The following is a 72,089-nucleotide window of genomic DNA, read 5'->3' as shown; positions in this document are numbered from 1 at the left end:
TTCATTGTGTAGACTACAATGCTCACTGCTTCTCTCCAAAAGGTGTGAGCGACCTTGCCTTGGATCAACATAGTTCTAGCTGCTTCAACCACAGTCTGGTTGTTTCTCTCTACTAGGCCATTCTGTTGTGGAGTCCAGGGGGCAGACAATTGCCTCTTGATGCCATTTTCTTCACAATATTTGTTGAATTCACCAGAAGTGAATTCCCCTCCTTGATCAGTTCTAAGGCATTTGAGTCTTCTACCACTTTCCTTTTCTACCAGTTCTTTGAAAGCTTTGAACTTTCCAAAGGCTTCAGACTTGTCCTTCAATAATGTGACCCACATCATTCTTGAGCAATCATTGGTGAGAATCATAAAATACCTATCTCCCTGCACACTCCTAGTTTTCATAGGACCACACAAATCAGTATGCACAAGATCAAGTAAGTTGTTAGAAGTGAAAGATTTACCTTTGAAGGTTGAGGAAGACATTTTCCCCAGTTGACATTCTCTGCACAAAGGATTTTCCAGTTTTCTCAGCATTGGCAGTCCTCTAACTACCTTGATCTTACTAGCCTTTACTATGTTATCAAAGTTTACATGGCAGAGTCTCCTATGCCATATCTAGCTATCATCAAACTTAGCCATAAGACATGTACTTATATTTGCATTCAGCTGAAATAAGTTACCTTTGGTCTACATACCAGTGGCCATCAATTCACCATTCTTTCCTTTGATTTTGCAAACTCCTTTTTTGAATTCCAGAGTGAGTCCACTATCATTTAGTTGGACAACACTCAATAGATTGTGTCTAAGACCTTCCATCCAATACACATTGTCAGCATTTCTCTTTCCATTTAGAGAGATGGACCCTCTGCCTTTGACCATACATGGTGCATCATTACCAAAATGAACCACACCACCATCATACTCTTCCAGAGATATAAAATTGCTCCGATCACCAGTCATATGGTGAGAGAAACCACTATCAATAATCCACTCATTGGAATTATCAAAGTGGAAGACAAGAGCCTTCTTGTCTGACACATCCTCCTTGACCGCAATAAACACAATATCTTCATTTTCTTCATCTTTTGATTCCTCATCTGTGACACCTTCATCGACCACAACAAAATAGTTTCTTCAGTTTCCTCCTTTGAATTTCTTGAACCTTTTTGGTTTGTCCTTGCTATAACCATTAGGACAGTTTATAGCAATGTGTCATATTTGGTTACAAGAGAAGCATTTCAAAGGAAGCTTAACTCTATATTTGTCAATTCCCTTAGGAAGTCTCTTGGCAAGAAGAGCTTCAAATTCCATCAGAATCTCCTCATCATCCATTTCTCTGCCCTGTCTTGGTTCACTGCTAGTGCTTGCTTCTTTTCCTTTTCTGGATGGTGCAGGAGATGCTCTAAAAGCTTGATTCAGTCTTCTGAACACTGCCATCAAAACTATTTAGCTCATAGGCTGTTAATTTTGCAATGATGGAGTCTAGGGATACCTTAGTCTTGTCTATTGATCTCAACTCTTGAATAGCAGCAACCCTTATTGCATAGACCGGTAATAAGCACCTTAGGACTTTATTAATAATAGTAGAATCTTCCATTTTCCCTCCTGCACTCTTGATGTCTCCAATAATAGTCTTGATTCTTATTCCATATTGTTGAATGGTCTCACCTTCAACCATCTGCATGTCTTCAAACTTCCCTCTAAGGCTTTCTTCCTTAGCTTGTTTTACATGTTCATCACCGCCATAGATATTCTCAAGAGTATCCCATACTTCTTTGGGATTTTCTTTATCCTGGACATTGATAAACTCAATGTCAGATAAGCTACTGATTAGGGCTTCCATGACTTGCCCATTCTCCTAGATCTCTCTCTTTTGATCATTAGTGAGAGTACAGGTAGGAATAGCATAGGTATTTTCAACATAGTTCCAGTGTTGAGCACCCATGCTTCTGATGTATATCTTCATTCTATCTTTCCATATTTTAAAATTGTCTCTGTTGAAGTTTGGACCTTCCCTCTTCATCATTACAATAGGATCTTTCCCTCAAGCAGTTAAGCTTACAACATAGAGGACCTGGAGGATGCTCTAATACCAATTGATAACTCAATGATGAATAGTGAGTACCAAACTGGTACTGAGAGGGGAGGGTGAATCAGTACAAGCACAAGAACTTTTTATGAACCATTTTGATTGCAGACTATAAACTACTGGCAATCCCTAATACCGGTCCAAACCAAATTACTACTGGTTAAATATAGTGCAACTGTGAAAGACATGAATCGGTCAATCTTCTTAGCTTTCCATACAACCTATTCCCTCATTTCCACTTTGTCCTTATCCATAAACAGATAATCTATCATCAAAAATATAATAACTTGCTAGATCAACATGATTCACCGCTTGACAAAAACAACAAAGCATCACACATGACACATATTTTTGATGTGGAAACCCAACTAGGAAAAACCACGGTGGGGATGAATACCCACAAGTTGTTTTGAACTCTTTAGAAGTCCGCTCTGTTAGGAGCCTAGTTCGGTTAAAGACTATTACAAAAAGTTATGTTAGGAATTGATCTTGCTAGGGATCACCCAGTTAAGGGATGGCTAGAATACCCGGTTAAGGGTTAAACCTTGTTAGAGGTTACCTTGTTAGAGGATTTTATGAAATCAATGGCTTTGAGTCACCCTGTTAAAGGATTTACAACAAATTGGTTAAGGCTACCCTGTTAAGGGATTTTCCAACTGTTGAAGTGATTAGAGATCAATAGGTAATGATCTGGTAATAGCACTCAATGCTGATGCAAATCCACTTTAGTTCCTTCCTTCTGCACACGCACTATGCAGGTATCAATCCTCTCAACTGGTCTAGCAAGAATCACGTATCTCTACACATAGATTCACACACAACATTTGCCAACAACCTCAACATGAAACACCACATCGACCTTATAGGAAATAGATAGGCTGGTAGCATAAACCCTAAACCCTAAACACTTAGGTTGATAACTTTAGTCAGTTCAATCCTGACCATTAAATACTTTGCATTTGAATACAATGGTCTTGAATAGATCTCAAGACATTCTCCATCGTTCATTCTTCGCCACTTCTTGGAGGTGATAACCCATCACGCATTCTCTACCGTTTGTAGAGACTTCGCACATTCCTGAGGTAGATAGGATCAATCTCCTTAATGCAAGATCCTTCACGTGCACGAGGCTAATGTGGAAACACAATTTGAACTCCATTACAATGCTAACTCATCACACAATGTCATCGATTAAAACACATAGCCTCGAAACACTTCAACCGGAAACCCTGAAGCTGAGACTAGAAACTGGTAGTCATGCCATATGAACCCTTGATACAAAACATTCCATATACCAGTTCTCATTCTAACATATTGGTTCTAGTTCACAACATCATACTGGTTCACTTTGTTAGTTGCTTAACTTCAATAATCCTATTCACTCTTCAACATATTAACGGTTCTCTTTTAGCATATTGACATCAATGACAACACATTCTGCACATATGCCAACAAATATAATGATAAGTATTGAAGGTTAAAAACAATTAATTTTACATATCAATAAAAAGTGTACCAGATCTTGAGATGCTTCTCCAGTGCAAGGAGGAGGGTTTGCCATTGACAAAATAGGTATGGATATTTCTTGTATGAAAAAAATATAAGATTATAATATATCACAAGTTCACATGTACGCGTGCATATAATCATGAAATCAAGAAAATAAAGTAGAGATACATACCTCCGCCCTCTCTTGATCCGCGAGCGAATCAGGTGCATTCAACAAATCCACAAAGCTCAATGGCCATTGTACATGTAAAATAGACAAAAAACACTAATCAATCTAAAAATCCCAACTAATACTTGATTTCAATATTCTCAAACAATTGTACAACTAAAAATATGTTCAATTACCTTCTTCCCACATTTTGGCCTCTTCAAGGAATTATTTTTCTTAGGATGAGCCCTAGATGCGAAGTGATACCCTAAAAAAACAAAATTAACATGAGATATTAGTATAGATAATAAATTAAACATAATTTTAAAAATCTAAAATGAAATGACTTGCATATTCCATCAAAAAAATACATAAAAAGAGTTGTACAAAATATGATACCGTATAGCCTTGTAGGCCAAAATCGATCGCTGAGAGCGTGATGTCATCAATCTAGGACATTTCGTCCCCTATCAACACCTACAAACTAGAAATTGGACCAAGCATTAAAGATAGATAGTATATCTTGTATTTTTTTGAATTCAAAGTGTACTATTCTATTTTAACATGATACAAAATTTATACCTCAAGCATCAAAGTTGCACCTATAGTAACTGGGGGAGGTGTATGGGATACCGCTGCTGCATCCTAAAATGCATATTATTTGTCTCAATTTAAATCGATGTATAAATGAAAATTCATTTATGTAATTAAAAATTTAAAGTGACTGATAAATAAAATGTTATGAATTCAAATCAACACACCTGTGTCTGTGGCTCATGGGCAAACACCATGTCCATCAACTCATCTATCAGCACAACATCTACAACCATAAATCATGCACAGATGATATGAGGATCCATCTGCACTGGCAGCATCATCTATCCCTGAGCATATCCTCGAGCAACTGACACACATATGTTGGATGGGCTCTATGTCGCCCTCTAATGGCTCATCATCCAATACAATAGGGCATGCTAATGACGTCCCATGTTGGATGATGGCACCAGTCAATATTGTGGCTGCCTGAAGATTCTGTAGCTCCATCGACTCTTTCATCTCTAATGGGACAGCTTGAATCACATTGGGTTTGGGTGCTAGGGGCGGTGGCTCTCCGCGGGTAATCGCCTACGAGCTCTAGATCTATCTTGGGCAGAGCCACCACCTCTACCATGAAACTCTCTCATGTCAAAATAGTTTGGCCGCACATTGAGCACAAACTCACAATATATTTTTCTCAAAAAATATAATGGCAGCTCATAATTATTACAAGGTGGATCATCAAACACCATCCACCACCTCTGCCAAAAAAGATTCTTCATTTGCACATTGGTACACCAATGTATGGGAAACCTCTTTGCATTAAGAGGTAATGACTGACTAGTTTTGGGATCAACAAAAAGGGCACATATTTGTTGTTTACTAATATTTTTGTTTTTTACTCCATCATATGATAGCCCATTGGCATAGAATTGACGACACCTATCCCTAAAGCTTCCCCATTTGGTAATTTCTATGGAAACAGCTATGGCACCACTAGCTAATGTTTCTAGGCTAGTGGCGAGGGATTGATGATGGTCAAGTTCAGAATTTTTCAATTTAACAATCAGTCTATTGATTTTAGATGTATTTTGTCCTAACTGATTAATTAATTCTTCCTGTGTTTCGAGTGTGCAGTCAAAAGGAGGAATTGGGGATTGTTCTTGTGTGATTTCAGGAGGTGCATTTAGTTGTTCTTGTGGATTTTCAGGAGGTGCATTTGATTGTTCTTGTTCTGGATTAGAAGAATCTGGTTTTTGAAACAAAAAATGAAAAAACCTAATCAAAATTAAAGAAATTAAGTTCAAAATGTAAAACAAATTGCATAAACCGGAAAGAAAGACCAAAATAAACAAAAACTAACCTTGATCCATACCTTGGGGGAAAAATCTAGCACCTCATTCATGGTTTAGGAGAGGAAATGGGGGAAAAATGAAGTTAAAAATGCGCTATTCACGAGTAAATGAGACCCAGTTTTTTCTTAAAAACTTTTTTTACCAGGCACCGCATACGCGGTTTTATTTGGATTATTAGCACATACGCGCTCATTTTCCTATGAGCAGCACATACTCGCTCATTTTCCTAATCATAGCACGTACGCGCTCATTTTTCTAAAAGCAGTGCATATGCGCTATCTTCTCTAGGCTTGGGAAGAACAAACCTAAGCGCGTACGCAGGAATTTCAAAATTTAAAACTGTGTATGCGCTGCTTGTTTTTCCATGTTGTTTTTGGGTGGTGTCCACTTTTCTGACCATCATCTTTGGGCACACACCCAGAGGTATGTTTAATTTCTCAAATTGAACCAGCATATGTCATTGAGGCATGTGAAGATAAACATTGGATTAAGGCTATGGAAGATGAATTGGAACACATTGAAAAGAACAATACATGGGCATTGTTCCCCGACCTAAAAATAAAAAATGTAATTGGAACTAAATGGGTATTTAGAAATAAACTTAATGAAGATGGTAAGGTAATCAGAAACAAAGCAAGATTAATGTGTAAGGGATATTCACAAAAAGAAGGAATTGATTACAATGAAACCTTTACACTGGTAGCTAGAATTGAGGCAGTCAAATTATTTCTTGCATTTGTAGCACACAAAAACTATAAAGTTTATCAAATGGATGTTAAATGTGCATTTCTGAATGGTGATCTTGAAGAGGAAGTCTACATTGAACAACTTGATGGATTTTCATTAACAAATGATAAAGATATGGTTTGCAGATTAAGGAAAGCTTTATATGGATTAAAGCAAGTTCCTAGAGCTTGGTATGCTAGATTGGACAAATATCTTATGAAGCTTGGTTACACTAAAGGTAATGCTAATAGCAACTTATATTTCAAAGTGACTAATGAAGACATTTTGGTTATTGAAGTTTTTGTTGATGACATCATTTTTGGAGGAGAAGATGGATTGTGTAAAGACTTTTCTAACAAGATGCAACAAGAATTTGAAATGTCTATGATTGGGGAGATAAAATTCTTTTTAGGATTGCAGATTTCATAGACTGATAAAGGTATATTCTTATGTCAATCAAAGTATTTGAAGGAATTACTGAAGAAATTTGGTATAGAAAACTCTAAACCGGTAAGTACTCCTATGACTACAACTGATAAACTATCATTGAAGGATGATTCAACTCCTGTTAATCCGACAAGATACAAATCTATGATTGGAGGTTTACTGTATTTGACACAAACAAGACCTGATATAATGAATGCAGTGTGTATTGTTTCAAGATTTCAGAGTAATCCTAGAGAAAATCATGAATCGGCAGTAAAAAGGATTTTTTGGTATTTACAAGGCACAATAAATCTTGGTTTATTGTATCCTAAAGATGAAAATTTTGAGTTATGTGCATACACCGATGCTAATTGGGTAGGAGATGTAGATGACAGAAAGAGCACCACCAGTGAGGCATTCTTTCTTGGTAGCAGATTGATTTCATGGTTGAGCAAGAAACAGAGTTGTACATCATTATCAACTGCAGAATCAGAATATGTTGCAGCAACAACCAATTGTACTCAGGTATTATGGATTAAGCAAATGTTGAAGGACACAAAGGTAAAATGAAAAGAATCTATAATCATTTACTGTGATAATATGGCAGCAATTGATATATCTAAGAATCCAGTATTTCACTCTAAAACTAAACATGTTTCTATCAAATACAATTTTATGAAAGAGAATGTTGAAGCAAAAGAAGTGAGATTGGTTTATGTGAATACTAAAGAGTAGGTTGTAGACATATTTACTAAGCCTTTCCCTAAGGAAACTTTTGAATATCTCAGAGAGAAACTTGGGGTCATACCCTCACTGGTAGAGACTTAGACGATTGATGCTTGACATCAAACCAGAAAAATTTACAGAGAAACCTTTTCCGGCTTTGATGGAGGAGAGCTACTTCTCAGTGGGAGCAGTTGGTTAAGTTGGTATTTTGGTTCTTTGAACTAATTTTATCTGGTATTTGTATTACTTTGGCATTTGATGTCAAAGGGGGAGAGATATCTATGGAAAAATGTTAAATACACTATCCTTTAGGGAGAGATTATTCATTGGGGGAGAGATTGTTACTCTCTACATTTGTATTTTAATTGCTGGTATTGATCTATTATGGAGATTGTTGGTTTTTGGTTTATTGGCATTTTTGCTTTGGCACTTAGATGGTATTTCCATCTTGTGTTGCCATCAATGCCAAAGGGGGAGATTGTTGGTATTATGGATATGTTGCATTGGTTTTGTCATTGATGTCAACACTTATCCTTCTGGAGATCTTTGGTTATGTTCACCGGCAAGTTCAGTGACTTATGCACAGTCACCGATATTTGGTTCACCGACAGGTTATATTATTCGCCAGCACTGAGGATGACTTGTTATCATCTGGAGATCACTTGGTTATGTTGAAGACATGGTTTGGATACTTGGTTTTGGAGATTTGGTTATTGGTCTAACCGGGTTGACATATTTTCTATTACCGGTAAATTGGTCTAGGTTATGGACTGGCATGCATTATCTATTCCAGATCAGCACGACACGTTATGGAGATGGTTTAATCAATTAATATTGTTGTTGAGCTGACATGATGCATCACATATTGACTTGTTGTAATTGCTTTTAATGTATTATTCTTAGTAAGCCAACCTACAAATTTGGTCTTAGGTTTTGGTATATATGTAAGATCTCAATTGTGAGATTTATATAGAGGTGGTATGTAATAAGGTATTATAAGGTTGTGATATTCGGTATATGCGAATATAAGCAGAGCTACTCATGCATACATCATTTAAAGATTCAATAAAGGTTTAAAGAAGACAATCAGAGCTTAACCAGTACTCAATCCAGCATTGGAGATGGTACTTTGAGTAGTAGATCATCATTGGATTTAATCATCCAATTGTAGTCAGTGTGATTCCTATTTTGTGATTGAGTAGTGAGCTCTAGGCAGTTGGCCTTTCTACATGTGCAGACCCCATTTGTAAACATATACTATCTACAGTAGTATCATCTGATTGTGGGTAAGGTTTGCCAGTGTGGGTTTTTCCCTTACACGGTTTCCACGTACAAATATTTGTGTTATGTGTTGTGGATATTGTTTCTCTTTCTATTTCATGCATTAAGTTTTACCAGTACTATTATTAACTATTAATTTGTTTACTAGCATGATGTTTGGTTTACTGGTATTAAGTATCATGTTTGGTTAATTTGTATTTGGGTTGAAATTATTAGACAACTGATTCACCCCCTCCCCCCCTCTTAGTTGCCTCAAGGTCCTAACAGTGAACAGATGATATCAGTCCATGATCTAAAGATGAATCCTAAGGTGAGACTAACACTGACTTGAAAATGAACGGCGAGGGTCGAGCAAGCTGCTCATTGATGGAATCAATTAGATAATTTGCATGTCTTAGTCCACTAATATGTATTTTGTCCCCACCTGAAGCTTTAAAGTGACTATTTCTAAAAAAAATTATATGTGGTTCGATTTTTTACTAATTGACGATCGTGAGGTCACAAATTAGGCTAAAGAACCCTCTTTCAGCTAATAAATTTTCCTTCATAGTTTATTTCACCCCATCTTTTGTTGTTTTTTGGAACCTAATTACTCCCAGTAGTTTATATATTTCTTGTTACTTCTCTTGTTGATAAGTAGCTATTGAAATAGGCTCTTAGGCATAATTCTAGAATTGAGCTAGAATAAGAAAGTTAGAAGGTGTGTGTTCATATGGAAAAAAGTTTGATGCCATGAATCTACTCCTAGAATAATTATAGGATATGTCTTTTGATTCGCCTTTTTCTCAGAGAACAACCACCATATAGGGAACTTACTAGGGAGCCACCATATGGAGAACACTTCCTAATGGGTAGGAAATTGCCACTACCTAATGGAGATGGAAAGCTACCTAATGGAATACCACCACATGAAGAACCAAATCAATAGGGATGGATAATTATAGATGGAGAACTACCATCTCCTCTTTTTGGATATAGATGGAAGCACCACCTAATTGATGGATAACCACCTAGGGCTAAGGGTGCATCATATATTAAAGACATATGTGCATTTATACCTATTGTTGAGTCATCAACTGCATAATCTATTGATCCAACTTTTGAATCCCCTTAAAAATAGTAAGGTTGAATCTAATAGGGGTGTTGAACCAACAAACTCAAATGGATCAATATCATTGTCTGAAATGACTAAATCCCCTTAAAATAGTAGGGCCTTGACAAAATTTCTTATTGAATCACCTAAATCAATAGATTAGATTGGTCCTTAATCTTTCTATGCTCCTCTTGCAACTAGTGTTGCTACACCTACTAGTTCTTTGATAGGATCTACTGCTCTAGGTACCCCCCAAAGAATGGTGACAACAACCATTAAATCAAATGCTCTTTTCAGAATTTTGATAAACTCCTCACAACCTTCTATAGTTTGGTTTTCCTACAAAATCCATCTCCTTAGAATAATAGGTTGGGTTTTGGGGTTCCAACCTGAAGCAACAACCCTTGGAACAGTTATGGTGAAGAAATAGTTGTTTTTGGTGATACAACTCATGTTGCTTCAATCACTAAGATACTTGTTTGACAAATGGGGATTTGTGTGAGTTGTGAAAGTACTTATTGCAAAAATGATGTGGAATAATTCAAAGAGAAAATTCAAGGTTTCTACAATGAAATATTGATCACAAATTTGATCATGTTAAGGTAGGAGATATGATTGCTCAAATGGAACCATCTTTAATATTTGGTATTGTAGTGCCAAAAATTGCCCTTGATGCATTTATTACACTTTTGCATTCCACCTGGTGCATTTATTACAATTATCCTTGATTTCTAACTCAATGAAAACATCGGATAACCCCTAAAAAAATTGTCTAATTTGTAGGTCATTTACACTAAGGTATGCTTAACAAGGTATAATTCATGTAATTTGGAGCATAGTTCATCCCAAATTCATTTCCTATCAAGCCTCAAAGTCCTAAATCATCATTTTGGTAGGTTTTAATGTCTTAAAGTTACATTTTTAAAGTTGTTTGTAAAGTCAGATCTTAGAACTAACATTACAAACTAATTGCATTGTCACTTGTAAATTGGGTCTCAAGACCTGACTTAACAGACAAGTTTTTTTGCTTTTACAAGTGGTTCCCAATGGCCCAATTGCAAGATATTTATCTTGTTTTTTTCCTAAAGCATGCAATCAAGTCTAAAACCCCTAGCTACATATAAACGATTGCAATGTCAGTCTAACTGGTGCAGGGGCACAAGCCTCAAATTCATAATTTATTGATTTAAAATTTTATGTTTTTTATAGAAAGGTGTAGGGAAGGATCAAAGAATCCTTTGTTTATGTTTTTTTTTGTAATAAGATCCTAAATGTCCATTTTGTAAGGCCTCGTGGCCTAGGGTGCATTATAAACCCTATGGTCAACTATGGTCAAAGGGATTTAGGATGAGTAAAATTAGGGAGTCAAGGTTTTTTTGGTCTATTTAGATCCATTTCAATGTGTTTAGGTCCCTAGGTTGATGATAAAATTAGTTTGAATGGCAAAATGCAAAAATTGTCAAAAATTGACAAAAGTTGTCAATTTGTAAAGCAACTTTTCAAAAAGTTGTTGTAATTGGTTGCCCAATGTTCATAACCATCTCCAATAGGTTTTAAAATGTTTGGAAAACTATAAAATGTCTCAACCAACTCATGTGGGGGTTGTTGTTGTTGGAATTTGTAAACTTGATATTTGAAATCAATAAAATTATGCGTTTTTCCAGAAAATTTGTTGTTATCATGCTTGGTACGGCCTTGTCCAGCCTCTAAAGGGAAAAATATCTTCATGGGAGTTTAGAGGGATGATTTAGCTTTCTTTTCAGTCCAACCAGAAGGTCTTGAGGTGGAGTATTGAGGGAGAAAAGTTGTAACCGATCCAAACAGCCCGTGAAAGTGCTCTTTCCTAGGGCTTCAACTTGAATTTCCCAATTCTTCCAAATTCACCATGGTAAAATTATAAAACTTGGTGAAATGGAGGATTTGGGAGTTTAATTTAAGATTAAAAGGGTTTCAAAAGTGGAGGAAGCATTTTCGGTAATATTTTGGTGAATTTGGTCAGGCATCTCCATGTGACTGGCTGTGGGAATTAAACAAAATTCATGAACAATCCCCATAACTTTAGTTTTAATGCAAACCAGAAGCTATAAATTGGTATTTGGTGATTATTTGGATACCAAAAGGTTATCCAATAGTTTATTTTGTGAAATTTATTGTTTGAGGGATAGTTCCTTTGTAAGGTGCTCAAATTAGCCCTTATTAGCTTAGATGAGGGTTTATTAGAAATGGTACTTGCAACAGATTCCAGAACTTTTCCTTTGGTAGAAAGTGCTTCCCTAGGTTGGTGTTAAATAAAATAAAATAATATTGTCCTTTCCTTTGTATTTTTTGGGTGGGAAGCCAAAAAGTGAGTTTTGTAGGCTAATAGGTCTAAAGAGCCAATTTGCACTTTGTGACTTTTGGGACTTGAAGAACCAAATCAGAGGGTTTTTTGGCATCATTTGAGTTTGTAGGAACCTATCAAACATTTCTTGAGCCTTTTTTGTCCTATGAAACCATTTGGAGGGGTTGTGAGCAATTTGAGCCATTTTGAGCACTTTTGCCTATGGGGTTTGAAACTAAATATTGATAACCTTGCACACTGTCCCATTGTGGGGTTATGGGGATGAAAATAGGTGATTTGAGATGTTGAATTTATTCTCATAAAGGTGTGAGGCTTTGTTGGAGTTAATCCTTGAATGGAGGGTTTTGTTTCTTAGTTGAACAAGTGAGCAACTTGGAGCATTTTCAAGTTGTTTGAACCATACCTCTACATCAATTGGTATCAGAGCAAGTGTGATCCTTAGGAGAAGGATTGTTTAATTTTATCCATGTTAGGGGAAGAATATGAGGGTGAGTTGTCCTCAAGGATGACTAATGCACAGATAGTGAAGTTTTTGAAGGATCAAAACTTGGTTCACAAGATTGATTCCTTACAGAAGGAGGTTGATAGACTTAATGGGGAAATTTGTAAGAAAAGTGGTGGAAACTCTAATGTTGTTGAAGAGGGGAGTGATGAGGAACCCCTTGAGTAGAGTGATGAATAAGAAGTGCCTGCTGATCAGAGACTACTTGTGAAGACCCTGAAGGTCATGGAGAGAAGGACCATGGATGTTAGGTTGGACCTACCTTCCTATGATGGAAACTTGAATCCAGATGTTGTTGTTGATTGGATTGATGCCCTCACAAGCTTCTTTGAATGTGAAGACATACCTAAAAGTTAGAGAGATAAGATTTCTAAGTCCAAGTTGAAAGGACCAGCCCTTACGTGGTGGAATTTCACTCAAGATGATAAGGTGAAGGAGAAGAAGAATCCAGTGACCACTTGGAAGAAGATGGTTGCATTGATCAAAGATTCATATGTTCTTGGGGATTATTAAGTCCAACTTCATAAGAGGAGAATGAGTTTGAGACAAAAGGAGATGAGTGTCTCAGATTATACTCAAGAGTTCCATAAATTGGTGATGAAGCCTAATGTAGTGGAGCCTGAATGTGTGAAGCTTGCAAGATATTTGCAAGGGTTGAGAGTTACCATTCAAGATGAACTCAGTCTAAGCAGCCCTCCTACACTCCAAAAATGTTTTCAACTTGCTTTGAAGGTTGAAGAAGAACTCAAGAGGAAGAGTGATCAAGGTGGAAGAGGGAGAGGGAAAAAAGACTTTGGAAATAGGGGTAGAAATATGTCTCAAGGAAGAGGACAAGGTTCTAAAGACCTTGGTGAATCAAGTAAAGGGAATGAACAAGGGGAAGGTAGATCTAGAGGATCTTTCAGAGGAAAGAGAGGAAGGTTTAGAGGAAGAGGTGGTGGAAGAGTCCTAGAAGGCATAAAATGCTATGGGTGTCATCAAATGGGGCATGTTGCATCCAAATGTCCAGTGAAGGAAAACAAAGAAGGTGAAAGGAGAGAAAATTTGGTGAGAGATGAGGACACAAGTAGTGTTCACTCTCATGGATCCTTTGTGCAACCTGAATAAGGAGATATCATGATGATGAGAAGGACATTGATCAAAGAACCTAGTCCACTTGAGCCACCCCAAAGGAAGGCACTTTTTAGAACTACTTGTAAAAGTGGTGAGAAAGTATGTAGTGTGGTGATTGATTCAGGTCCTACTGATAATTTTCTATCCATTGAGGCAGTAGAGAAACTAAAATTGAAGAGGATTAAACATCCAAGACCCTACAAGGTATCATGGCTTACAAAGGGGCAGCAAACCATCATTGAAGAACAAGCATGGGTGGAGTTTTCTATTGGCAAGTACAAGGACAAGGTACTTTGTGACATAGTATCCATGGATGCATGCCATTTTTTGTTAGGAAGGCCATGGAAATATGACATGAAGTCATGTCATGATGGAGAGAAGAACACATACACCATTTGGTACAAAGGTGAGAAGGTAACATTACTACCCCTACCTGATAATGGTGAGAAACCAAAAGACAAGTTTTTGTTTGTAGGAGAGAGAGAGTTTTTAGAATGTTTGAAGGAGGAGGATACTCCTTGTTATGCTTTGGTTGTATTTCCAAAATAGGAAGAAAGAAAGGTGCACAAGGAAAAGGAATAACCTAGGAGGATAGGACCAAAAGAGGTGGCAGATTTGTTTGAGACCTATAAGAACATTGTAACCAAAGAGCTGCCTGATACCCTACCTCCAATTAGAGAGATTAGCCATAACATTGATCTAATCCCAGGGGCTACACTCCCAAATAAGGCTGCCTATAAGTTAACACCACAACAAAATGAGGAAATGGCAAGACAAATCTAGGAACTCTTAGATAAGGATTTGATTTCTAAAAGTTTGAGTCCATATGTTTTTCCAGCCATGCTATCACCTAATAAAGAAGGTACCTGGAGGTTATGTACAGACTCAAGGGCCATTAACAGGATCACTATCAGGTATAGGTTTCCTATGCCTAGGTGAGGACTTGTTGGATCATCTAGGGGGTGCAAGGTGGTATTCAAAGGTGGATTTAAAGAGTGGGTACCATCGGATAAGGATAAGGGCTGGATATGAATTGAAGACAAACTTTAAGACTAATGAAGGCCTTTATGAGTGGAGAGTGATGCCATTTGGCTTGTCCAATGCACCTAGTATATTAATGAGACTCATGAATGAAGTTCTAAAACCTTTCCTTGGTAAATTTGTTATTACTTACTTGGATGATATTCTTATTTATAGTAAAAATAGAGATGAACATATGCAACATTTGAATTTGGTCCTTAAGAGATTGTAGGAAGAAAAGCACCTAATCAATGTGGACAAGTGTCTTTTTATGCAGGAAGAATTGGTGTATCTTAGTTTCATAGTTTCAGGTGGAAGCATCAAGATGGATCCTAAGAAGGTGGAGAGAATCTTGAATTGGCCTTCTCCAAGGTCAATGACTGAAGTTAGAATCTTTCATGGCTTGGCTTCCTTTTACAGGAAGTTTATAAGAGATTTTAGCCAAGTTTGTGCACCTATCCTAGAAACAATCAAAGGGGGGCAGAATTGCAAGTTCTTGTGGACCAAGGAAGCTAAGGAGGATTTTCAAAGTCTCAAACAAAAGGTAGCAAAGCAACCTATACTTTCTTTTCCAGATTTCCAAAAGGTTTTTACAATTGAGTGTGATGCATCTAATGTTGCTATAGGGGCTGCTTTGAGCCAAGAGGGTAGGCCCATTGCATTTTTTAGTGAGAAACTCAATGAGGCAAAGAGGAAGTATTCCTCATATGATTTGGAAATCTATTCCTTAGTTCAAGCCTTGAAAAAGTGGATGCATTATCTCCTTCCAAAGGAATTTGTTGTTTTTACTGACAATCAGGCACTTAGCTTCTTGAATATCTAGGAGAAGTTGAGTCACAAGCATATGAAATGGGTAGAATCTATCCAAGCATATACCTTTACCATCAAACACAAAAAGGGAGTTGCAAACAAGGTGGCAGATGCCTTGAGTAGAGGATCCTTGACAATGTAAGAGGTGAAGTTGCAAAGTGTAGGGATTGACTCCTTGAAAGGTATGTATGAAGGTGATGAAGACTTTCATGAAATTTATAAAGTCTGATCTGATTTTTCTGAAGCATACCATGTTGAATATGCTAATTACTTGATCTGAGATGGTTTATTGTTCAAAGGGCATCAACTATGCATTCCTAGGTGTTCAATGAGGGAGAATATTGTGAAAGAAAAGAATTGTGGAAGCATGAGTGGACATTTTGGGTTGGATACAACCCTTGAGTAGGTAAGAAGACACTACTATTGGTCTAAGATGCAAAGTGATGTGAGAAGGTTTGTTTAAACATGCACTATTTGTCAAAAGGCCAAAGGTACTTCCACCAATGTAGGTTTGTATCAACCATTACCCATACCTACAAGGCCTTGGGAAAGTTGTAGTATGGATTTTGTAATGGGAATGCCTAGGACTCAAAAAGGCTTTGATAGCATCTTTGTTGTTGTAGATAGGTTCAGTAAGATGGCACATTTATTTCCATGTAAGAGTACTAGTGATGCAACCTATGTAGCAAAAAAAAATTTCAAAGAGATTGTGAGGATTCATGGACTTCCTCTAACAATTGTGTCTGATAGGGATGTGAAATTCATTGGCCATTTTTGGAGAACCTTATGGAAGAGGTTGGGAAAAAGCTTGAACTTTAGTTTAGCCTACCATCCACAAATATATGGGCAAACTGAAGTTGTGAATTGGTCCTTGGGAAACCTATTGAGATGCTTGACAAAGCAATATGGAGAGAAGTGGGATGTTGTACTTCCACAAGCTGAATTTGCATTCAATGATTATGTGAATATGAGTACTGGAAGGAGTCCATTTCAGATTGTGTATGGGCAGAATCCAAGAGGCATCTTGAAGTTGAGAGACCTTCCACATGATGGGTAAACAAGTTCTTAATGTGAACAATTTGTTGATAGCATGAAGGAAGTGCATGATCAAGTAAGCTTAGCCCTCCAAAAGAGTTCACAAAAGTACAAGGAACTTGCTGATAAGAAGAGGAGGGATGTACAATTTCAGATTGGTGATATGGTGTGGGTGTACCTAAGGAAAGAAATATTACCAAAGGGGAAGCATACAAAGTTACTCATGAAGAAAGTGGGTCCTTGCAAGGTTTTGAAGAAACATGGGTTGAACGCCTATGAGATATCTCTTCCCTCTAACCTTGGTATTTCTCCTATCTTTAATGTATGTGATCTAACACCCTATAAAGGGCATGTTGTTGTAGGTACAAAATTTCATGTGGAGGAGATTCAAGAGGACATTGCTGATATACCTCATCATGCACCAAAGAAGCCTGAAAAGATCATTGATGAAAGGGTCATTAAGAAGACCAGAAATAAAGAATGCAAACAATACCCTGTGAAACGGGTAGGACAACCTATTGAAGAGGAAGTATGGATGGATGAGGCAGAAATTATGAAGCATGGCACTTCATTGGACCAACTTATCTCATGTGGAAATGAGATCAACCCACCCCGGTAGTATGGTGTAGGGGCACAAGCCTCAAATTCATAATTTCTTGATTGAAAATTCAATGTTTTTGATAGAAAGGTATTGGGAAGGATCAAAGAATCCTTTGTTTATGTTTTTTTTGTAATAAGATCCTAAATATCCATTTTTTAAGGCCTAGTGGCCTAGGGTGCATTATAAACCCTATGGTCAACTATGGTCAAAGTGTTAGGTCCCGGAAACAACTGAGAGGGGGGGGGGTGAATCAGTTGTCAAATGAATTTAAACCAAAATTAATTTAACAAAAACTTAATGCTTAATATCGGTAAACTAAAGTTAATGTCGGTAAACAATTTATCAGTTAATTGCAGTACCGGTATGTGTATACAGATGATACTACTCCAAATAGTATGTGTATACAATAGGGGGTCTGCACATGCAAAAAGGCCAAGTGCCTAGAGCTCACTGCTCAAACACAAATAGGAGTCACACTGACTACAATTGGATGGTTAAATCCAATAATGATGTACTGCTCAAAATAGCATCTTCATATGCTAGATTCAGTACCAGTTTAGTTCTGATATGTCTTCACAAAACCTTCCTTCTACCTTCAAATGATGTCTGTGTGTATAGCTCTACTTATTCTCACATATACCTTATTACAAAATTTTTTGCATTCACCTCTCATACTTCTACTTCGATCAAATAAGATCTTACATATATACCGAAGCCTAGGACCAAAATGTATAGGTCGGCTTTACAAAAGATATTACAATAAAAAAAATTTGCAAGTAAAACAATAACCAATGGAATATTTCAACATGTCAGCTTAATGCATTTACAACAATAATAAATTGTCTCCATAGCGTGTCATGCTAATCTGGAATATATAAGCCTGTCGGTGCTTATCCTAGACCTATTTGTCGGTAACAACGAATATGCAAACACAAATATACCAATGAACAAGTTTCCAAGACAAAGTGTCCAAACGATGTCTTCGACATAACCAAGTGTTTTTCAATGTCATTCCAAGTGTCGGTGAACAATATATCCTGTTGGTGAACTAGATACCGGTGACTGTGCATAAGTCACTTGCCGGTTAACATTGCCAATTCTCCAAGTGTCGGTAGGTTGACCGGAGTTGATAAGTGTTGACATCAATGACAAAACCTTATCAACATATCCAAAATACCAACAATCTCCCCCTTTTGCATTGATGCCAACACAAGATGGAAAGACCATCAAAGTGCCAAAACAGAAATGCCAAATACCAAAAACCAACAATCTCCCAAAAGAGATCATAACCAAAAATCAAAATTCAGGTACAGAGAGTAATCAATCTCTCCCAAAATAACAATCTTTCCCCAAGGGATAAAGTCTCTCCCCCTAGGAGTAACATGTGTTTTTCCATATCAATCTCTCCCCCTTTGACATCAAATGCCAAAGCAATACAAAACCAGGTTAAAATACAAAATACCAACTTATTCAGTATATCAACTACTCCCCCAGAGAAGTAGCTCTCCTCATCAAAGCCAAAGTAAAAGATTTCTCTTTTAGTTCTGTCGGTTGATGACAAACATCAACTGTCTAAGTCTCTACCAATGGGGGTATGACCCCAACCTGATCTTTGAGATATTCAAAAGTCTCCTTAGACAAAGGCTTAGTGAAAATATCTACAATCTGCTCTTTAGTATTCACATAAACCAGTTTTACTTCTTTTGCTTCAATATTCTCTTTCAGAAAATTCAGTTTGATAGAGACATGTTTAGTTTTAGAATGTAGTACCGGATTCTTAGATATATCAATTGCTGCAGTGTTATCATAATAGATAGTTATATGTTCCTTGCATTTTACCTTTATGTCCTTCAACATTTGCTTAAGCCATAATACTTGTGTACAGTTAATTGTTGTTGCAACATATTCTAATTCTATTGTTGATAAACTTGTATAACTTTTTTTCTTACTCAACCAAGAAATTAATCTGCTCCCAAGAAAAAATGCTCCGTCGATGGTGCTTTTTTGTCATCTTACATCTCCTGCCCAATTTGCATCTGTGTATGCACATAATTCAAAGTTTTCATCTCTAAGATACCATAAGCCAAGATTTGTAGTGCCTTGTAAGTACCGAAAAATCCTTTTTACTACTTATTCATGATTTTCTTTAGGATTACTCTAAAATCTTGAAACAATACATACTGCATTCATGATATTAGGTCTTGTTTGTGTCAAATACAATAGACCTCCTATCATAGATTTGTACCTAGTCAGATTAACAGGTGTAGATTCATCCCTTACTGATAATTTGTCATTTGTAGTCATAGGTGTGCTTACCGGTTTAGAGTTTTCCATCCCAAATTTCTTTAGTAACTCCTTCAAGTGCTTAGATTGACTCAAAAATATACCTTTATCAGTCTGTGAAATCTGCAATCCTAAAAAGAATTTTATCTCTCTAATCATAGACATTTCAAATTCTTGTTGCATTTCAATAGAAAAGTTTCTACATAATCCATCTTCTCCTCCAAAGATTATATCATCATCAAAAAATTCTATAACCAAGATGTCATCATTAGTCACTTTATAGTATAAGTTGTTGTCAGCATTACCTTTAGAAAAACCAATCTTCAAAAGGTATTTATCCAATCTAGCATACCAAGCTCTTGGAGCTTGCTTCAACCCATACAAAGATTTCCTTAACCTGCAAGCCATATCTTTGTTATCTGTCAAATAAAATCCATCAGGTTGCTCAATGTAAACTTCTTCTTCAAGATCTCCATTCAGAAATGCACATTTAATATCCATTTGATATACTTTGTAGTTCTTTTGTGCTGCAAAAGCCAAGAATAATCTAACTGCCTCAATTCTAGCTACCGGTGCAAAGGTTTTATTGTAATCAATTCCTTATTTCTCTGAATATCCCTTACACACTAGTCTTGCTTTATTTCTGATTACCTTGCCATCTTCATTAAGTTTGTTTCTAAATACCCATTTTGTTCCAATTACATTTTTGTCTTTAGGCCGAGGAACTAATGTCCATGTGTTATTTTTCTCAATTTGTTCTAATTCTTCTTCCATAGCTTTAATCCAGTGTTTATCTTCACATGCCTCATTAATTGATGCTAGTTCAATTTGAGAAATAAGACATACCTCTTCATTTGCCAGTCTTCCTCTAGTCATAACTCCTTGATACTTGATCCCAATTATCTGATCTTCAGAGTCGTTCAATCTTACATATCGGGGTGTCTTCATTTGTTGTTGTTCTTCAGTTGCAGTGGAATTTTCAGATGATACCGGTGTAACTGGATCTTCATTCTATGCTGGTGTAGGTTCATTTGTCAGTATCTATGTTGTCGATTCAAAGTCTATATACCTTGAAGTTCCTCTAAACTGTTCATCAATTTTCACATTTGTACTCTCAACAATTTTCTACAATCTCTTGTTAAAACATCTATATGCCTTGCTCTTAGATGAATAACCAAGAAATATCCCTTCATCACTTCTAGGATCAAATTTGCCAATATACTCATCTCTTCTAATATAGCATTTGCTTCCAAATATTTTGAAATATTTAAGAGTAGGAGTAATACAAAACCATAGTTCATGAGGGGTCTTACCAGTTTCACCTTTGATGTGAACTTTGTTGAATGTGTAGACTATTGTGCTTACTGCCTCTCTCCAATATACATGTGGTAGATTTTCTTCTGATAACATACTTCTGGATGCATCCAAGATAGTTATATTTTTCCTTTCAATAACTTGATTTTGCTGGGGTGTCCGGGGTGCTGATAATTGTCTTTTGATTCCATTTACTTCACAGAATGTATTAAATTCCTTAGATGTGAATTCACCTCCTTGATCCGATCTCATACATTTGATTTTCTTTTTGGTTTCATTATCTACCATTGCTTTGAATAGTTTGAATTTCCCAAGTGCTTCCGATTTTTCTCTGAGAAATGTAACCCAACACATTCTAGAATAGTCATCAATGATTAGCATGAAATATCTATCACCTTGTAAGCTTTTAGTTCTGGCTAGACCACATAAATCAGTATGAATTAATTCAAGAGCATTATTGGATTTTTCTGGAATACTTTTAAAAGATGCTCTAACTTGTTTTCCAAACTGACACTCCTTACATACCAAATTGTGAGGTTTAACAATCTTAGGTAAATCTCTAACTACCTTAGTAGTACTGATTTTCACAATGCAATCAAAATTTACATGATAGAGTCTCTTATGCCATAGCCAACTTTCATCAATATGTGCAATCAAGCATGTCTTTTCACTGTTATTCAAATGAAAGATATTACCTCTAGTTTGATTACCGGTTGCAATTTCCAAACCAGTTTTGTTCATAATTTTGCATTTCCCATTCTTGAATTGTAACTGAAATCCTTTTTTAACTAATTGACCAACACTCGAAATATTATGCTTTAAACCTTTAACATAGTAAACATTGTCAGTATTGTGCTTACCATCAAGAGATATAGTACCTTTTCCTTTGATAAAACAAGCTTTATCATCTCCAAATCTTACTAGACCTCCATTATATTCTTGAAAAGTCAAGAATTTATTTTTATCACTAGTCATGTGATGTGAACATCCTGAATCAATGATCCATTCATCCTTATTTTCAACTTTAGCTGCCAAGGCCTGCTCTACCGGTTGAACAGTAGGTGTCGGTTGATCTTCTATTATAGCAACAAAGACCCATCCATTTTTTGTCAGATCCTCATCAGAATCATCAGTGACTCCTTCATCAGCAAGATAACAAGACTTGTCTTTATTCTTCTTAAATTTGTATCTCTGATATTTAGGGTTAGGCTTGTATGTTCTTCTAGCTTCTTCTTCCAATCTTGCATGTCTATCAGGGCATCTTGAAGCCATATGACCAATCTTATTACAGTTAAAACATTTAAAGGGTGCTTTACCTTCATACTTACTTCCAACTAGACCTTTAGGCATTTTCCTTGCAAATAGTACTTCAAGTTCTTCAAGTTCTTCATTTTCTCTCCTGCTTTCTTCAAGTTCTCTTGCATAAAACGCTTTCCAATCAGAATTGTCAAATGATGATGATGTAGATGATGTTAATGTCGTAAAGGCTAAATCTGTCTTTATAGTAGCAACAGGACCAAATTCTTCAATTTCAAAAGCTAAAATTTTTCCAATCAATGTATCTCTAGTTACTGATGTATTAGGCATTGTTCTCAACTCATTTTGTATGTTGGTGGCAATCCTCTTAAAAATTTTGAAACAATTTTATCTTCACTTAAGGTTCCTCTACAACATTTAATACCCAAAACAATTTCATTTACTCTTTCCATAAAGCAGAAATCCCTTCATCTTCTTCCATTTTCAGATTTTCATACCTGACCTGGAAGCTTTCAAGTTTTGCAATTTTGACTATGGAATCTCCTTCATTCAATGTTTCCAAATGGTCCCAAATAGCTTTAGCAGTAGATCTATCTGATAATCCCATGATTTGCTGATTTGATAATATGCTCAAAAGTGTTTCTCTTTCTTTGCAATCATTTTCTTCATCTTTTCCTAAGGTTGGTGGATTAGGCTGACCTTGAGTAGAAGCAGTATAGCCATTCTTTGAAACTTCCTAGATGTCCTTTCCAATGCAATTTAGATGTGTCTTCATCCTGATCTTCCATATGCCATAGTTGGTTCTATCAAGTTTAGGACTGTCCTTCCTGAAATAGTTAGAAGACATTTGATCTCCTCAAGCTGTTAAACTTTTGCAAAAAGAGGACTAGGCTCTGATACCAATTGTTAGGTCCCAGAGACAACTGAGAGGGGGGGTGAATTAGTTTTCAAATAAATTTAAACCAAAATTAATTTAACCAAAACTTAATGCTTAATACCAGTAAACCAAAATTAATGTCGGTATACAGTTTATCAGTTAATTGTAGTACCGGTAAAGATTAATGTATGAAACAGAAAGACAACAACATCCACAACACATAAAACCAATGTTTGTATGTGGAAACCCTGTAAAGGGAAAAACCACGGTGGGAAACCTTACCCACAATCAGATGATACTACTGCAGATAGTATGTGTATACAATAGGGGGTCTAGACATGTAGAAAGTCCAAGTGCCTAGAGCTCACTAATCAAACATAAATAGGAGTCACACTAACTACAATTGGATGGTTAAATCCAATAATGATGTACTACTCAAAATACCATCTTCATATGCTAGATTCAGTATCGGTTCAGTTCTGATATGTCTTCACAAAACCTTCCTTCTACCTTCAAATTATGTCTAGGTGTATAGCTCTGCTTATTCTCACATATATCCTATTACAATCCTTTTCACATTCACCTCTCACACTTCTACTTTGATCAAATAAGATCTTACATATATACTGAAGCCTAGGACCAAAATGTATAGGTTGACTTTACAAAAGATATTACAATAAAAACAATTTACAAGTAAAACAATAACAGATGCAATATCTGATTCAACATGTCAGCTTAATGCATTTACAACAATAATAAATCATCCCCATAGCATGTCATGCTGATCTGGAATAGATAAGCCTGTCGGTGCTTATCCTGGACCTATTTTCCGGTAACAGCGAATATGCAAACATGAATATACCGATGAACAAGTTTCCAAGACAAAGTGTCCAAACGATGTCTTCAACATAACCAAGTGTTTTTCAATGTCATTCCAAGTACCAGTGAACAATATATCATGTCGGTGAACCAGATATTGGTGATTGTGCATAAGTCACTTTCTTGCCGGTTAAAATTGCCAATTCTCCAAGTGCCAGTAGGCTGACCAGAGTTGATAAGTGTTGACATCAATGACAAAACCATATCAACATATCAAAAATACCAACAAAAAGGGACTTAGGATGAGTAAAATTAGGGATTCAAAGTTTTTTTAGTCTATTTAGATCCATTTGAATGTGTTTAGGTCCCTAGGTTGATGATAAAATTAGTTTGAATGGCAAAATGCAAAAATTGTCAAAAATTGACAAAAGTTGTCAATTTGTAAAGCAACTTTTCAAAACGTTGTTGTAATTGGTTGTCCAATGTTCATAACCATCTCCAATTAGTTTTAACATGTCGGGAAAAGTATAAAATTCCTCAAAAAACTCATGTGGGGGTTGTTGTGGGTGGAATTTGTAAACTTGATATTTGAAATCAATAAAATTTTGCATTTTTCCAAAAAATTTGTTGTTATCACGCTTGGTACGGCTATGTCCGGCCTCTAAAGGGAAAAATATCTTCATGGAAGTTTAGAGAGTTAATTTATCTTTCTTTTGAATCCAACCAGAGGCCTGGAGGTTGAGTATTGAGGGAGAAAATTTGTAACAGATCCAAACAGCCCATGAAAGCGCCCTTTCCTAGGGCTTCAACTTCAATTTCCCATTTCTTCCAAATTCGCCATGGGAAAATTCTAAAACTTGGTGAAATGGAGTATTTTGGAGTTTAATTTAAGATTAAAAAGGTTTTAAAAATGGATGAAGCATTTTGGGTAAGATTTTGGTGAATTTTGCCAGGCATCTCCATGTGATTGGCTGTGGGAATTGAACAAAATTCATGAACAATCCTCATAACTTTAGTTTTAATTCAAACTAGAAGCTATAAATTGGTATTTGTTGATTATTTGGATACCCCAAGGTTATCCAATATTTTATATTGTGAAATTTTTTGTTTGAGGGATAGTTCCTTTCTAAGGTGCTCAAATTAGCCCTTATTAGCCTAGATGAGGGTTTATTAGAAATGGTACTTGCAAGAGGTTCTAGAACTTTTCCTTTGGTATAAAGTGATTCCCTTGGTTGGTGTTCAATAAAATAAAATAATATTGGCCTTTCCTTTGTATTTTTTGGGTGGGAAGCCAAAAAGTGAGTTTTGTAGGCTAATAGGTCTAAAGAGCCAATTTGCACTTTGTGACTTTTGGGACGTGAAAAACCAAATCAGAGGGTTGTTTGGCATCATTTAAGTTTTTAGGAACCTATCAAACCTATCTTGAGCCTTTTTTGGCCTATAAAACCATTTGGAGGGGTTGTGAGCAATTTGAGCCATTTTGAGCACTTTTGCCTGTGGAGTTTGAAACCAAATATTGATAACCTTGCACACTGTCCCATTGTGGGGTTATGGGGATATTGAATTGATGCTCATAAAGGTGTGAGGATTGGTTGGATTTAATCCTTGAATGGAAGGTTTTGTTGCTTGGTTGAACAAGTGAACAACTTGGAGCATTTTCAAGTTGTTTGAACCATACCTCTACATCACTAACTCTACTTGCAATTAGGTCTTTGAGACCCGATTAAAAATAAAGCATCACCCTCATATGAAATTAGGTTTCAAAGACCCAATTGAATTTCAATCACTACATTTGTTTGTGTTTAGGTTTTAGAGACCCGATTGCATGTCAAACATCCAAGGGATTCCTTGAATGTTGGTCAAGCCTTAAGACCCAGCCAGCAATCCTAACACCTACACTATTATACTTTACCTTTGCATTTTTTCTTCCTTGCAATGGAGTCTCTAAGACCTGGCCACAAGGAGACACTATGGTCACTTGTAATTGGGTCCTAGAGACCTAACTGCAAGGAAGGTTTTCTTCATTACATACACACCCCTTTGTAATGCAAGCTTGCACTCGTGTGTCTAAGACCTGATTGCACCTTGTACATTGTTTCTTCACTCATGTAATCAGGTCTCTAAGACCTTACTACATCTATAAATTTTTGTCTTTCCCTTATGCACTTGTATTTTGGTCTTTTTCTCTCGAATTACAACTATACTTAGCCCATTTGACCTTCCTATGTCAAACTCACTTTCCGCCAATCATCTTTGTTTGCATGCACAATCTTCCAAATTTTCTAAATCAAAGCATTGGCCTTGGTTTTGGAACACTTCCATTCTAAGTATGTTGTTATGGAGTTTTCAGTATTGCACTTCACTCCATATGCCAAATTTCGCACACTAGGACCAAATGAATCTAAAACACATGCTACCTTGCAATGATATAAAGATTTTTTTGAAGAAGATGAAGACAATGAAGAAGTGTCTCACAACACACCATCATTTTTCTATGCATTTTTGTTTTGACACATTACATGTAATATTGTAAGATGTAATTACATGTGGTTGCATTACAAGTCAAAATAGTTTGAGACTATAATGTGGAATAAGTCAAAGTTAGAACTCTCCCATCATTTTCTCATAGCCCCTCACTTATATATAGGAGGGGGATATTTGTAAATATCGATCTTTTATTTTATGCAACAAAACTCTCCTAAAGTGAAGAGCAAAGTGAAACATTGAGTTCATATTGTTATTTTGTAAATTCAATCAAACAAGAGAACAACTTTGGCATTCAAATTTTGTGTTGAATTCATTGTGCTCTATGCCATGAGTGTTCTTACATCATTCTTATTATAAAATATTGAATTGATTGATTAAAAGGGGTGTGAGTAATCAATGTTTATAGAATAGATCAAATTCAATTTTGTAAACTTTGTGTTACTTTTGGAATTTGATAATTATGAATTGTATGTGAATAACAATATAAATAATTTAAGTCATTTCTTGTTATCTTGAAGAAATTAATATTGGGTTATAGAATTAATTCATATAAGTTTGATAGGATTATAGTGTGTAAAGACTTTTAGCTTTCATTACTATTTTCCCATCCCAAGAAGTAACATAAGAATTTTGCGCTTTTATGGAAACAAAACTTCTTTTTTATTAAAAGTTCATTGCTAGGATTCTAAGTTAGTTCTCAATAACTTAGTTGTTTATCAATTATTATTACTCAGTTAGAATATTTTTTCTAAAGTAAGAGAAAAGGATAAGCATCTATTCTGAAAAAAGAGAATGAGATGGTGTAATACCTAAGATTACATTAGGAGAAATAGTTATAGTTTTATTTATACACTATTTAGAGTAATAAGCCGGGGGGGCTTCCCTTATAAATAGGAGAGATTCAATCTCACACACTATTTTTGAAACCACCATTTTGTAAACCTCCCAAGTTTACAAAATTTTCAATTAAAAATTATTATGATCTATGATCAAGATTTAACCATTCTAACATCATGGATCCTAAAGATAGAACAACACTAGCCACCCCCAACCTCAATTTAGGATTATTTTCCTTGAATGGAAACGTGACATGTAGATGACTATGAGGCATGCTAATGTCTTGAGAATATCCTAGATTTGAATCAATATATTTCACATCAATTTTTTGTTGACGCATGTCCCTTGGCTTGTGGGTGTCCAAAATGGTCTCTCCCACCCATGCGAGCAACAAAACTCATCCTCCTCCCTCATTTGGCAATATCAATCACTCTCATCTCTCTTGGCTCTCACACTCTAAGTGAAACTCTCTCAAAATACACATTCATTGCTACAACAACTTGATCTTCTCTCATTACATCCTTATGCTATCATATCAAGAAAGAAGTCTTGGCTTCATAACACTTCATCCTCTTTCTTATCTACCATATCTATACATTATCTTGTTATCTAACTTTTAAATGTATTTTGTCATCTAAGTGCATTCGAATTGTTTTGTCTATTATCTTCATGATAGGGGTTTTTATTTATTAGTGAGGTTTGTTCCTATCATATTATCTATTGCCTTTAACGATAGGTGGTTTCCTCCATTAGTGGGGTTTGTTTCTATCATATCATTTATCTCTTGTAATAGGGGTTTTCCTCCATTAGTGGGATTTATCATTTATCTTTTATCCAAATCTATCTATTTAGTTGTTCATGGAGGTCAAAACATCAATTTTATTGAGGCAAGCCCTTATATGTTGGCATAACTGATGATGATGATGATGGTGTACCGGTAAAGGATTATATTGATATGAGGAATTTGATGGATTGTCCCTTATAAATAGGAGAGACTCAATCTCACACACTGTTTTTGAAACCACCATTTTGTAAACCTCCCAAGTTTACAAAATTTTCAATTAAAAATTATTATGACCGGAGCCACATCATGTTTGGAGTAATGGAATTCATGTTTGTGATTAACTAGTGTATTTTCATTAGGGTTTGAGAATGGGTAACAAGATCTTTTGTCCAGTGATGTTTTATGGTTTGGTAGTGATTCTTTTCATGTTCTTAATGTAGTGGTGATGTGGCAAAATCTATGTGAATGAATAAGATGTTGTTTGAGCATAATCAAGGAGCAAATTTCTTGGGAAACAATGAAGTGCTTAGCAGAATGTGACAAGGGTTAGACAACTTATCAAATCGATGTGTGGTGATGTGTTATGATCATTCAACGACTGTAATTGTCTTGAAATTTGTTGTAATGATCTGTATGATGAACTGTAATGATTTTTAATGATCTGATATGATCTATGATGTAAATTAATTGTAAGTTAGGGTTTTATAACTAACCTAATTGTAAAGGTTATTTAGGTCAAGTTTGAGAAGGTTTATTGTGTCGGTGATTAGAGAAGAAGAGTGTGTCAAATCATTTTGTAGTGTTTGCATGAGTGAAGCAAATTGGAGCTAAATAGGATGTGTACAAGCAAGAAGAGAGTGTTGAAACCATATCATTTACCTATTGTTTTCTAACAGTTTCAGCAGTATTAAAATCCCTTAACCGGGTAGGTCCTAACATGCCTAATCTTGTAAATCCCTTCACCAAGTAGCTCATTAATTTGGGTTTAAATCCTTTAGCAAGGTTACTCTTAATAGGACTAAGTTGTAAAATCCCTTCACCAAGTGACTACTAATAGGGTCTTCTCTTAACCGGGCATTATTGTAAAGCTACTAACCGAGCTAGGTCTCTAACAAGGTACATTCCGAAAGAGTGCATTATTTTGTGGGTACTAATTCCCATCGTGGTTTTTCCCATTTGGGGTTCCATGTGAAAAATCTTTGTGTTCATGTTGTGGATGGATTGTTGAGTTATTCATTTGATGTATTTACTATATTTGCTTAATGGTGAACACTTAGCTGCTACTGGTAATGATTTGATAAATCTGATTTGAATATTGTTTGATCTGCTATCGGTACTGGTTATGAACTGTTTTGTGAAGTATCTTGTAGATTGATGAAAGATTGAAATTTATTGTTATTATTGATTCACCCCCCCCCCCCCCCTCTCAGTAATAATGGGATCCTCTCAGTAATAACTAGATCCTCACAATAACAATTGGTATCAGAGCATTGGTCCTTTGAGAGCAGAAGCTTAATCGATTGAGGAAAAGATCCGAGGAAGATGATGAAGAAAGAGGGTCCCAAATTCACTAAGGACAACTATAGAATATGGAGTGATAGAATGAAAATTTATATCAAAGGTATGGGTGCTCAGTTTTGGTAGCATGTTACTGCTAAGTATATACCTCCTACTGGTCTTCTGACTGCAGGCCAACTTAATGGAGAAATTAGAATTAATCTATGGTGGTGATAAGAATTTTCAAAAGGCTAAAGAAGAAAGTCTTAGAGGAAAGTTTGATGATATGAGAATGATGGAAAGAGAAAATATTACTCAATATAGATAGAGGATAAAAGAAGTTGTGTGTGGAATCAAAAGTGTTGGTGGTACTATAGAAGAAGACACTATGGTGAGAAAAATTCTTAGAACCCTATTGCCTGCCTATGCCATTAAAGTGTCTTCTATTCAAGAGTTGAGGTCAATTAGTAGTGATAAGGTAAGTGTTGATTCTTTGATTGGTAAACTCACTACTTTTGCATTGAATAGTTTTGATAACAGTGTAACTAAGACAAAATTTGCTTTCAAAGCATTTGTATCTAGTGCACTAGTGAGAAAAGGGAAAGATGTTTGTCATAGTCATGAATGTAGGTCAAGTTAGCATTGCGGTAGAAAAGCTGATGTGGATGATGAAGATAATCTGATGGAATTTGAAGCCCTGTTGGCGAAAAAACTTCCTAGAGGCACTAGTAAGTACTAAGGAAAACTTCCTGTCAAGTGTTTCTCATGTAATAAGATATGACATATAGCTGCAAACTATCCTAATAGTGATCAAAAGGAAAAGTTTAGAAAACATAAGGGAAAAGGAAAGAAACACTGCTATGTTACAGTTGATGAAGGTGTCACTGATGAAGAATTTGAGGATGAGGACAATGAGGAGATTTTTTTTGTTGTTGTTAAGGAAGATCTGTCTGATAAGAAGGCTTTAGTATCACACATTGACAATAGTGATGAATGGATTATTGACAGTGGTTTCTCACACCACATGACCAGTGATAAGAACAAGTTTATTTCTCTTAGAGAATTTGATGGTGGTGTAGTAAGATTTATGAACAATTCACCTTGTATGGTAAAAGGTAAAGCTTCTATCTGTTTGAATGGTAAAAGTAATGTTGATGATGTATATTGGGTTGAAGGTTTAAAACATAATTTGTTGAGTGTTGGTCAGTTGAATGACAAAGGTTATCATCTTGAGTTTAAGAATGGAGTGTGCAGGATCTTAGGATGCAAATTAATTGCTACAAGAAAACAAACTAAAGGTAATCTATTCCATCTAAATACTAATGTAAATAATTGTTTGGTTGCTAAGATTGAAGATAGTTGGATATGGCATAGAAGGTTCTGTCATGTGAACTTTGATAATGTGGTTAAGGTCAGCAAGTCTAGTATGGTGAGAGCTATGCCATAGCTTGTTAAACCAAACAATGTGATGTGTAAAGAATGTCAGTTGGGTAAGACGACAACATCTTCTTTTAAGAGTAAATCTTTTTCTTCTGAGCATATTCTAGATTTGGTGCACATTGACTTATGTGGTCCTATGAGGACTAGAAGTTTTATGGTGATAAGTATTTCATGTTATTTACTGATGATTTTTCAAGGATGATGTGGGTTACTTTTCTAAAGGAAAAGTCAAAAGCTTTCAGCAAGTTCAAGGCATTCAAAGCCTTAGTGGAAAAGGAAACCAGTAAGAATATTAAATGTCTGAGATTTGACCGGGGTGAAGAGTTTACATCTAATGAGTTTGTGAAGTATTGTGATGAACATGGAATAAAGAGATAATTGTCTGCACCTAGGACACCTTAGAAGAATGGAATTGCAAAGAGGAGAAACATAACCATTGTTGAAGCAGCAAGGACTATGTTGATATAGGGAGATGTATGTAAGATTTTTTGGAGAGAAGCAGTCAACACTGGTGAAGAAGGGTAATGAAATGACACCCTATGAGTTATGGTATGGTAAGACTCCTGATGTCAATTATTTTAAAGTTTTTGGCAACAAATGTTTTATAAATAGAGATGAATATACTAGTAAATTTGACCCTAAAATTGATGAAGGAACATTCCTTGGCTACTCTACTAAAAGAAAAGCTTTCGAATGTTACAACAAAAGGACAAAGAAGATTGTGGAGAACATGAATGGAAAAGTTGATGAGTTACTTGATAAACCTAAAGATAGCAACAAATCTGATCCAACAAATGATGAACAAAAACTTGTGATTATTGAACCGGAAGTGCGGAAAGATGTTGAGCAAAACAGTGCAGATGAAGTTACTCAATCGGTAGAAGATGAAGAACAAGAAGAGGTTACTGTACTGGAACCATTTATACCTAGGTATGTGAGGCAAAATTACTCTGAAGATCAAATAATAGGTGACGAGAATGTTGGAGTGTTGACTGAAAGAAAAATCAGAGAAAGCTCTTGTCGGATTTCCACAGTTGAACCAAAGACAGTGAGAGAAGCTCATAAGGATGATGACTGGTCAAAAGCTATGGAAGAAGAACTTGATCAGATTAAGAAAAACAACACATGGTCACTTGTTCCTAGACTTGAAGACAAAAATGTTATTGGTACAAAGTGGGTATTTATAAACAAGCTGAATGAAGAAGGAGAAGTTGTAAGAAATAAGGCAAGACTAGTTTGCAAAGGGTATGCACAAGAAGAAGGTGAAGATTATGGAGAGACCTTTGCATTGGTTGCTAGGCTTGAAGGTGTTAGGATTCTAATTGCATATGCAAATTTTAAACGCTTTAAATTTTATCAAATGGATGTAAAGTCAACATTTTTGAATGGTATTCTTGAAGAAGAGGTGTATATTGAACAATCGGATGGGTTTGCATTGTCAGAAGATAAGGATATGGTAGGCAAACTGCATAAAGCAAGCACCAAGGGCATGGTATGAAAGTCTTCATGCACATCTAATTAAGATAGGATTTTAGAGAACCAGTGAGGACATCAATATTTATTTGAAGAATGAAGGAGACAAGATGTTGACTACATAAGTATTTGTTGATGACATCATATTTGGAGGAGATGATGATATGTGTATGACTTTTGCAGATGAGATGAAGAAATAATTTGAGATGTCTCTGATAGGTGAGATAAAAAAAATCATTGGTTTGTAGGTCCAACAGCTGGAAGGAGGAATTTTTATCAGTCAATCTAAGTATGTGAAGGAAGTGTTAAAGACCTTTGGAATGGAAGACTGTAAACCGGTTGGAACACCTATGGTTACAGGTTGTAGATTATCAAAAGAATATGATTCACCCTCAGTGGATGAGAAGGAATATAGATCTATGATTGGAAAACTTTATTATGTTGTTTACAATAGACTAGATATTGCCCATGCAGTTGGATTAGTAGCAAGATTTTAAAAGAGCCCTAAGGAGACACATATGACAACAGTGAAGAGAATATTTAGATATCTTAGAGGGACAAATTATTATGGATTGTGGTATCTATATAAAGGCATTTTTCTTTGCAGGTATTCACTGATGTTGATTATGCAGGGAATGTAGATGACCAAAAAAGCATAACCGGTGGAGCATTCTTTCTAGGCGGAAGATTGGTGTCATGGACTAGTAAGAAACAAACTTGTATATCTTAGTCTACAACAAAAGTAGAATATGTAGCTGCATCCATGAATTGTACACAAGCTATCTAGATGAGGCATGTCTTGGAAGGTTTCAAGGTGGATATGACTAAACCCGTGACTATATATTGTGATAACATAGGTGTTATAATATATCTAAGAATCTGGTACTACATGCTAAGACTAAACATATTGAATTGAAGCATCACTTTCTAAGAGAAAGGGTGCAGGAAAAGAAAGTGAGAATGGAGCATGTGTCATGTAAAGAGCAGTTGGCAAATATATTCACCAAACCATTGCCTAAGGCTATATTTTGTTGGCATTCTATACTCTTATGAGAATAGTTGATGTTGTCATTGATGGCAAGCAACTGGTAACCCACCAGTAATAAATTTCTACATGCCTGGCATCACATATATTATACACCGGCAGACACCGACATTGGCATTCAAATTACATCGTCAACAAAGCATACCGACACTCCAGCCGACATGGGATGAACTTTTGTTTATTGTAATATAATTATCTTTTGTAAGCCAACATGGTATATTGTAAAAGATTCATATATGTATGAGATCTTATAGGTCATTTAGATATAAGAGAAGATATGTATGGTAGAAAATAATTGTTTTAGTGATAGCAAAGGTTTTTGGATAAGGTATCTATCCAAGCTTAAACTGGTATTGAACCTCGCATTAGAGATGTTGTTTTGAGCAGTACATTGTATTGGATTTATTAATCCATTTTGTAGTTAGTGTGACTCTTCATTGAGCAGTGAGCTCTAGGCTGTCGACCTTCCTCCATGTGCAGGCCCCTTATTGTGAGTAGTATTTATTCATTGGCCAGTGAGTAAATATTTTGGGTCACAAATCCCAATGAGGTTTTTCCCACATCGGGTTTCCTCATTAAATATCTTGTGTTATGGTGTGTTTCTATGATGTCTGTTATTTCTATTTACTGCATTAATTCTTATTTATCGGTACACTATTTTGGGTTGCAAAGTTATAAATAAGTTTAAATTAATCAGTTAGACACTAATTCACCCCCTCGCCTCTCAGTGTCTTTGGGACTGTCATTGAATCTAACAATTGGTATCAGAGCTTGGTCCTCTATTTGCAAAATCCTAACAGCTTGAGGGAGATTCTGACACTGGTATAGATGGAGAACTTAAGAAAATAGTTGGAAGGAGCTCTTGAATATTTTGATGCAGAAAAATTGAAGAATATCAAACTTGAAGATGATCTGAGGATTGCATGGGAATTCATTAAAGAACTTTAGGAGAACTTTTTTATAGCACAAAATAAGAGAAAGGAACTTCATGAGAAAATGCAGAATGATGATGATGATGAAAAGGAAACTCTTAGAGACATTGCAAATAAGTTAAGGCAAGAGAACACTAATATGAAAAATGAAATGCAAGATATGACTATGAGGTTATGTAAGGATATTGAAGATAGAAAGAAGAATGAAGAATACTTGGCTAGGAGACTTAATGATGTTGGTAATGAAAATATGAGACTTGGTCATGAAAATGATATGTTAAAAATAGATCTGATTCACCTGCAACATGATAAAGATGAGCTTGTGAGACAAGTTGGATTTCTAGAAAATGAGTTGGTTACTGCAAATAAACACAAAGACAAGTTCAAGAAAAGTTTAGAAGAACTTGATGACATGCTTAAAAGATAGAAACTTGATGGAGATACAAATGGACTTAGATTTGGACACGGAGAAAGTTCTGGTATTGCAAATAATCAAGATCAGAACAAACCGGTAAGACAACCTAATGCTTATAAATTTAATGGGAAATGTTTTAATTGCAACAAATATGGTCATAGAGCAAGTCAGTGTAGATTTAGAAATAATCAGAATACAAACTCACCCACCAGTCAATGTTCCAAATGCAACAAAATTGGTCATAATTCAGAAAATTGCAGAATGAATGTGAAATGCTATGTTTGTGGAAGATTGGGCATTTATCTAATCAATGCAGATCACAAACCGATCAAGGATATGGAAAGGCTATTCAGAGGAATAATGTAACTTGTTATGCATGTAACAAGGTTGGCCATATTGCAAAATTTTGTAGAAGCAAGAATACACTGGCGAACAATAAAGGATCCAATTTGAAGGGCAAAGAAAAGGTAGATGAAGTAAAGCAAGAATTTTCAAAATAATAGATTAAGAAGAGTGATCAGAGAACTGATGAAACTATCTCTGCACCAGTAGAACAGAGTAATCCTCCATCGGCAGGAGATTCTTCATCTAACTAAGGAATAATCCTTAGGGGGTATTGCAGCAAATTGAAAATCATTCATTCTACCCTTGGTTGATGGTGAGAAGATACATTTTTTCTTTACCGGCAGGTGTGTTAAGTTTTCACTTAACAGGCGAGCATTTAATATAGTTTTAAAGAACCCTTTTTTCTATAAAGCACCAAAAAACCCTCATTTTGAACTCATCGAGCACATTCAAACATTAGAGAGCACAGAACTGAGCAAGGGCATTTTGAGGCGAAGCGGCGAAGTGATTTTTAGGCATTTAGAATTTTGGTTAAGAGTATTTATCTTTTGAAATGGCAACCTCATCTTTTGTTCCTAAGTTTATTGCAAAACCTATCATTGTGGAAAATGTTAAATGCCCTAGATCCGTATTTAAGATTATCCCTGAGATTGCAAATCATGATGATTTTATCAAAGCTTTTTCAAAAATTATGAAGGGTGTAGCATTTTTAGAAGACCCTAGAATCTACATACATTGCAACATAGAAAACCTAGGGACTGAGGATTTGAAGAAAATATTTAATGAGGTTATTACCGATGGAAATGGTGTGATTAAACCTGAACATAAAATTGTGGAAGACTTAGGTTTTGTAGAGATTCTAAACATTCCTGAATTTCCAAAGGAAGTTGTAAGACTTGTATTGAGCAGAGTCCATGGAGAGTTCATGTGGTTAGATTCAGTTTGCAAGATAACTAAGGAAGCAATTAAGGTAGTTACTGGTTTACCTTCAATCGGTAGTAGGCCTGATAAAACCAAGAAAATACCTAACAAGGGAGTTATGGATTTAACCGGAGCCACATATGATAGAAGATCACTTAGAGTGAATGATGTTAAGGATATAAATGTGAAATATGTGAGTATGGCACTAGGATAAAAAGAAACTCATGCAAATATATGAGATGGCAAACAATAATGCTAAGATTGATGTGTGTGAATGGCTTAAAGATGAACTGATTGATAACTTAAAGAAGATTAAGGGAGACAAGAAAGGTACTTTCCATTTTGGAAACCTACTAGTATGCTTGATGTTATACTTTACCAAAGAGATAGTTGGCATAGGTCACAAAGATTTTGGTTATGACATCCCGGTAGGAAGACAAATACAGGAAGCTTTCACCGGTATGGGCACTAACAGTGTTAAGAACATCACAGACTACTTCAAAACATTTCAAACTAAGATGAGAGCAAGAGAGAAACTACTGCATAACATAATTGATAAGTATGACAAGGAAATATGTTTTGTCATTAAGCGAGATGAGACTTGGATGGAAGCAATAAGCCCTAGAACTATTTGGGTTACTGAGATGGGTTATGAGGTAGACCTATCTGTTATGGAAACATATGCTAAATCTGTACTTGATGCACCAAGGGAGCCATCTGAAGAATTCTTTGGTAATGCAAAAACTATTGAGAGTAATATATCTATGCAGAAGAGGACAAAAAGAAGAGAAAATTTTATCAGAGATGCCTCCAAGAAGGTCAAAGAAATCAAAGAAAATGTCATGAATATCAGTGGTATATCAGCAAGTGACCTTGAAGGACTGCAACCTGAAGCACATGTTTCACCGGTTGTAACATCTTCTGATACTGAGAGTGGTAAGGTTGTTGAGTTTAAGAGAGTGGAAAGGAAAAGGAAAACCTCACCAGTACCTTCTCCTCATTCTAAGAAAACCAGAACACTAAGGAAGAAGCAGTAGGCAGTTAGGGAACTGAAGAATAAGCTTACACCTAAGAAGAAACAGACACTGGTTACCCCCAAACTAGATGATCTATTGAATGAGATTACAGAGGAAGGAAATTTGTCTAATGTGTGCAAATGGTATAATTCTTCCAATGATTCTAACAAAAACACAATTGAAGAAAGCATTATTCTACATTTGGATATTTACAAGAAATTTTTGATAGAAGTGATTAATGAGTTACCCAATGATTTATACATGAGATTGGAAGCTAAAAGTCTATCTATGATGGAACTGGATAAGAAATTGAAAGTTGAAGCACTCTTGGCTGTACATCTAGTAAATTCTAAGGAAGAGATAAATGAGCTTATTTCTGAAGCTAACCAGTCAGCATTTGTTAGTGGACACCAGCAAGTGAGCCTGATGGCTGGAAGGGTTAAAGAAATTGCAGATGAGACTGCAGATAAATGGGACATATTCTTTGTAGAGAAGGAAAAGAAAGAGGAAATAAACAAACCAAAATGGAAAATACATTCAAGGTATATCAGAAAGACAAGGGAAAAGGTAAAATATGTGGTGTACCTTCTATAAAAAAATGGATAACATCCCTCCACTGACTCAGGACACCCCTCCATTAGCACCTTCAACATCACCGGTTCATATAGCTAATCCACCAGATATAACTACTAAAGGTATAACTCATGATGATACTAACCCAAAGTTTGAGATACTTTTCACCATGAATGTAGATACTCAATATATAAACATTGTTGTGGACAAAGAGACTACAAAGGTTAAGGCAGATAATGTTGTGGACAACAAGATTTTAGAGAAACCGGCACAAACTGTAGACTCTCAGAACACTGAGATACCAGTTCAAACAGAGCAACCAAAGCCTGAGAAACAAACAGAGGACAAGACAACTAGCACAGGGCCACTGAAATCTGAGAAACCGACAGTGGTACAGACAAAGAAACAATCTGAGGTAAAGGTTCATGTTGAGTCTGTGACACTAGAAGTTACAGAGGAGCTTAATAAAACTGAGAAACCATTAAAGGTAGAGGTACAGACACAGACAAATCCATTGGAAGAAAATGTAAGTAAAGTGGATGCATCTGATGGAAATAAAGATGATATAGTGAAGGTGATTGGTCAGACATCTGTTGAAAAGAAACCTACAACAAAACCAAGTATATCTACAGGTGAATTCAAACCCACTAACATAACAGAGGTACTTTTGGATTCTATTAAAAGGATTATTGATTAATGTAGCATAGGAAATAGGAATCATCAAAGCAAGCAATATATAAAAAGACATATTATTCATTATTAGCTCAATCACAAACACACATTACAATGATCTAATCCTAAGCACACTCAATAGAGACATAGAAACAAAGCATTCAAAAGCAAAGATTCATGCAAACCAGATGACGATTTGGATGCTTCTTCCATGCGGCTCCATTGTTCTTCTTTCCTCTTCAAATGGATATGTGGATCTCACCTACAAGTGCACACACACACAATTGAAAGCAAGATGGATATTGATGATTGATCAAGAGTACTAGAAGCATAAATTTGATAGCATAATTATCATTTCAAGGATTATTAATTAAGGCCTTTGATTGAAGAAATTCATCCAATTTATAGATAAATTGGAGAGATGGATCAAATTAGCATGAAATGGATATTGGAAGCAATTAATTTCAAAAATGGCACAATTGAGTGGAAAGAAGAAGGTTATGACACCTTCTATGTCATGAATTATGACATATTTCCAATGCAATGGTTAGAGAACTAGGACCTTATGACATCTTGCTATGCCAAAAGTATGACGCATGAGAAATTCATGCTTCCACCGAAGCACAAAAATAGGGAGAACTAGAGACAAGTTAATTAGGTGGAAATTAAAATTAGGAAATTAGAAAATAGGTGGAAATTAGGAAATTAGGTAAATTAATTAATAATTTGTCATTTATTAATTAATTCACAAAAAGAGGAATAAGTTAGCCAATTAAATAAATATTTAATTGCAATGAGAAGACTTAGGATAAATAAATAATTTATTAATCCTAGAGGAAGAAATGACACACAAGGTTAAATGATTAAATCAAAAACCCTGGAAGACGAATTAGGTCTTGAAAGATAATTGACTCGATTTGATTTGATTTTGGATTGATAAATGACCAATGTGATAAATGATTTGATTGATAAAATGCGCCAATTGACGAGGAACAATGACAAATTGATCCAAATTGACATGATTGAGACAGACAATGATCGATAGCAAAATGATCGCAAAATGACAAAATTGACAAGAGGACAAGGATTGATGACAAAATAGATTGCAAGATGACAAGATTGAAAATGACCACGATCAATGACAAATTGATTGCAAAATGACAAATTGATCAAAAAATGACAAGATCGAACAATGACAACGATCGATGACAAATCGATCGCATGATGACAAGATTGAAAAGAGGACAAAACCCTAATTAGGATTGACGATGTCCAAAATGATAAGATTGATGATAAGATTGATGATAAGATTGATAAGAGGACAAAACCCTAATTAGGATTGACGATGTCCAAAATGATAACAAATTAGCACGCACATTGATGCGATAGGATAAAATCGATCAAAATCATGATTGGATAGTGTTGTCAACAAGACCAAATTCGAAAGCGAGACAAATGAAGAATGTAGAAGAATGACTCGATGCTCGCAAATGATAAAGATCAAGTGCGTGACATAGGAGAAATGTTAATGCGACGCAAAAACCTAAAATGAGGCAATGCGCAATTGTTAAAGTATGACTTCGCAAGCGTTGACCATTTTTGGGTGTCTACAATTTCAATTCCTTAGCATTTAACGCAATTGATAACACTTTACCTATTCTGAAGATTATTGCCCCTAATTGCAAGATAGATCACATTAATGATTCTTTAGGTAAATCGGACACATTGTCCAAATTCATTGCTGATAATGTAATAACTATAGATAAGGTGAATGAGGATACTATTAAGGAGAGAGTTGACAAAGAGAAAAACACATTCTTTGAAAACACTATAAAGAAATGTACCGATCTCTTGGACACACTTTTACTGGTACTTAATTCTACAATTTTGGAGTATAAGGAGTTATATAGAGAAGCATGTAAACCTCACTGTTTGACAGAGGACATTGATGAGGAGATCAAAAAGACACAAAATGAAATTGATGACATTGTAGATAATATAATAGGTTCATCTGGACTTATATCAGTTTTTGAGCAAGAAATGACAGTTTTTTAGGAGAAATTGGAAAATCTTGACAAAGAGAAGGCAAGAATAAGGTCTAATGCCTGGGAACTAAAGGATAAACTTGGTCTGAGGTTGGATAATATTATTACTCGGAGAGTTGAATTATCTAAGGCAACAGTTCAAGGAGAGCAATCACCAAAGCAGTAAATGCACTATCTCACCGTTATGATCCAGCAGACTGAGGCAACTCTAACTGACAGCAACAAGTTTATGCAGAGTCTGAATCTAGTTGTGGTAGACATCTTTCACATAGTAACCAGCCGGTTACAGACTTTGAGGTAGCATTTTTTGTACTCTTTTGATTATTTATGACATCATTTGTCATTGATGTCAAAGGGGGAGTAGTGGAGAGAAAAATGCATGTATAGAGGAGATCACTTGCTCAAGGGGAGCACATCTTTTTGGATTTCAATTTTGGGATAACAGTTTTGGATTTTTCTCACGAGTGTTGCCATCAATGCCAAAGGGGGAGATTGTTGGCATTCTATAATCTTATGAGAATAGTTGATGTTGTCATTGATGGCAACCAACTGGTAAGCCACTAGTAATAGATTTCTACATGCTTGGCATCACATATATTATACACCAATAGACACCAGCACCGGCAGCCACATACACTGGCATTCAGATTACATAGGCAACAAAGCATACCGACACTCTAACCAACATGGGATGAACTTTTGTTGATTTTAATATAATTATCTTTTGTAAGCCGACATAATATATTGTAAAAGACTCATATATGCATGAGATCTTATAGGTCATTTTGATAGAAGAGAAGATATGTATGGTAGAATATAATTGTTTTAGTGACAGCGAAGGTTTTTGTATAAGGTATCTATTTGAGCTTAAACCGGTATTGAATCTGGTATTAGAGATGTTGTTTTGAGCAGTATATTGTATTGGATTTATTAATCCATTTTGTAGTCAGTGTGACTCTTCATTGAGCAGTGAGCTCTAGATTGTTGGCCTTCCTGCATGTGCAAGCCCCTTATTGTAAGTAGTATTTATTCATTGGCCAGTGAGTAAATATTGTGGGTCACAAATCCAATCGGGGTTTTTTCCACACTAGGTTTCCTTGTTAAATATCTTTTCTTATGGTGTGTTTCTATATTGTCTCTGTTATTTTTGTTTACTGCATTAATTCTTATTTACTGGTACATTGTTTTGGGTTGCAAACTTATAAATAAGTTTAAATATTTTGTTAGCCGATTAGACACTGATTCACCCCCCCCTCTCAGTTTCTTTGGGACTGTCATTGAATCTAACACATTTGAATATCTTTGAGGCAAATTAGGGGTTATACACCTATCCAAGATCAACTAAGATGTTGGTGATGCATCAATCTGGTGGATTTATTGAATATCTTTCACTTTGGATTGATGAGAAGTGGGCTACTCCTCAGGGGGAGAAGTTGATGCAGATATGAAGACAGAAGATGCCTTTGCACCTTTGGCATTGTTTTCAAAGGGGGAGAAGAAATATAACTATTAGGGGGAGAATTAATGAAAGTGGTGAAGAACAAGTAAAGATCAGTATAGTACAACATGGCTTGATGAGTTCCTATTATTTGTCATCAGTTGATTGTTTTGTTGTTACTATCTTGGTGTTGCTATCAATGGCAAAGGGGGAGAATGTTGGCATGTTGGCATAAATGATGATGATGATGCTCTACTAGTAAAGGATGATATTGATATGAGGAATTTGATGGACTATTGATGATGATATATTGTTAGACTGTTGGTGATGATATAATTGTGATATGATGCTTGATGATCAGTTATTTGTGTTGTCATTGATGGCAACCATGTTTTTATATGTTTGGTATCTTATCTAAGTCTATCAGTATTGCATAACCGGTAATGGATTGAGTTGGACAGCAAAATTGTTAAGTAGCAGTCAATCGGTAAGCAGGAACAAAGAAGGAGATGGTTGTGGTAAAGATCGTGTTGCGGTTTGGAATGCATGCTTATGACATTGTAATGAGTCTATGGCCACAACCGCATCATTTTTGGAGAGCTGGAAGTCATGTTTGTGATTGACTATTGTATTTTCATTATGGTATGAGAACCGGTAACAAGATCTTTTGACCGATGATGTTTTATGGTTTGGTGGTGATTCTTTTCATGTTCTTAACTTAGTGGTGCATGGCAGAATCTGTGTGAATGGATAAGATGTTGTTTGAGAGTGATCAAGGAGCGAATTTGTTGGGAAACAATGAAGTGCTTAGCAGAATGTGATAAGGGTTTGACATCTTATCAAATCAATGTGTGGTGATGTGTTACAATCATTCAATGACTGTAATTGTCTTGAAATTTATTGTAATGATATGTATGATGAACTGTAATGATTAGTAATGATCTGATGTGATCTATGATGTAAATTATTTGTAAGTTAGGTTTTTCTAATGGACCTAATTGTAAAGGTTATTTAGGTCAAGTTATAGAAGCTTTATTGTGTTGGTGATCAAAGACGAAGAGTGTGTCGAACTAGTTTGTAGTGTCTACATGAGTGAAGAAAATTGGAGCTGAATAGGATCTGTACAAGCAAGCAAAGAGTGCTGAAACTAGATCATTTACCAGTTGTTTTCTAACACTTGCAGTGGTATTAAAATCCTTTAACCGGGGAGGTCCTAATAGGCCTGATCTTGTAAATCCCTTCACTGGGTGGCGCATTAATTTGGATTTAAATCCTTTAGCAAGGTTACTCCTAATAGGGCTATTGTAAAATCCCTTCACTAGGTGACTCCTAATAGGGTTTTCTCTTAAATGAGCATTATTGTAAAGCTCCTAACTGAGCTAGTCCTATAATAGGGTGCATTCCGAAAGTGCATTATTTTGTGGGTACCAATTCCCACTGTGGTTTTTCCCATTTGGGTTTCCGTGTGAAAAATCTTTGTGTTCATGTTGTGGATGGATTGTTGAGTTATTCATTAGATGTATTTACTATATTTTCTTAATGGTGAACACTTAAGCTGCTACTGGTAATGATTTGATAAATCTGATTTGAAGACTATTTGATCTTCTACCGGTACTGGTTATGAACTATTTTGTGAAGTATCTTGTAGATTGGTGAAAGATTGTAGTTTATTGTTATTCCTGATTCACCCCCCCTCTCAATAATAACCGGATCCTCACAATAACACTATATAGCCTTAATATTTTTACATAGACTAAATGTTTGTAGGTGACAAATAGATTTGAAAAGTACAAAGCAAGTTCAGGACATCTTCTAGTAGTTTTTTGGTTCTCTATTCACATAGACGACAATGCAGCACATAGACTGTTGGCATTCTACACTCTAGTGAGAAATGATGGTGTTTTCATTGATGGCAACCTACCGGCAACCTACTGGCAACCTTTAGGCAACCACCTGACATTCAACTGGTAAACCACCGGCAGGCACCGACATTGGCAGACACTTCACTGGCAGCGGCAACAATGCATATCGACACCCCAGCCGACAGGAATAAACTTTTATTTATTAATTGAAAATATCTTTTTGTAAAGCCGACATGGCATATTGTAATAGACTCATATATGTATGAGATCTTGTAAATCATTTTGATATGTGATAAAGGATGGAATAGGAAATGAGATAGGAATGAGTGAATAATAAGGGCAGATTTTGTATAAGGTTTATGATTATAGTATGAGCTTAAACTGGTACTGAACGTGGCATAGTTGATATTGATTTGAAGCAGTACATTGTATTGGATTTTCATAATCCATTTTGTAAGTCAGTGAGACTTCTATTTTGTAGATTGAGCTGTGAGCTCTAGGCAGTTGGCCTTCCTACATGTGCAGGCCCCTCATTGTAAGTAATATTTATTCATTGGCCAATGAGTGAATATTGTGGGTCACAAATCCCACCAAGGTTTTTCCCACACCGCATTTCCTTATTAAACATCTTGTGTTATGGTGTGCTTTCTATGATGTCTTTATTGTTCCTGTTTACTGCATTAATTCTTATTTACCAGTACACTATTTTGGAATGCAAAATACTTAATAAGGTTAAATATTTTGTTAACCGGTTAGATACTGATTCACCCCCCCCCCTCTCAGTATCTTTGGGACTATCATTAATCCTAACAATTGGTATCAGAGCCTAGTCCTCTATTTTCAAAATCCTAACAGCTTGAGGAAGATTCTGACACCGGTACAGATGGAGAACTTAAGAAAGCAATTGGAAGGAGCTCTTGTAGACTATGATTCAGAGAAGTTGAAGAATATCAAACTTGAAGATGATCTGAGGACTGCACAGGAATTCATTCAAGGACTTCAAGAGAATATTACCATTGCTAGAAATAAAATAAAAGAACTTCATGAGAAGATGCAAAATGACAATGATGAAAAGGAAACTCTTAATGAGCTTGTGAACAAGATGAGGCAAGAAAACATGACTTTAAGGAATAAAATGCAAGATATGACAATGAGATTTTGTAAAGACATTGAGGATAGAAAGAATAATGAAGATGACTTGACTAGGAGACTCAATAATGGTGGTAATGAAAATCTAAGACTCAATCATGAAAATGATATGTTAAAGACAGATCTGATTCACATGCAACATGATAAAACTGAACTTATGAGACAAATGGGAATTTTGGAAAATGAGTTGGCTACTGCAAATCAACATAAAGAGAAATTCAAGAAAAGTTCAGAAGAACTTGATGATATGCTGAAAAGTCAGAAACCTAATGGAGATACTAATGGACTTGGATTTGAAATTGGGGAAAATTCTGGTATTGCAAACAATCATGATCACAGTAAACCGGTAAGACAACCCAATGCTTACAAATTTAATGGAAAATTCTTTAACTATAACAAGTATGGTCATAGAGAAAATCAGTGTAGATCTAGAAACAATCAGAACATTAATTCACCCACCGATCAATGTTCCAAATGCAACAAAGTTGGTCATAACTCAGAAAATTGCAGAATGAATGTAAGATGTTATGTTTGTGGAAGATTTGGGCACTTATCTAATCAATGCAAAACAAAAACCGGCATAGGATATGGAAAGTCTATTTAGAAGAATAATGTGACTTGTTATGCTTGTAACAAAATTGGACATATTGCAAAATTTTGTAGAAGCAAGAGTTCACCGGCAAACAATAAAGGACCCAGTTTGAAAGGCAAAGAAAAGGTTGATGAGGTAAAGAAAGAATTTTCAAAATAATGGATTAGAAAGACAAATTAGAATGTTGATGAGACTATTTCTTCACCGGTAGAATAGAGTATTACTCCACCGACAGGAAATTCTTCATCCAACTGAGAAGTAACCCTTTGGGGGTATTGTAGCAAGTTGAACATCATGCAGATTACCCTCGATAGATGGTGAGAAGATAGATTTCTTCGTTACCAGAAGATGTGTTAAGTTTTCACTTAACCGGCGAGCATTTATTGCGGTTGTTGAATGAAATTTCATTATAAATCATTGTTTCCCTTCATTTTTGAATCACCGAGCATTCAAACTAGCAGAGAGCATGAAAATATGAGCAAAGGCATTCAAGGTGAAGAAGTGAAGTGATCTCTTTCCAGCACTCAAACATTATCAGACAGCTTAAGGTATTTTTCAAATGGCTTCCTCTTCTGCTCCCGAATTTATTGCAAACCTATTGTTGTGGAAATTGTAAAACGCCCTAGGCCCGTTTTCAAAATTATTCTCGAGATAGCTAAGCAAGATGATTCCATAGGTGCATTCTCAAAAAATCCTAAAGGAGTAGCTTATGCTGAAGACCCTAGAATTTATATTCACTTTAATATTGAAGAACTAGGTTCTGTGGAAATATTAAAGATGTTTAATACCATAATTTGTGGTGAGAATGGAAATGTCAAACTTGAGCACAAGGTTATTGAGACCTTAGGTTTTGTAGAAATCTTGAACATCCCTGAATTTCCAGAGGAGGTAGTGAGAATTGTCCTAAGTAGGGCACATGGAGAATTTATTTGGCTAGACTTAGTCTGCAAATTGACCTAGAAAGCAATTAGGGTAGTGACAAGTTTACCCTCTACCGACAGCAGACCAGACAAGACAAAGAAGGTACCCAACAACATAGTCATGACCTTAACAGGAGCAACATCTGATAGCAAATCTTTGAGAGTAAATGGCATCAAAGATATCAATCTGAGATTCATAAGTATGATTTTAGGTTACAAGACCACACTTGCAAACTGACTTAACTCAGTTTCTAGTCTTTGCATTAAAAGTTCTTATGATATGGTAAATAATGATACAAAAATAGATGTATGTGAATGGTTGAAGGATGAACTTGTAGATACTTCGAAAAAGATAAAAGGAGACAAGAAAGGAACATTTCATTTTGGTAATATTTTGGTATGTCGTATGTTGTATTTCTCAAAACATATTCCCGATATTGGACACAAATATTTTGGATATGACATACTGGTAGGCAAACAATTGCAAGAAGCCTTCACCGACATGGGTACTGCTAGGGAAAACAATATAACTGAATATTTTAAAGCTTTCCAAGCAAAAATGAAAACAAGAGAAAGACTACCACAAAGTATAGTAGACAAATATGATAAGAAAATCTACTTTGTGATTAAGAAAGATGAAATATGGATAGAAGCAGTTCTTCCTAGAACTGTATGGGTAACTGAAATAGGGTATGAGGCTGATGTAAATATTATTGAGACTTATGCTAAAGCCCTGTTAGAATCACCTAGAGAACCAACGTAAGAAGTTTTTGGCAGTGCAAAAACAATTGAGAGTGGTGTACAAACAATGAAACAAAGGAAGAAAAGAGAAAAGTATATAAGGAGTGCATCAAAACAAGTAAAGGAAATAAAAGAAAATGTCATGAACCTTACTAGAATAAAGGAAAGTGAACTGGAAGGATTCAAACCAGAGGCACATATCTCACCAGTTGGCACATCATCTGATAGTGAGATACCTGTCGAGTTTAAGAGAGTTGATAGGAAGAGAAAACCTTCACCGGTACCCTCTCCTCCACCCTAGAAAACAATAACTCTAAGAAAGAAGAAACAAGCGGTATAACAACAGGCAAAGAAGTTGACACCCAAGAAGAAACAACAAGTGATACCACCTTTGGACAACTTACTGAATGAAATTATTGATGACGATAACTTGGCTAATGTGAGCAAGTTGTATAAAACATTCATTGATTCTGAAAATGAAAGTTTTGAAAACAACATTTTTCTACATCTAGACATTTACAAGAAAGTGCTAATTGAAGTGGTAGATGATTTACCAAATGATCTGTATAGAAGGTTGGATGCAAAAAGGATTGCAGTAATGGAGTTGGACAAGAAACTTAATGTTGAAAAACTTCTGGCTATTCATCCAGTTAACTCGAAAGAGGAGATTGATGAACAAATTTGTGAAGCTAACAGATCAGTTTTTGCAAGTGGTCACTGGCAAGTGAGCTTAATGGTTGGCAGAGTAAACGAAATTGTAGAGGAAACAGCTAACAAATGGGATATCTTTTTTGTAGAAAAGGAAAAATAGGAAGAATTGAACCGACCCAAGAAAACATTAAAAGTTTATCAAAAGGACAAGGACAAAGGGAAAGGTAAAGTTGGTGGAATACCAAACATCAAAATAACTGATAACTTACCACCACCCTTGGATACCACATCAGCACATATGTTGGTATTTTGGTATGGTTTTGTCATTGATGTCAACACCTACTAAACACTTATCAACTCTGGCACTTTGGAGAATCAGCAACATTCACCGGCAAGCAAGTGACTCATGCACAGTCACCGGTATCTGGTACACCGGCAAGATATAATAATCACTGACACTTGGAATGATATGGAAAACACCTGGTAATGTCGAAGACATCGTTTGGACATCTTGTCTTGGAGAATTTTTTTTTGGTATATTCATATTTGCATATTTGTTGTTACTGGCAAATAGGTCTAGGGTTACACTGACAGGTTTATCTTTTCCAGATCAGCACAACATGCTATGGAGATGATTAATTATTATTGTAGATGCATTAAGCCGACATGTTGAATTGGTTATTGCATCAGATATTGTATTGTTTGTAAAATGTTTTTATTGTAATATCTTGTAGAGCTGACCTACTAAAATTGGTCTTAGGTTATGGTATAAATGTAAGATCTTATTTGTAAGATCAAATGTGGAATGCGAAAAAGGATTGTGTGAAGGTATATGCGAGAATAAGTAGAGCTATACGTGCAGACATCATTTGAAGATTGAAGAAGGGTTTTTGTGAAGACAATCAGAACTACACCGGTACTGAATCTAGCATATGAAGATGCTATTTTGTGTAGTACATTCCTATTGGATTTAACCATCCAACTGTAGTCAATGTGACTCCCATTTTGTGATTAAGCAGTGAGCTCTAGGTGCTTGGCCTTTCTGCATGTGCAGACCCCATTTATGTACACTTACTATCTGCAGTAGTATCATCTGATTGTGGGTAAGGTTTCCCACTGTGGTTTTTCCCCTTACAGGGTTTCCACGTACAAATATTGGTGTTATGTGTTGTGGATGACTTTGTCTTTATGTTTCTTGCACTAATCCTTACTAGTATAGCAATTAACTATTAAAACTGTCTACCGGCATGTTAAACTAGTTTACCGGTATTAAGCAGTAAATTGGTTAAATCATTTTTGGTTTGAATTTATTAGACAATTGATTCACCACCCCCCCCCCCTCAGTTGTCTCCGGGACCTAACAACATATTGTTGATACATCGGCTACTGATAATGTGGACATAACACATGATGACACTAACCCTGAATCAGAAATTCTATTTACCATGAATGTTGATACTCAGGAAGCAAACATTATTGTGGACAAGGATAGCATAGAGGTACAGGATGATATTGCTGGTAGTGGAAACATTGTTGAGCAATCAGCTGAAAATGTAGAGGTTGAAATGCATACAGAGAAAACAGAGCATACAGAGCAAACTTTGGACAGTGGAATAAATAATGGTAGTTTAAATGTTGGCATGGAGAAACCAACAGAGATAGAGATACCTACAGTTGATAACACAGAGATACCGATAGCTGATAATATAGAGATACTGACAAAGAAACCGACAAAGGCATAGGTACATGTTGAGATAGAAAAATCGATAATCATTGAGAAACCCAAACCACTATAGGTGGAAACACAAACTCAGATTGATCCACCAGAGGTTGAGACAAGAAAATTGGTTACTAACACTGGAAGCACTGAAATAATAAAGGTAGTTGGTCAGACATCAGAATTCAGACCTACTAATGTGATAGAGGTACTTCTGGACTCAATTAAGAAGATAACTGATTGTAATGCATTGGCCTACAAGGCAATTGATGATACAATACCTATTCTTAAGATGATTTCACTAAAATGCAATGTAGATAATGTAAAGGATTCTTTAGGACAGTTAGACACATTGTCTAAATTTATTGTTGGAAATATAATAACAGTGGATAAGGTAAATCAGGATGCATTCAAAGATAAAATGGAAAAAGAAAAAGAAAAATTCTTTGAGGAGACAATAAATAAGTGCATTGAGCATATTAACACACTTTTAGCGGCATTGTACAACAATTTTGGAGTATAAGGAACTATATAGAGAAACATGCAAGCCACATCTGTTGACCCAAGACATTGAAAGGAAATAAGAAAAGTACAAAAGGAAATAGATGATATAGCTGATAACATCATTGGTTCATCCAAAACTATATCAATTATTGAGAAAGAAATAGCAAGGTTTGAGGAAAAGTTGGAGAAATTTGAGAAGGAAAAAGCAAGGATCAAGGGAAATTCTAGAGAGTTAAAGTATAAACTTATTCCTAAACTAGATAACCTTATCTCTCTAAGAAATGAGATCTCTAAGGAATTAATTCAAGGAGAAAGATCACTGGAGGAACATATGCATCATCTCACCAGCATGATCCAATGAACTGAGGCAACCATAATGACAACAACAAATTCATGCAAAGTTTAAACTTGGTTTTGGCTGATATATTTCAAATTGTAGTCAATTGGTTACAAACCTTAAGGTAAAATGTTTGCACTTGTTTGACACTTTTTGACAACCTTTTTCATTGATGTCAAAGGGGGAGCAGTGGATAGAGAAAAATGGCTATTTCAAAGGAGATCATCTGCTCAGGGGGAGCACATATTTTTGGTAAATTTTTAGACTTCATTTTTGGAAATAGTTTTTGGATTTTTCTCATGAGTGTTGCCATCAATGCCAAAGGGGGAGATTGTTGGCATTATACACTCTAATGAGAAATGATGGTGTTGTCATTGATGGAAACCTACTGGCAACCTACTAGCAACCTTCAGGCAACCACCCGACATTCATCTGGTAAACCACTAGCAGGCACCGACACCAGTAGACACTTCACCGGCAATGATAACAATGCATACCGGCACCCCAGCCGACAAGAATAAACTTTTGTTTATTAATTCAAAATATCTTTTTGTAAATCCAACATGACATATTGTAATAGACTCATATATGTATGAGACCTTGTAAATCATTTTGATATGTGATAGAGGATGGAATAGGAAATGAGATATGAATGAGCAAATAATAAGGGCAGATTTTGTATAAGGTTTATGGTTATAATATGAGCTTAAACCAGTACTAAACCTAGCATAGTTGATGCTAATTTGAAGTAGTACATTGTATTGGATTTTCATAATCCATTTTGTAAGTCAGTGAGACTTCTATTTTGTAGATTGAGAAGTGAGCTCTAGGTAGTTGGCCTTCCTGCATGTGCAGGCCCCTCATTGTAAGTAATATTTATTCATTGGCCAGTGAGTGAATATTGTGGGTCACAAATCCCACCGAGGTTTTTCCCACACCAGGTTTCCTCGTTAAACATCTTGTGTTATGGTGTGCTTTCTATGTTATCTTTATTGTTCTTGTTTACTGCATTAATTCTTATTTACTGGTACACTGTTTTGGAATGCAAAATACTTAATAAGGTTAAATATTTTTTTAACCGGTTAGATACTCATTCACTCCCCCCCCCCCTCTCAGTATCTTTGGGACTATCATTAATCCTAACATAGACATCCCTGCAATGCGCTGACATCCTAAGTTTGAGACCCGAGCAAACTATTGGTAAAATATACATATCTCATTGAGTGTTTATTTCTATATAATGATATTAATTTCCAATATTCCATGTACTATTATTTCCACAATAGTGTAGTATTCTTTTTTTATTGTTGTATATTCCTGGCTCACCAAAGTGCTAGTTTAGTAAGGTAGCAAATGTTGGTTTCCTTCTTGAGGTCTATTACTTTGAGGGTAGAAAATCCTCTCCTCTACATTTCGGTGAACACGATGTGAATGCCTCATGTCAAATCTTTTTCTTTTATAATTTGATGCATTCGATAAGGCATTATCAAAATTTGATTTTGATATGTTGGATGATGCCTTGGATGGTTTCCTAGAGGCATCTCCTTTCGATCAAAACTCTTCTAAGATCAACCCATATGTGGATTTGTCTTCCTTGAGTGATTAAAAGTATAAATGTTATCAAAGTCTTTGTTACTTAGAAGCCTAAGAGACCAGTTATTTATGTGACAGCTTCTATCTCTTCGATAAAGAAGGTCAATTCTATATATGGTAAATCTTCTTAGATAAATTCTCTAAATTTATTCACAAGGTTTACTCAGTCACAAAATGCTTCTTATAATGCTATTGTGCACACCTATAATACAAGAAGGAATAATAAAAATGTAGGTCAAGGTACTACTTCTTTGCCACTTTCTCAACCCAATCTTCCTCAAGAACCTAAGCCTGTAGCTAAGCAACCTACAGACTATGATCTAGTAGAGAAACTTCATGGTACTCTTGTTAAGATATCATTATAGAATTTTCTCCAGACAACTCCAGAAAATCTCTTCAGAAGATCTTATTACCTTCTTCTACTAACCCATTGGATGCCAATGCATTGATGGATCATATTTGTGGGGATATGCCAAATATTACATTCTATCTGCATGAACTTCCACCCCAAAAGTGAGGAACCTTACAAATCCTTTAATGGTAATTGTAAATGTATATGGCATAGGTATTAGGTGGACTCTCATTGACACTAGTTAGACATTCAAAATTTATAGTATTGACTTATTACCAAAAATAAAAGTGGATTGAAATGCTCTTGCAACATCTTCTAGATCTTTATTCGAGGATTTGATAATACTAGTAAAACTACTTTGGGCATTTCTATTCTACCTCTGAAGATTGGGCTAGTTATTATTCCTACCTTAGTGTATTTTATACCAAAACCACTTCCTCACAATCTCCTTTTGGGTAGATCGTGGCTACGTGCCTTATGAGTAGTTTCATCCACTCTTCATTGTTCATTAAATTTGTCATATTAATCAAGTGATCACAATCAAGGATGACCCTGACGCTATGCATTTATGTCAAATGGTAGCAATCAATTAGACCTCAATTTATTCATCCTTTCAAAATTGCATCCCATCATTATCTTCTAATGTGATGGCTTCTACTTTCATGGCCTCCCCTAAAGAAGATGGCTTGAAGAAAGAATTTGAACTCAAAATATAATCATCTAATAAACAAGACTCTTCTAAAGAGAATGCCTCAAAAAAGGATGTTGAACTTAAAGAGGGGTCATCTAAAAAACATGATCCTCCCAAAGAGGACACTCATAAAGAGGATCCTCCCAAGGTAGGTACCCAAAAAGAGGAAATCAATGAATCTACCCTCATTTAATCTTCTTCTACTTACTCCCTAGCTCAATCATCTTCTTTACCTAAGGTGAACGCATGTGGTGCAAGGCACCTAGCACTCCAAGAATGAAAGATTTGATTTCTTTTAGTTTGTGTGTTAATTTTTTATGTAATAATGGACCAACCATTGAGGACTTAGTAGAGCCATGGTTGAGTTTTCCAAATTTTGGTTTGAGTCAATTCTGCTCAAGATGTTGTTAGCCTCAGAAGTGAGATGCTTAGGTAGTTCATAGGAAAAATACTCCAAATGAATGTATTCATGTATTAGGAGTCAATTTAGTTATGTTTATATCTTCTAGGGTGTTTGAGGACCTTCAAGTGTCTTAGAATGCAATATAATGCAAAATTGCATCCTGGAGCAAAAGTTGTCAAAAGTTGTTGAGCAACATTTTGCAATTTCTTGCAAAAGTTGCATTTTTGGTTATGGGTGTTAGGAAACTGGTTGAACCAACTGAAAATAGTGGATATAAGCAAATTTTCACTTCACTGTATGGGTTGGGAGGATTGGAAATGCAAGAGAAAGTTTTTAATTTGTGAAGCAACCTTGTTTCCATCGGTTTTTGACAGTTTTGTCCTATTTTTCCTTGCTTGTACAGTCCAGTACGAACTAGATGGTGTAAAATATTTACCATATTTGTATGTTAATTATATTTTTTTTCATTAAGGTTTATTTGAAGGTTTGATTATTTCAGGTTGTAGAGATTTCTTTCATTCTTTACAACTAGGGGCAAAACCCTTGCAAGTAGGGTTTAAGAGCAAGAAATGGCTCTAACCTAGGCATTCTTTCATGGCACCTGTTGAAATCACTAAGAATGCTAGGTTAGGGTCTATAAATAGCTTAATAATATGGTGTGTGATGTTGCTGGTTTAGGAGGAGGAAAAACAATGATGTCCTAGGCTCACCGTTGGGAGTAGGTGAGTTAGGGCAGCAAGAAAAGTGTCATTTGTGAGCACAAGGAGATTGGTGCAGGACCAAGTAGCATATTAATATAAATCACTATGAGTCCCCTTGAATTTTACCAAGGTGTTTTGAGAAAGAGATTTGATTGGTGAATATTTCTAGACCCATCTTGCCAATTCACCAGCTAGGCCTAAAACCCTTCAAAATAGTGTAGCATTGGAAACCCCACTTGTATGGATAACCCAGAGGCACTTTTCTAGTATTGTCTATAACTTCCAAAAGGGTACTCAAATACATGATTTATTTCTAGTATTGTTTGGTAATTTTTCAATTTAAACCCCTAAAACCACCTAGGGAGGGCTAATGGAATTAGGCCTAATTAGCTACCAGTAGAGACCTATAAGGGTTAAGAAGCCAAGGAGATGGATTTGGTGAGTCTTAAACCTCAAAACACATTGAAGATGCCTTATTGATGCATTGGGAAACCATAGGAAGATATTGTGAGTGAAGATCCTTGCAGAAGTGGTTAGAGCCTAGGAGAGGAGTGTGTGAGTAACTAAGGTGACAACCTCAGGTGGTGGAGTTGATTATCCAGAAACCATTGGCTATACCTAGGAGGCAATTCAAGAAGGTTTAGACCTTGGAGGTCTCATTATCATAACCCCTGTAAAGTGCCATAGGAAGGACTTGAGTAGTTGTAGGGTTGAGTAGGACAGGTCACTCAAGAAGGTGTATCAAACAAGGCCCCAAGAGTCTCTGCATTAGAGTGGTATCAGAGCCATTCTTTGAAAGATTTGGTGTATGTTAGATTGTGAAGAATCAGAAGCAAGTTCAATGCCTCCAAAGGCAATGAATCCAGAATCCATCTGACAAATGGCAACAGAGATGATAGAAGGATTGAAGGATGCAAAAGGAAGCAGAGAAACCAGAGAAGTAAAGAAGGAGAAGGGGAAGGTTAAGACATAATGGGGTGATGAGACAGATGAAGAAGTGGAAGATGGAAAGGAACCTGAAGTAGTAACTATGCCTCAAGACCAAAAGTTATTCTTAGATGTAGTCAAATCCATTTCTAAAGACAACTTGGATGGATTACCCACATATGGAGGAAATCTCAATGGAGAAGAGTTGCTAGATTGGATAGAAGCTCTCAATAACCACTTTGATTACAAAGAGGTAGCAGAAGAGAATAGAGTCAATGTGTCCAAATCAAGAATGAGAGGATCAACATTGGTTTGGTGGAATATGAAGCAAGAAGAAAGGATACAAGAAGGCAAAAAGAAGATAACTTCATGGGAGCATATGAAGATCAGACTTAAGGCACAACTCCTTCCAAGAGATTATGAAGTTCAAATTCATAAGAGACTGCAAAATCTTAAACAAAGAGAGTTAGGTGTCAATGCATACACTGAAGAGTTCCATAAGCTCAGTTTGAGGGCTAGGAAGCATGAGAATAAGGTGGAGAAGTTGGCCAGGTATATGAACGGCCTTAGAAAGAATATACAAGATGAGATAAGTATCCTCACACCAAACATAGCCCATAAGTTTTTTCAGTTGGCCCTAAGGGAAAAAGAGAAGATCAAAAGGAGGAGTGAACAAAATCAAAAACATAGGGGAGGAAATAATTTCAGAGGTAGAGGAAACTTTGGTAGAGGGAAGCAATCACCAAGAAGTGAAGAGAAGCAAGGCCAAGAAGGCAGTGGAGACTCTCAGAGAGTAGTATTTAGAGGATCCTATAGAGGAAGGAGCAATTTTAGGGGCAGGTTTGGAAACTCAGGTAGATGAAATACAGTTTTCACCGGTAGGTGTTATCATTACAATCAAGGTGGGCATACCATGAGTAAGTTCCTGGGGAAAGCCTCAAGCTCCACAAGTTCATACATGGGGGAAAGAAGAACTCAATTGTTGCAAGAGGAGGACACTCAGAGTGTAAATTCTTCAATCAGCAAGGCAGGGCCAGTGACAGAGGGAGAAAATTTGATGATGAGGAGAACAATGCTCAAGATACCCCAAGCTCAAGAGCCACCACAAAGGAAAATCTTGTTTAGGACCACTTGTAGGTTACATGGGAAGATTTGTAAAGTGATTGTAGATTCAAGTTCTACTGAGAATATTGTCTCAATTGAAATGGTGGACAAACTCAAACTAAAAAGATTGCCTCACCTCACTCCCTATAAGGTATCATGGCTCAATCGAGGTCAACATGTATTGGTTGATGAACAAGCATGGGTGGATTTTGAAATTGGTGAGTACAAGGATAGATTATAATGTGACATATTTCCTATGGATGCTTGTCATTTTCTGTTGGGTCATCCATGGAAATATGATGTGAAAGCTACACATGTTGGGAAGAAGAACAACTATCTTATCACCAAGAATGGGAAGAAGTATTAAATGGATCCACTACCTGAACCAAGGGAAGACAAGCAAATATTCTCAAGTGTGATACTAATGAGTGGAAAAGAGTTTCTCAAAGTGTTGAAATAAGAAGGACATCAAGGTCATACTATAGTGTTGAAACTTAGAGAAGAAGCTAAGGCAGATCCAATGAGTGAAGTGCCTCCAAAGGTACAAGGACTATTCAAACAATATAAAAAAGTGATAAGGGATGACTTGCCTGATTCTTTTCCTCCAATGAGAGATTTAAATCATCAAATAGACTTAATACTAGGGGCCAATCTACCAAACAAAGATGCCTACAAAATGACACTTAGTCAAAATGAAGAGATCGCCAAACAAGTGCAAGAGCTCTTAGACAAGGGGTTTATCAAGAAGAGTTTGAGTCCATGTGTTATTCCTACTATGTTAGTGCCTAAGAAGGGAGGAAAATGGAGAATATGCATGGACTCCAAAGCAATTAACAAGATTATTATAAGGTACCGGTTTTCCATGCCAAGGATTGAAGACCTATTAGACAATCTAGGAGGTGCAAGCTACTTCACAAAGGTGGACTTAAAGTCTGGTTACCATCAGATCAGAATTAGATGTGGAGATGAATGGAAGATGGCCTTTAGAACCAATGTAGGCCTATATGAGTGGCTGGTGATGCCATTTGGCCTCACCAATGCACCTAGTACCTTCCAAAGGCTCATGAATGAAGTCTTAGTTGAGTTTATTGGTAGATTTGTAATTGTATATCTTGATGACATTTTGATCTACAGAAAGTTCAAGGAGGAACACCTCAAGCATTTGGATATGGTCTTGAAGAAGTTGAAGGAGGCTCAACTCAAGATTAACCTTGAAAAATATGAGTTTTTGAAAACAGAGCTTGTATACCTTGGTTTTGTTATTTCTCATGGATGTTTAAAAATGGATCCAAGCAAGGTAGAAGCAATACCTAATTGGCCTATCCCTAGGGGCATAAGTGAAGTTAGAAGCTTTCATGGAATGGTATCTTTTTATAGGAAATTTGTGAGAAACTTTAGCCATGCTTGTGCTCCTATTCTTAATACCATTAAAGGAGGGATTAAATGTCACTTTAAGTGGATAGAGGAAGCCAATAAGGGGTTTGAGATGTTTAAAACCAAGATAGAAGAGTTGCCAACACTTAGATTGCTTGATTTCAATCAATTGTTTACAATAGAATGTGATGCAAGCCAAAGGGCAATAGGGGCAGTTTTAAGCCAAGAGGGACATCCTATAGCTTTCTTCTCAGAAAAGTTAAATGAAGCAAAGCAAAGGTACTCCATATATGACTTGGAGTTGTATGCAATGGTTCAAGCATTGAAGAAATGGTGTCACTACTTGCTGCCCAAAGAATTTGTAGTCTTCACTGACAACCATGCCCTTAGTTTTCTCAATGAGCAAGAGAAGTTGAACCAAAGACACCTAAAGTGGGTTGAGTACCTACAATCTTATACATTCAGTCTTAAACACAAGAAAGGGACAACCAACAAAGTTGTTGATGCACTAAGTAGGAGAATCATGACCATGCAGGAGATTCAATTGCAAAGTGTGGGTTTGAGTGAGTTAAAAAACCTCTACAAGGATGATAAGGATTTTACAGAGATATATAATGTTTGTTCTAATTTTTCTAACACCTCACACGTCTCTTATTCAAAATACATGATACAAGAGGTTTTTTTGTTCAAAGGTCATCTTCTTTGCATACCTCAATGTTCTATGAGGCAAAATATTATTCAAGAGAAGCATCAAGGAGGTCTAGGAGGTCATTTTAGCATTGATAAGACTTTAGAGAAGGTTGGTAGGTTTCATTATTGGCTCAAGTTGCAATCAGAAGTGAGAAGATTTGTAGAGAAATGTACCATCTACCAAACAGTAAAAGGAACCTCAAGTAATGCAGGTCTATATCAGCCCTTGGTCATACCTCAAAGGCCTTGGGAATGCTTGAGCATGAATTTTGTGTTAGGCTTGCCTAGGACACCAAGAGGATTTGATAGTGTGTATGTGGTAGTAGATAGGTTGAGTAAAATGGCACATTTCATACCTTGCAAGAGTACCAATGATGCCACCTATATTGCAGGCCTCTTCTTTAAGGAGATAGTTAGAATTCATGGTCTTCCAATCAGCATTGTTAGTGATAGAGATGTGAAGTTTTTGAGCCACTTTTGGAGGACACTTTGGAGGAAGTTGGGCACCAAGTTATCTTTCTCATCTTCCTATCATCCTCAATCAGATGGTCAGACAGAGGTAGTCAACTGGTCATTAGATAACTTGCTAAGATGCCTTACCAAATAACATGGGTAGACTTGGGATCTAGTACTTGGATAGGCAGAATATGCATATAATGACTCAGTGAACCATAGCACAGGTAAAATTCCTTTTGAGATAGTGTATGGATTCCATCCAGGGGGCATATTAGAACTCAGAGATCTTAGTTCAATGGCACCCAAGAGTGCACAAGGGGAGAACTTTGCAGAAGGCATTAAAGAGGTGCATGATAAGGTAAGGTAGTCCTTACAACAAAAATCTGAGCAGTACAAGGTTCAAGCTGATTAAAAAAGGAGGAAGATACAATTTCAAGTAGGAGACTTAGTGCTAGAATACCTTAGGAAGGAGAGACTTCCAAAAGGGCAGCCTATCAAGCTCATGATGAAGAAAATTGGACCTCTCAAGGTGGTGCACAAGTATGAGCAGAATGCCTATGAGGTTGAAATTCCACCTACCTTGGGAATATCTCCTATTTTTAATGTATGTGATCTCTATCCATACAAGGGAGAGTCACCAATAAACCAGATAGACATGCCATTATCGGTTCATGAAGTTTGGGAAAAGGATTTGCCACCTAGTCAATCGATTGAGTTAGAGAGTATCTTGGATACTAGGATAGTAAAAAAGACAAGGAAAGGAGTCTACAAGCACTATCTTGTTAAATGGAAAGGGTTACTTGATTCAGATGTCATGTGCATGTTAGAGGCAAATATACTTCAGCATGGAGTGGAGATTTCAGACCTTATAACTCAAGGGACTCGAGTTCTTTGACCCAGAGGAGTATGGTGCAGGGCACCTAGAACTCCAAGAATGAAAGCTTTGATTTCTTTTTAGTTTGTGTGTTAATTTGTGATGTAATAATGGACCAACCACTGAGGAATCAGTAGAGCCATGGTTGAGTTGTCCAAATTTTGGTTTGAGTCAATTGTGCTCAGGATGTTGTTAGCTTGAGAAGTGAGATGCTTAGGTAGTTAACAGGCAAAATACTCCAGATGAATGTATTCATGTACTAGGATTCAATTTATTTGTGTTTAGGTCTTCTAGGGTATTTGAGGACCTTCAAGATTCTTAGAATGCAATAGAATGCAAAATTGCATCCTGGAGCAAAAGTTGTCAAAAGTTGTCGAGCAACATTTTGCAATTTCTTGCAAAAGTTGCATTTTTGGTTATGGGTGTTAGGAAGTTGGTTGAACCAACTAAAACAAGTAGATATAATCCAAATTTCACTTCATTGTATGGGTTGGGAGGATTGGAAATGCAAGAACAAGTTTTTGGTTTGTGAAGCAACCTTGTTTCCACTAGTTTTTTACAGTTTTGTCTTGTTTTTCCTTGCTTGTACGGTCCAGTACGGACTAGATGGTGTAAAATATTAGCCATATTTGTATTCTCATTGTATTTTCTTTCATTAAGGTTTATTTTCAGGTTTTATTGTTCCAAGTTGTAGATATTTCTTTCATTCTTTGCAAGTAGGAGCAAAACCCTTGCAAGTAGGGTTTAAGAGCAAGAAATGGCTCTAACCTAGGAATTCTTTGATGGCACCTATTGAAATCACTAAGGATTATAGGTTAGGGTATTTAAATATCTTAGGAATAGGTTGTGTGATGTTTCAAGTCTAGGAGGAGGAGAAACAATGAAGCCCTAGGCTCACCGCTGGGAGTAGGTGAGTTAGGATAGCAAGAAAAGTGTGATTTGTGAGCACATGGAGATTGGTACAGGACCAAGTAGAATATGAATAGAAATCCCTTTGAGTCCCCTTAAATGTTCCCAAGGTTTTTGGAGTAGGAGATTTGACTGGTGAAGAGTTCTAGACCCATCTTGCCAATTCATCGGCTAGGCCTAAAACCCTTCAAAATAGTCCAACATTGGAAACCCCACTTGTATAAATAACCTAGATGTACTTTTCCATTATTTTCTATAACTTCCAAAAGGGTACTCAAATCCATGATTTATTTCTAGGCTTATTTGGGACTTTTTCAAGTTAAACCCCTAAAACCACCTAGGGAGGGCTAATGCAATTAGGCCTAATTAGGTGTTGGTAGAGACCTAGAAGGGTTAAGAATCCAAGGTGATGGATTTGGTGAGTCTTAAAACTAAAAACACATTGAAGACACCTTTTTGATGCATTGGGAAACCATAGGAAGAGATTGTGAGTGAAGATCCTTGCAGGAGTGGTCAGAGCCCAGGAGAGGAGTGTGTGAGTAACTAAGGTGACAACCTCAGATGGTGGAGTTGATTGTCCAGAAACCATTGGAGGTATCATTATCATAACCCCTATCAAGTTCCATAGGAAGGACTTGAGTAGTTGTAGGGTTGAGTAGGACAAGTCACTCAAGAAGGTGTATCAAACAAGGCCCCAAGACTCTCTGCATCAGCATGCCTAGGTGATGATTGGGGATCTTTGGATTTTACTAACACCCATGTAGATGAATACAAAGTTGAGCCTATCCAACTAAAGGTTCCTAAATTCTCATTCACTTTGGCTACCAAGGATGATTATGCAAACATCATGTCAGACAATACTTATCATCTGGACCACCTTTTCTATACTAATCCCTTTACCTCTAATGAATTATAAGTTAGCTAGGATTCAGGGTTTAACTTAGTTTCAAAATATAGTTATGGTGTTAAAGTTTGTGGACCTAACAAGCAGTGTATTTAGGTTTCCCTAGAGCTTGAACACGTCATCACAATATTGCACTTGGATATTGACCTACCTCCTATAAAGAGAAACCATCTTTGATTGTCAACATTATTTCTGTTGAGCCTCTTTCTCTTAAGCTCGTTCATCTTGAATATATTTATTTTGATGATAAGTCCAATATTATTCCCTTAGATGCTTTCTCTTGAGAAGAATACTTAGAGGATTTCTTTGGCATGTATTTTGATTTACCTTCCTACCACCATAAACGTCGATTCCCATATTACTTGAATAGTCAAGCATACTTTGGGGAATTCATCCTTAGTTTGAACAAAGAACATTCTCTATTTAGTGTGAAAAAAGAAGGTTCTCTATTTCACAATGGACTAAGTACTTCTAATCCTCATCTAGAAGATAATAGTACACTCCTTAAAGAGGAAACTACTGATGTCATGATGAATCCCAATTTTTTTGAAAAAGTGATTAAAATTGGTAAATGTCTTTCTCTAGAAGAAACTAAGTCTCACTTAGATCTTCTACATCAGTATATCAATGTCTTTGCCTAGTTGTACAAATACATGCCAAGAATCGATGAGTCTATGGTGATCCATAATATCATCTTGGCTTCAGATGCTAAGCCTATTAAACTAGAAAATTCTCAAGATGAATCCTAGGGTTGCCTTGCTAGTTAATACTGAGATAGAGAACCCTTTTGAAAATTGGATTTATTCATCCTATTGATTATCCCCTTGGATCTTGAACATTGTTCCCATTAACAAATATTGACTAGCGTGTTCATGTTTGCATTGATTTTTGTGATCTTAATAAGGCTTCCCTTATTAATGACTTCCCTCTACTGAACATTGATATGAAAGTTGATTAGATTGTAGTCCATAGCTTTCTCTCTTTCATGGATGGCTTCTCAGATTATAATCAAATGCTTATCAATCTAGAAGATCAATATAAAAATACTTTTAGTACACCTTGGAGTACCTTTTTTTATGTGGTCATGTTGTTTGGGTTGAAGAATGTGGGAGAAACTTGTCAATGGGAAATGACTGATCTTTCATGATTTCATTCAAAAGATCCTAGAAGATTATGTCAATGATATTTTGGAAAAATCCTTAACCCACCAGGATCATGTTAAGAATCTTCATCTTATTTTTGAAAGGCTTTGACTCTATAACATGAGACTAAAACCTATTAAGTGTATTTTTTAGTGTTGATTCCAATAAACTAATAGGATTTATTGTCTCTCGTTGTGGGATCAAAGTTGATACGAATAAGATTGATGTGATTGTTAACATGCCTACACCTAGAAACATCTCACAACTACATAGCTTACAAGGGAAGATTTAGGAAATTTGCAGATTCATGTCTCAATTGGCCAATCGTACCTTTCCATTGGTATGTTTGTTGAAGAGAAATTTACAATTCAGATGGGATGTTGCCTACCAAAATGCTTGTAACTCCATCAAGAACTATTTGGCCAATCCTCCTATCTTAATGTTGTCTATGCAAGACTAACCCTTTCTTTTGTATATATCGGCTTTCATGCTTCGGGGGCCTTATTGACCCAATATAATGATGATGGTAAAGAAAGACCCACCAATTACTATTGGCATTGTGTTGTCATTGATATCAACTGGTATGGGATGACCACTGGTAGAAGAGATGTATGTGCAACACTGCTATGGAGGAGTACAGGATGTGATATCTTGGATATCACCTTGTGTTGTAGAACACCGATAAGGTAAGCGATGTGGCCTCAGGAGTCACCAATACATGTGTTACTGCCTGACCTATGTGATGAGATAGAGAGGTGTTTGGGCAGTTGTTTGTATTGAGTTGGTTGATGTGGATGCCACATGGGGTCAAGGTGGCAAGCTCTCAGAGGTTGGTGAAGTGTCATGTGGAGTTAGGTATCTCAACAGGTGTGCACTAAATATGGATCCCGTGATTTGTGGATCAGATCAGAAGCGTGTGACTCAAGGGAGAATGAACAATAGAGAAGAATCAAGGAGTGGTTGGAGCTTGGATCAAAGAAAGAAGAGCAGATTGTAAGATGACCTCGAGAAGGAAACAACATATGCATTAATGGTGGTTTGACAAATGCAGGTCGACCTAGAGGATTGCTTTTCCTATATTTGGAAAATGTGTATTAAAAGGTGCATCAATGGTGGAGATGAATAGATGGATGTCAGGGAGATCAGATCGAGCAAGATCTGATTAGATTTTCTTTGCCACGAGGATGGTGAGGAAACCCTAACCACCTAGATTTTGAATTGGGCTTTGGCGGGAAAACCTGGCTATAAATATGAAGGCCAAAGACATAGTTAAGTTGTTGCTATAGAGAAGAATATTGTGCTACTGCGAAGTGTGATACTTCTACAAGTAGGAGAAAAATAGCCAAGTGTTCAATGAGTATCTAAGAAGAGAGTAAGAGTGAGGGAGAATCAGGTTGAAGTGTTCAACCAGTAGAAGAGAAGAATCAGTAGTTTCCATACCGGTAGAGAAAAGGTGAAGGAAGTTGCAGAGTAGGCAGGCATAGAACCGGCTAAGTATAGTACCGGTGGAAAGCAACAAAGAGCTGAAGGAAGTGAGAATCGACAAAGAGAAAGGTGAACTGGTAAGTAGCAGTAGTGAGAAGAGAGAGAAATGAGTAAGAAAAGAAGATCCAGTAGGATAGTGAGTGAGTTGGTGAAGATTCAGTCAGAGTGAGTAGAGAACTGGTAAGGCTGAGCAGATAGCTTACCGACAGGGGAGATTGTATTGAGTTGTTACAATATCCACTTGTAGCTAGATAATTACTTTTTTAATTGAAGTTTAAGTTGTGAACACTGAGTTTTAGCTCCGTGCAGGGGTTGTATCTCCTTGGGTTGGTGCCCTAAAGACAAGGGTTGGTGCTCCTTGGGTTGGTGCCCTAAACTTTGTAATATTTTTTTCATTGTGAGGCTAGATTGGAGCAGTAGACTCTAGCAACATTGCTCACAGAAGTTTTTCCCATCTTGGGTTTTCCTTGTAAATCCTGGTGTTATGAGATGCCTCTTTGTGTGTGACTATTTTGAGTTGGTCTCCTCCCTAACCGGTATGTCTCTATTGTGTTAGATCCCATAACCGGTATACACACATAAGTTAGTTAAGGGTAAAATATTAAGAACCATTGATTCACCCCCCCTCTCAGTGGTGCATTGTGTCTAACAATTGGTATCAGAGCCTAGGTTCCCAGCTAGATGAGATTTCTCCAGCTTGGGTAGATTTCAGCCTAAGGACGCGATGGTTTGTTTAGTGTCAATCCTTGTTCCAATGTTTGAGGGTTCAAACTATGCTATTTGGAGTTGCAGAATGGAAGTCTTCCTATCCTCCCTAGGTTATGATGTCTGGATGGCAATTGTAAATGGTCTCCCTAGGAATGTATGTCCCCCCACTAGCATTGAAGAAGAAAGAAGATGATTATGTAATGAAGAAGCCATGAAGGTTATATTCAATGGGCTCACCAATGATGTCTCCTCACAAGTGGACAGATGTAAAATAACAAAGAGTCTATGGGATAGATTGAAGATGCTTTATGGAAATGAGCCATGCATTGTTGTGGAAGCATGAAGAACAACAATATTGACACATGTGGAAGTGTTGACAGCAGATCCATCAGTTGCTATAGTTTCAATGAAGAGGAAACTCATCTCTTCATGGCACAAGAGACAAAAAGTGATGCACACACATGAGAGTATGACAAGGCTGATAGATCCCACTGGAAAGATGTGTTTGGGAGTGACAATGAAGATGAAGCTGAAGTAGATCTTTAAAGTGAACTAGTAAGTGCACTAGATGAACTGCAAAGTGATAGAAAGAATTTTTTTAATTACAAGGATTCGGTTCATGATGAATGCAGTAGGTTGAGAATATGCCTTAAAGAATCAAATGATAACATTTGTATATTAACATCTCAACTAGAAGAAGCAAAAGGATTGACCGGTGAGTTGAAATCAGTCTTTGATGCTAAGGAGAGAAGATGTGAGGATCTCTAGCTAGAGGTGGATACTAAAGGAAAGGAGTGTCAGGCTCTTAAGAATTAAATTGCAAAGCTCGCATTAGAGTTGGATAAGTGCCAAGATGAGCTTAAACTGAGAAAGAAATATGATGGCAGTACTGAGGCCTTGGACAAAATGTTAAGTAAACAAAAACATTCCAAGGATACTGGAGGATTAGGATGTGCTACTAGTGAATGCTCTACAAGCAAGGAGACCTCCCACAAAGATATTCTATTTGTCTCCTCAAAAGAAAATGGCAAAAGCCAAACCTTCACAGTCAAAGATACTCCAAGAAAGAAGGTAGATCTAACTACAACCGGTGAGGTCATGAAGTTGAGAATGAAGAGTGGTGTTGCATGGAGGAACAATGTAGACCTGAAAGGTAAAGGGAAAATAGGAGAAGATAGCTTCACTAGAAGCAAGAACATGAGAAGGCAACCTAGAAGGCCTTTTACCAGTAGAAGATAGGAAGATTTTGCTGCCCACACATCATGCCAAGCATGGAAGAAGGAGGGATCTGATGGAAGACCAACAGAGAATGGACAACCCTGGATCCATTCTTGGAGAAACAGAAATAGTGAGGTCAAACTGGTAAAATCACCTCATGTCTAGCAGAACAAATTTGTAAGTAATAAGCCACCTTTGTATATTGCTTTAAATGTAAAGGATTTGGTCATAGGGAAGATGAATGTAAAATAAGGCCTAAGAATAGACTAGGTATTCCTCCTAGGAATAGCATGTTAGATTGCAAGAGAAGAAATGCATTTGAGCATAAAATATCAAATTGTAGAAACATGCATATGCCCACTCCCGGTTATGCTAACAAGAATCCACTTACTGCTCCTAGAAATGCAAATGTTGTATGCTATGACTGCAATGGTTTTGGCCATAGAAATTATGAATGCAGGAAGAAGAAATCACCTTCCTATGGCAATTGGTGTAACCATCCTAATCAAATCAAAAGCAGTTATAGGACATATGAGCAGCAAAGACCTGCATGGCACAAAATGAAAAGTGTTCCTACACAAGCAAGGAATTCAAAGAAACCGGTAACCGGCCAAATGACATGGTCAGAGGAAGAAGAGCTAACTGATATGTTAGAAGGTTACCCAATCATGAGGTTTGGATGGATTTTGTATGCTACTATAGCACTACTTCTGGTTGTAATGGATATTCTGGAAGTGCATGGATCAATCCGCAGGAGAAGAAGAAACCTACCCCCCAGATTGAAAAGGGGAAGAAAAGTGAGACCAAGTAGACATGGAGGAAGAAGTAGGAAAATAGGACCATGGACCAGTATTGTGCATTAAATGCACAAGTGATATCTCCTATAGTTTAAGGAGATGCGGGACTTAGGGGGAGTCACATATTGATCAGATCATTCATCCCTTAGTTGAAAGTGGTTAAGGAGATGAACAAGCTGCTACCAGCAAGAGGAAGAGAATAAGATGGCAGTGTGTGTATAGGTACCACCTTGACTACAAATGGAAAATAGTTTATTGCTACAGGTGAAAGGAATGGTAGCAAAGGCATTTGGAACCGAGAGATAAAAGTAAAGAGGAAAGTTTCCCAAAAGAAACAAGAGATCGGTATGTACAACATGTTATCAGCATGGATGTTGCTCAATGTTGCAAGTTATGTAAGTCAATGATGTTGAGGGATCATTGCAGTAACTCTGGTAGCCTGGATGGATGAGGTTACATCTCAGGTGATAATCGAAAAGGACCTGAATGACTTATGGTGGTCCGGTAGTTGATCTTATGAGTATACAACCTAATGGGTCAATAGGTTGGATATGTTACCTAGAAGTTAAAATTGTGGTCAAGATGATAGATGTCACAGGTATTGAGGTGAGTACCATTCTGGAATCTAGCAGATGAGAAACAAAGACCATAGATATGTGGTTCAGGGGGAATTTAGAGCTATATCCTCAAATTGATATCAGATAGATTGAACATAGAAGCAGATCAAGTAGATGCTCAAAGAAGGAGAGAGACTGGTGTTTGTTGTAAAGGGTTGTTTTGTACCTGAGCTTTCCATCTCAAGTGTTGATGTTTGAGATGATGTTATGCTTAATCTTCAAAGAGGGAGATGCACCCGGTAATAAGGGGGGAAAGATTCATGTCAGTGCTTTGTAGAAACAAGGAGGATTGTTATCCTGACAGTTCCTTTTTCCATTGTTGTCAAAGGGGGAGAAAGTTACTGTAGTATACTGGATACTACATGAGTTGACATCAATTCCAAAGGGGGAGATTGTTGGCATTATGTTATCATTGATGTCAACCGGAATGGGATAACCACCGATAGAAGAGATGTATGTGCAACACTGCTATGGAGGAGTATAGGATGTGATATCTTAGATATCACCTTGTGCTGCAGAACATTGGTAAGGTAAGGAATATGACCTCAAGATTCACCAGTACACGTGTTAGTGCCTAGCCTATGTGATGAGATAGAGAGTTGTTTGAGCGGTTGTTTGTGATGAAGAGGCAAAATGTTATCTAAATCACATTAGCACCAGAAGAGAAGATTGAACAAGTCACCGGTATGCTATGAGGTTGCAAAACAACATGACTCCCACTGGAAGAAGATGCATTCATCATGAGAAGAAATGAATGACAGTGAATGTGCTCACATTATATCATATGTGCCTGTTTGAAGAGATGTTGCACAAACATGGAAGTCACATGAAGAGCATTGGAGGATGCAAAAGACAAGGTCTTACTCCACCAAGTAAGTGGAGCTTATCTCCTATTATGCATCATGTGTATTATAGTTTGGTGAGATAAGAGTGAAGAGGTAAAGGCAAGTACTTGAAGGTTCACACGGGATCTACCAGTGATTAGAGGGAATGCTTTAAGAGCATGAGATCAGGGTTATGCACTGGAGAGACAGAGAAGGCATATTGAGATGCCAGTATAGAGGAAGTGTGAAGTGTTTGTCACCTTGACTAACCAGTAGAATGTGAGATACCAGCAAGGTTAGTAAACCGGCAAGAAAGAGGAACCGGTGGAGTGTTTTGGTCGATGATCCTATTTGGACCGACTTAAAGAGCCAAGTCAACAGCTGGTTGATGTGGATGCCACATGGGGTCAAGGTGGCAAGCTCTCAGAGGTTGGTGACATATCATGTGGAGTTAGGTATCTCGACAGGTGTGCACTGAATATGGATCCCATGATTTGTGGATCGGATCAGAAGCATCTAGCTTGAGGGAGAATGAACAATAGAGAAGAATTATGGAGTGGTTGGCACCTGGATCAAAGAAACAATATCAGATTGTAAGAAAACCTTGAGAAGGAAACAAAATATGCATTAATGGTGGTTTGACAAATGTAGGTCGAGGTAGAGGATCGCATTTCCTATATTTGGAAAATGTGTATTAAAGGGTGCATCAATGGCGGAGATGAACAAATGGATGCCAGGGAGATCAGATCGAGCAAGATCTGATTGGATTTGGTTTGCCTCAAGGATGGCAAGGAAACCCTAACCACCTATATTTTGAATTGGTCTTTGGCAGGAAAACCTTGCTATAAATATGAATGCCAAAGACATAGTTAAGTTGTTGTTGTAGAGAAGAATATTGTGCTACTGTGCAGTGTGGTACTTCTACAAGCAAGAGCAAAACACCCAAGTTCTCAATGAGTATCTAAGAAGAGATTAAGAGTGAGGGAGAATCAGGTTGAAGTGTTCAACTAGTAGAAGAGAAGAATCGATAGTGTCCATACTGGCAAAGAAAAGGTGAAGGAAGTTGCAGAGTAGGCAGGCATAGAACTGGCTAAGTATAGTACCGGTGGAAAGCAGCAGAGAGATGAAGGAAGTGAGAATTGGTAGAGAGAAAGGTGAACCGGTAAGAGTGAGTAGGATAGTGACTGAGTTGGTGAAGATTCAGTGAGAGTGAGTAGAGAACTGGTAAGGGTGAGGAGATACCTTACCGGCAGGGGAGATTGTATTGAGTTGTTACAAGATCACCTTATAGCTAGATAGCTACTTTTGTAATTGAATTTTACATTATGAACACTGAGTTTTAGCTCCGTGTAGGGGTTGTATCTCCTTGGGTTGGTGCCCTAAAGACAAGGGTTGGTGCTCCTTGGGTTGGTTCCCTAAAGTCATGGGTTGGTGCTCCTTGGGTTGGTGCCCTAAACTTTATAATAATGTTTTCATTGTGAGGCTGGATTGGAGCAGTAGATTCCAGTAGCATTTCTCACGGAGGTTTTTCCCATCTTGGGTTTTCCTCGTACATCCTGGTGTTATGAGATGCCTCTTTGTGTGTGATTGTTTTGATTTGGTATCCTCTCTAACCGGTATGTCTCTATTGTGTTAGATCTCATAACTGGTATACACACATAAGTTAGTTAAGGGTAAAAGATTAAGAACCAGTGATTCACCTCCCCTCTCAGTGGTTCATTGTGTCTAACAATTACATCAGCCACATTCTTGTAGACTATGAGAATCAATGTTTTGTCATGGAAAAATGATGTTTGTCTCTTGGTTTTGTGACACAAAATTTTAGGCACTATTTGATTCATGTGAAAACTCAAGTGGTTTTTAAGAATGGCCTTCCTAAGCATCTTCTCACTAGAATTGATCTCTCTAGGAGGTTAGAAAAATGGGTGATGTTAATCTCTAAATTTGATCTTAAGTTCATAACTTATAAATATATTAAGGGTCAAGTTGTCGCCAATCAATTGGTAGAAGCTCCCTCACCTAAATCATTTCCTACGCTTGATTTGTTCCCTAATGAAAATGTATTCACTATTGAGTGTGAGCCTATTTGGGAAATGTATTTCGATAGATCAAGATATCAAAAGGGTTAAGGAGCAGGTGTATTTTCATTCTCACTTGAAGGAAAGAATGTTTCTCTCTCCATTTGACTTGAATTTCACTATACAAATAATATCATTGAGTATGAAGCCCTTATTTCTATCTTGTGTGTCATGATTTCTTCAGATGTTATGCACATTTGTATTCATGGTGATTTTGAGCTTATTCTGAATCAAATTCCGGGAGCATATAGAGCTAAAGAATCCTAATTACCCCAGTATAGAGATGTTTCTCTATCTCTTCTTAAGTGTTTTTCTTCCTAAACCATAGAAAACATATCCATGAGGGAGAATCATCACGTACATTCAATGGAAAGCACAACCTCCCTTGTATGCCATAACAAGTATCACTTTATGGTGCAAGTCCTTAACTCTTATGCTATTTTGATCAACCTAAGATTGATAGTCTTATGTGTGCTCACATAGACTCAGGTGAATGGTTCACTCATATCTACGATCATCTAAAATCTACAATTTTTCCAGATGATGCTAATAAGAATACTTGGGTTAGAATCTAGAAGCTTTCGGCATATTGCATCATTTTGTCTAATATTCTATATTGTAGATCTTACAATGGTCTTATTCTTAAACGTTTGACTAAAGCAGAGATACCCCTTGCCCTTTAGGAAGCGCATTCAAGCTTTGGTGGTGGGTTATTGGCAAAAAATGGAGCAAGATCTCTTTGATTTTGTCAACAAATGCCCTCAATGTCAATAACATAGTAATCTCATATGGGCTTCTGCACAGGAACTTTGAGCTCAAGCTTCTCCTTGGCCTTTTGAAACTTGGGGATTAGATATTATTAGCAAAATATCTCCCCCTTCTTCCAAAGGACATACCTTCATTATTGCAATCATTGATTACTTCACAAAATGGGTTGGGCATGTATCGCTAAGTTCCACTACAATGAAGTCGATTTGTAACTTTCTTTGTACTAATATCATTTCTTTCTTCAAATTGCCTTCCACTATTATCTTGAATAACAGTACCTCTTTTAAGAACAAGGAGGTGAAACAATTCCTGGAAAAGTTTCACATTCAATATCAATTTTCTACTCCTTATTATCCTCAATCTAATGGTTAGGCTGAAGCATCGAACAAGACCATTGAACAAATCTTGTGAAAGATGGTTAATAAATATGGCAAACCTTAGCACATGCAATTACTTTATGCATTATGGGCCTACCATACAAGTGTATGTACAGCTCCTGCGATAACACCTTATAACCTTATGTATGGTGTTGATGCTATTATGCCTTTAGAGTTGGAAATTCCTTCTTTATAGGTTACTCTTAAAGGATTAGTTGATTATGAAACTTACTATATTCATTCTCTCAATCAACTAGAACTACATGATGAATGCCTCCTGAAGGCCCTTTAGCATCTTCAAGCCTATCAAAAATCTTATTTGAAATAGTATAATACAAATGTCCTTTCTCGAATGTTCAAAGTGGGTGACCTTTTTCTTTACAAAAATATAAGAAATGTGAATGGGCCACCAGACCAAAAGGGGAAGTTAAGCCCTAATTGGTTAATTAGGTCCTTATATCATCGCCTCTATTTATGGTTTTGGTACTTATGATCTATCTAAAATGAATGGTACATTGCTCAAAGATCCCATGAATGTTATGAATTTGTGTTGATATTATGCGTAGAAGTATCTATGTTTCATGAGCACAATGCTTTGTCCTTCCTAAGGCCTGTTGGATATTAGAGTTGTTGGAATATGTTGTTGACATTGATGTCAGCATATCCCTATGTTCTCGTGCTTTGGTTTTACAGAGAGTTGGTATGGCTGGTATATTGCAGATATGTTGATTTAGATTTAATGATTTAGAGATTAGTATCTTTAGTTGATTCATTATGAGTTTTAGTGCTCCAGAAGGTGATTTGATCAAGTTATGAGGTTAGGTGTGATGACTGGTTTTTTTATTATTTTTG

Source organism: Cryptomeria japonica, chromosome 2 (assembly GCF_030272615.1).
Source record: "Cryptomeria japonica chromosome 2, Sugi_1.0, whole genome shotgun sequence".
NCBI lineage: Eukaryota > Viridiplantae > Streptophyta > Pinopsida > Cupressales > Cupressaceae > Cryptomeria > Cryptomeria japonica.
The sequence above is the reverse complement of the archived record's forward strand: the minus strand, read 5'-3'. Positions refer to the sequence as shown.